Source organism: Neophocaena asiaeorientalis, unplaced genomic scaffold (assembly GCF_003031525.2).
Source record: "Neophocaena asiaeorientalis asiaeorientalis breed wild unplaced genomic scaffold, Neophocaena_asiaeorientalis_V1.1 scaffold134, whole genome shotgun sequence".
In the NCBI taxonomy this organism is placed as follows: domain Eukaryota; kingdom Metazoa; phylum Chordata; class Mammalia; order Artiodactyla; family Phocoenidae; genus Neophocaena; species Neophocaena asiaeorientalis.
Genome location: NW_020185339.1, coordinates 14,084,578 through 14,156,666, shown reverse-complemented (window position 1 = coordinate 14,156,666; position 72,089 = coordinate 14,084,578). Strand labels below are relative to the sequence as shown.

The 72,089-nt window shown below is 39.7% G+C and overlaps 1 protein-coding gene across 3 annotated transcripts; it reads right to left on the bottom strand.

The window, feature by feature from the left end:
• Positions 1 to 23,218: 23,218 nt before the first annotated feature.
• SAXO6 (stabilizer of axonemal microtubules 6) lies at positions 23,219 to 52,555 on the bottom strand. 3 transcript variants are annotated; one of them, XM_024736373.1, is made up of 15 exons: positions 52,427 to 52,555; positions 51,261 to 51,375; positions 47,314 to 47,678; positions 46,073 to 46,207; positions 42,135 to 42,302; positions 40,456 to 40,559; positions 40,275 to 40,374; positions 35,379 to 35,408; positions 34,878 to 35,053; positions 33,513 to 33,806; positions 32,372 to 32,484; positions 32,179 to 32,276; positions 26,949 to 27,201; positions 25,268 to 25,327; positions 23,219 to 24,025 (listed from the first exon to the last, which is right to left on the bottom strand). In XM_024736373.1, exons 1-15 carry the CDS (start codon positions 52,442 to 52,444, stop codon positions 23,913 to 23,915), a joined length of 2,142 nt encoding a protein of 713 aa, XP_024592141.1. In that variant the 5' UTR covers positions 52,445 to 52,555; the 3' UTR covers positions 23,219 to 23,912. The 3 variants fall into 3 exon arrangements, with proteins under 3 accessions (XP_024592141.1, XP_024592142.1, XP_024592143.1); XM_024736374.1 differs by lacking the exon at positions 35,379 to 35,408; XM_024736375.1 differs by lacking the exons at positions 23,219 to 24,025; positions 25,268 to 25,327; positions 26,949 to 27,201; ... (8 more) ...; positions 46,073 to 46,207; positions 47,314 to 47,678 and adding an exon at positions 48,066 to 48,142.
• Positions 52,556 to 72,089: the final 19,534 nt, after the last annotated feature.

Genomic DNA, 72,089 nt, shown 5'->3' with positions numbered 1-72,089 from the left:
TGATTTAAATGATAGAAGAAAGCAACGTTTATGCAGTTCCTCACTACTCTAGGACATAAACACAGAATTTGACTTTGGCTTCTTAATGTCCACCCTCTACTGTCAGATTTTTTTTAACCCATAGATCCATCCCAGTCTCTCTTTCCACTGATTATTTTGGCTAGTAAATAAGTCTTAAAAAATCATAATTCACCCTTGCTTATATCACCAGATATTCTAAATCATAGCTAATTGCCTATTATCAGTGAAACTTTTATCCCAACTCTCTAATCAGTTTTAGGATTATTAATGTTTCTCACAGTCATTCGCACAGGTTAAATAGTATTTTAAAACATGACTTTAAAAATTCATATTAAAAACTCTATGTATCTTAGTGCAGTTTAACCAGACCCTCTCAGTCTCTGATAAGAAAATTTGGGGCCATGTGAACTAGACATTTCCTATATTCTCATGACCCTGTTGAACTTGTTAAAATACAACTGATCAAACACAGTTCCAATTCCTAGGTGATTTGGTTTTAAGATATCACAAACATCAATCCTGAGAAAATGTCCCCTTTCCCTTTTCTTTGTCCTAATTCAAAAGCTGTGTGTGCTATAAACAGGACAGAGCATCACCAATGTAGGTCAGTTGGACAAGATGTCACTCTAAATCAGTGCAAGTCTGAAATGCAGTATGTTTTAAGAGAAGTACCATTTTGTGATTACCTCCAAATTCTTATAACCAGATAAACTAAGCTAATTAATTTCATTCTGTTTAACAAATATCTGTTTTGTTTCTATTGGAATATTTTACCGAGTAAGGGTTCTTGAACCCATGTTTAATACTTTTAAAAAATACAGTAACAGTTAACGAATTGTGTTGTAGTAGCCTTCGGATTAACCTGAAACGGGCTTACCTTTGAGAGGAAACACTGAAGTACCTAAACACTGATTAGAGAAGTGGAATTGAGATTGAACTCATATTAGTAAATTAACATACCTTTAGAGAAATTTGACCTACAGGCCTTTATATGAGTAGGGAGGGAATTAAATGTAAGAACCAGATGGAAATAGTATTGTAATACTTAAAAGCCTAGAAAAGGGAGGAGTTAACAATACATAATAAAGTCATAGACAGCAGGATCATCTATTAGAACATTTAGTTGAATGGGTCCAAGAGGAAATATCTAAGTAGGTTTACCAGGAAATGGAGCAGAGACAAAGAGCTATGCACAGGTTGCTGAATGAGAGAAAAAGGGTAATTTGCTTTATTTATTCATTTCCTCATGCATTTCTTCATTGCAACATCAGCTCCATAAGAGCTCAGACTCTTATCTGGCACAGTCCTTAGAACATCCTTTTCTATGTGTTTATCATGGTTTAATAAAAGTTTTCTTAACATTCTTCAGAATCAGTTACACCTTTTCAGCGGTGACCCTGTCCACATTTTTCTGTTACTTGGGCAATAATTTCCAGGGCAGCTTCTGCTCGGTTCTGTACTTCTCAAGAAGTGATCAGTGTCGACCTTCACTATCTGTTCAGGGTTCTCTTCTTAGGTCATGGACAAAACCAGGGCCACACCTTGATTTCTAGAGCTGATCCTACACATCCCAGATTTCGTCTCTTTTCAAGCCTACTCCCTTCCAAGCACGAGAATTCCTACTTCTTTATCTTGACAACTCAATGTATTAATGACTGCTGAATATCTGCCATGTGCCTAATACTGTCTTGGGCTCTCAGAGATGCAAAATGACTAAGACATGGCCCTGGCCTCAAGAAGCTTATTAATACAATTGATTCAATAACATTTTTAATTCAACTGCTATGTCCCAGGTACTGGGCTGGACACTAGGGAGGCACAGATGAATAAGGTGTATTTCTTTCCTTTGGAGCACTCAGAGTATAATGGAGACTGTGATCACTCAAAGAGAAAAGTAATGATTCTTGTAGTATTATCCTACAAGTACAAAATAACATTAAATGAATAAAACATGCTACAATGGAATTATAACCAAGATGTTGAATTTGAGTAAAATTGTTAATACTATCAGTATTTGGATCAGTTTAAAGCACGGAAGAAGGGTTTCCCAAGAAGAGGAAATGGCAGGGAAAAGAAACCTTGGAGATGGGGCTGGTGGAAGAGAAATGACTAGTTAGATTAGAATAGAATGATGTGGAGAAGTGATGGCAAAGAAGGGGTGGGGTAGATAGGGTAAGAGCAGCTTACGAGCAGCTTTGAATACCAGCCAGAACAGTCTACACTTGAGACAATGGGCAATAGAGAGCCATTATGGACAGTTGTGCATGCAAGGGACTTGTATAAAGCAATAACTTAAAAAGACAGCCTGAGAGTTACGGGAAACATGAATTGGAGAGGCAGAAACTGACATCAAGGAGATGAGCTAGGGGACTATGACAGCAGCAGCAGGGGAAATTTAGCACTACTGGTGCCGTAAGAAACAATGAAGACGAAGGCCAGAATCCAAATATACCGGCGCCACCAGAGGGTAAGATTTAGACTTAACACTAGTTTGAGTTTGTGACACAAAATATTTTTTGAACACTTTAATTGAGGCAATTCAGTAAAAAAAAAAAAAAAAAAGCTACTTAAGATGTTTTAGGAACTAGTGATCCTTGAAACATAGTCCCATACACTACTGGTGATCAGTTGAATGATCTGGTAAGCAACTGGCATACCCAGAGTGCAGAGATGCCATATGCGGGTCCCTGAGAAGGTGCAGCCACTTAGGAGAAAAAGATAAATGGAATAGGAACCGCTGACTTTGAGGGAAATTTAGGTCAAATTTGAAGGCTTCAGGCAGAATCACCAGACTGCTGCCACTGGTTATATCTGCAGCAGCCCAAAGGCTTCTAACCAACCTTCTCCTCATAATGGATTCATGAGCCCAAAGGGTCCCTTCCTGTCCTCAGGGATCACTCCTCCTCCCCAACTCTAGCTGAAATGACAGGTGGGGAACCAACTGAAGCCAAGATCAAATACGTTTCCCCCGTGGAATGGGGTGCAGTGGGGGGAAAGGATAAGAATGAGAAGGCTGGGGCCGGGGAGATCGTATGTTTGGAGAGAGGGGTAAAAGGGACTTGGTGGCTCCTGGATTTTGCCCTCATAGAGATGGCCTACGCACCCAAAGCAGAGAACTGCTAGTGAAAACAAAATTATCACTTGGTTGACAAAGATTCTAGTTGCTTTGACAGCTTCTCGACAGAGCCTGAGCAACAGCGTGCACTAAGACAAAACCCTTCTGCTCATCAGACACTCAGACAATCTGGAGGCAACTGAGTCATGAGAGCTGATTTCTTCAGCTTCAATGTCGACTGCCCTCATCTCCACACATTCCCAACAGAGAGAAGCACGTGGGAGAGTGGTTTCCGCTGACTTTGACCTAAAGGCAGAACTTTATCCAAAAACATCAAGGACGTGACTAGAGACGTTCCTGCTTGAGGAAGATCTTTGGTGTGACCTTTTTTACTCTCTTTCATACAGACACCCAATCACAGTTCACCATTGGTCTCTTCTTCCCATTCCCAATCCTCCAGCCCCACCCAGAATCTCTCTTTTCAGGTTCCATAAGAATTGAGTTAAAATTCTTCAACTTGGCATCATCTTGGTCTCTGAATCTGATTTGTTCTGATAACCATATTCTCAGGCTGTTCTCAGCCAGCCATGAAAATGTGCTCCTGTTGGGCTTTCAGGAGCTCCGCCAGATCCTTTGAGGAAAAAAAGGAAGTTTGATGATGTCGGTATAGTTTCTATTGGAAGGAAAAGCGGTGGTTTATATCTGTGGACAGCATAACACTGACTGAGTCACACACATTCTAGTCTTTCTTTCCTTTTCCTCGTTAACAATGGGGTCAATTATTCACATTTCTCAATAACTATTATCTTCAGTTAGAATGGATTTGAAGCAAAACTGTGGAATAAAAGAAGCGTGCTTTGGGACTGTCATCTCTTCCTTTCCACACCATTTCATTCACCATCGTCTCTCTCCTCTCCAGCTCCAACCTCTAGCCCAAACTGTTTTATATGCATACTAAGTGATAAATCATAAAACTAATATCATCCATAATTTTCATCTGTTCTCCCAGATTTTATCTCATTTGATCTTCATAATAACTTGTCAAATTATGTTATTCCAATTCTACAGATAAGAAATATGAAGCTCAGAAAGGACAAATAACTTTCTCCAAGTCAACTGTTACACAATGACAACTCCAGGGCTAATGAAGGGCTTTTTCCATCACCATGCTATCTCATAGTGAAGTGTCAAGCTAAACGCATCTCCAATTATAAGATTTCAAGTATTAGCAATCCAGGCAAAGGAAATACTTGGTCAGCAAAGAAAGTTTCCTGGAATCCATGAAACTATACCACTTCCTCTTCCACTAAGTCACATAGTACCTTGTGTGCACTCTTAACATGGCACATGTGAATCTGAATTAAAATACCCTGGTTATCTCTCTGTCTATCTCCCCAACTAGATGGCTGGCTCCATCACATCAGGGAGCATGGATAGGTCAGTTTTTATGTGCTTCTCCCTGTAATTCCATTAAATACCGTGGTCTGTCTGTCTCTCTCTCTTTCTCTCTCTCCCTCTCTCTCTCTCTCTCTCTCTCTCTCTCTCTCACACACACACACTACAACACTTTATGTTTTGCCTAGGGATGACCTGAAGTAAAGTGAAAAGGACAAGAAGTGAGGATATGGCTATTCTACATAACATTTAATATTGTTACATGATTACTCAAACTGAACATAGAGAGTTTTTTTATGGGAAATCTTCCTCTTACATTAGGAAGAGAGATTGAGAGAGAATGGCAAGGAAAAAGAAGGGGAGTGCCATGGGCACCAAAGGGAGAGGAGGAGCAAACTGCCCACTTCCTTATTTTGTGAAGGATAAAGCTTGCACTCACGTGAACCCGGCCTCTCTGTGGTTCATTCTTTGAGCTAAATCAGACCTGGAAGATTCACTGAGAGAAAGTCGGGTTGGGAAGGATGCCGTCTCTGTGTCTCATGAGAGTTATCCAGTTCTTCCTACCACAAGTAGACACACATGCCCCCAGAGTGACCCAACTTCAATGACCACCCAAGTTCACCGCTTTTCTGCTTTCTCCACAGTTGCAAGGCCATCCTCAGGGCACTCTAGATGAAAAACTGAAACTGTGGGTAATTATTAGTCAAATCCTTTTCACCTGCCTTCACTAATCAAGCTTGTTTTAAGACTTGCATGTCCTCCAAGCGGCTTGTGGCCTAAACAATGGGATGTTTGCCCAAGTGGTTTTCCAGGAACTTGGGGTCAACTGTGTCTAGTAGGAGCTGAGCTGGTTATGACTGGATAGGACCATGGACCCTCCCACTGGGCATGAGCAAGGTCCCCTTGTGACCTTTTGACCTCAGGGAGCCAAAAACTCTACCCTCAGATGTTGCTGAGTGCCTCCACATTTGAACGGGCAGAGGCCTGGAGCATAGTTACACCTGCCCAGAACCACAATCACTGCACCTTTTTTCAATCAGCTTTCCCCACGCTCCCCACACTCCCCATGCCTCAAACCACCCTGCAGCTTCATTCCTCATCCCATAAATACCCTGAGCCCCTCGCCTTTGGGGAGGTGAATCGGAGACTTGTTCTCCCATCTCCTCGCTTGGCTGCCTTGGGAATAAACCCTCTCTTTGCTGCAAACCTCCGCATCTCAGCATTTTGTCTTGCTGCACCCAAGCAAACAAACCTGGCTCGGTAACAAACCCACAGTGGCAGCCACGCTCACCTTCTTTACTAGACCTGTTCTCCTCCACTCTTCCGCCGTTATGTTGACCCCCAGACTGCTCGGGGTTTCCAACGTTTCCCCCATGGAGGCATAGCCTCAGCAGAAACACACCATGCCCTGGTCCTTACCTCCTGCCCCAAACCTCATCAAAAATTGTTCTGACCTGTATTGCTACTACCCACTGTGGCACCAGGTAACTGAGACAATAATGGCTAACTAATCCACACCTAGGCATTAATAGCTAAGAAATTCTACATGCAGATAGGCATTTTTGCAGGATTCTTTAACATCTTAGCTCAAAGGAGCAACTGGCGGGAAACTGGTACAAAATGACAGGCTTATAGAGGAAAGAGTTTGGATATGTGGCAACTTTCCGTGCCTCTTACGCATGTGTTGGGCTACGCCCTACCCTGACCCCCTGACTTTCTTATAACATTATCATTTCTGTGACCTCTTTGGAAATATTTGTGGTTGGCTGCATTCACTGTAATTGAGAAAGAGTACAGGGGTTTTTATATTTTCACATAAGATCCCAAAATGTATGATTGCATTATTGGCACCAGGTTGACTTGGGGGACTTAATAGCATGCTCACTACCAGATAGCCATGAATTAACTCCCCCAGGAGGTCCAGAAAACCTCTTCCAGGGACGCTTCTGAGAACATGTTCTAATACCATGTTTGCCTATGGGGTTCCCCTGAAGCACCCTGGTGGTTTAGTGTTCTCGACAATGACTTACACAATGAAGGGCATTGAGGGAAAGAACTGGAAGCCAGCATCACTTTACCTCAAGAGCCACAAATGCTTCCTTCTTTCATTTTTTCACACCCACAAAAAGAACCGAAACTCTACCTTGATCTTTTGAGATAATCCACTTTCCTAGATGTCTACATTTGTCACACGATGTTGCTAGGTGCTGGCAAAAGCATCATTCATCATCATGAATTAAATTAATTAAATTAATTTGAAATAAAATAAAAGTGCTGACACTCGGATAGAAGTTATGTCCTGAAATCCTGATCTATCCAGAAAGGACTTTTCCACGAGTTTATGAAAAGCCACTCCTCCCCATAAGTCAGTGTCTCACAAGAGCATTTATTGAGTGACTTCTGCATGCCTGACCCTGTGCTGGTCCTCATTATGTAGGAGGAAAGAAACGTAAGGAACACCTCCTTACCTTATATTTGAATCAGTGAGACAAACACAAAGAAGGAGCAATTAGGAAACATGAAAGTAATGGTCAGAACAGTCAGTGTTGACATTAAGTATGATAGAAATTCAGATCAGGGTGAGTGTTGGGCTGCACTCCAGAGGCCTGCAAGCCCTGTGCTTGCCCAGCCTCAAGACCAAAGAAAGAGCCCCCGGAGCCAGTGACAGAGACATCAGTGGTTGAATGGATGGGGGATCTTACTTGTCTGAAGCAAGGTCCTGGAGCGACACCCCACCGCGTGCTCAGCAGTCTTCGCTATGGGGAGAGGGAAGTTGCCAATTACAGGGGGAATTGACGTCAGGTTGATTTATCGGTTACCAGGGAAACCAGCAGAGGAGCAGACCCCTTACTGCCCTTTCGATAAGCTATCATAGTGGAGCCCTCCTGATCTAAAGTTTAGAACAATCACGAACTGGGGCTGGGGGCAAGTATGTAGGCATTTACTGGTTAGGCTGTATGATTAAGAGAGTTTAATCTTGTGAGTAGGGTGTAGGTGAAACAGGCACTGGTCGAGCAGGGCATGTACAGACAGCAAGAGAACAGCCATCTTAAATGACCTGACCATAGTGAGAAACATGTACATGTGCAAATTTCTTGTTAAAAATCCCTCTTTTTTAAGAAATTTTGCCATCTTCCTTTTTCTACCCCTATTAGAGAAGAGAAAGGAATTTGACCTTCAGGGTCCCAAGTGAAGCTAAAAAGTTATCCTTGCCTGTTCACAATTTCTGCTCTGAGCCACAGTCATAAAAGGAATCTGAATGTAGTATAACAACATGACTTTGGAATAATAGCCTTCTAGGCCAGCAGAGAATCAACCCAAAACACAGGTACCCCCTTGGATGTCCAGGCCCCAAACACTGAGCGAACAAGCCAGAATAATTTGAAATTAGAGAATTCCATTTTAGCAGAGAGTGGGAGTAGTGTAAGAACCGTACACTGCTTTGAGTTGTCATCAACAGAGAATTAATAGAAAGTTAAAATCTCTTGACTGGAGGTGGTAGTAAGACTGCATACATTTGTCACAATTCATAGAACTGCACTTCGAAAAAGGATGGATTTTACTATGCATACATTATATCTCAGTAAACCTGATGGAAGAAGAGAAAGAAGGAAGGAGGGAAAGAAAGAAGAAAGAAAAAGGATGGGAGGGATTGAGGGAGGAAGGGAGGAAGGAAAGAAGAATTTGGCTAATATTTGTCTCTCTATCCTAAAATCTAATTGTGTTTGAAAAAATAAAATGGGGCTTACCCAGAGAAGGTATTAATCCCCAATTTTGCCAGTTTCAAGGCAATTGTTTTCTCCTAAATAGACTGTTCAATAATAGAATGGAATGCACTGTCTTGTAAAGGAACAAATTCCTACCACTAGAATGTGGCCAATACTTATATAAAACTTACTCAGCTAGGTGATCTCCACAGCCCATTTATGATCTTTAGCATAATCTTCCAAGGGAGGTATTTTACAGATGAGGAAACAGAGACTCAGAGCATTTATGTGACTGCTATTTGGTGACGGAGGTTGGTCCAAGCAGGAGCAGAATATCTTCTTGCACTTGATACGTATGCGTTGAGTTCCTACCAAGTGTCCATTGCTCTGCTGGGTACGTGTTATCACTGTGATAGATCTGGCCCTATCTTCACAGAGAGTACCATCTACCTAATGAAAACCCCCCCAAAAAGGCCATCATCTTACAGTGTGTCAAGTGCTATGGGGGTGGGGTGGGGAGAGAGGGGACAAAAGGAAGCACGAGGAAGACGTACTTTCCCCAGACTAGACAGATATGAAGAAGTGGCATCTAAACTAAGACCTGATGGCTAAATGAGGAGTTAATGAGGAGGTTGGCAGTGGGAGTGGGATGGGGTGCAGTGGCAGGGAGGGGGCAAGGGGTGAGTTATGGGTGAAGGAAATAACATGTGGGAAGACCTGGAGTTAAGAAGGAAAATAGTGCATCCAAATAACTGAAGTAAGTTCCACATGACTTCAGCGCTATAGGAAGAGTAACAAGACATCTCCCCGAGATGTGCACATGAGTCACTCCTTCATCTCCTTCAGGGGTTCTTTCTCTCTCCCCATCTTTAGGAGCAGTTTTTAGTTCACAGAGATTTTCCATGTACCCTCTGACTCCATGCTTAGACTCCCCATTATCAACATCCCACACCAGAGTGGCACATTTGTTACAGCTGATGAACCCCCACTGACACACCGTTATCACCCCAAATTCCTCAGGTGTTTGTTACAAAACTCCTTCTCAGGGAAGCCTCCCCAACCACCCTGGCAACTGCCAACACCGCCCAACATATATATTCACTCTTTTCTTTTTTTATTAGTCAGCTACTGCTATGTAATAAATTGCCCCAAAACTTAGCACCTTAAAACAACAAACATTTGTTATCTCATATAATTTCCAAAAGTCTAGCTCAGGGTCACTCATGATTTGTAGTTAAGAGCTAGGCCTGCAGTCCTCTGAAGACTTGACTAGGGCTAGAGAATCCAGTCTCTCTCCCACGACTGCTGTTGAAGTCCTTGAGGTGAGGAATCTGGCACATCATGGATGTCACAGAGGGATTCTTCCATCGGTTGCTGCATTTGAACTCCAGTCGTCTAAGGGACTTTCTGACTCAGGGTGTGGTCCATACTGCCATGGCACAAGCCCTCATCAGCTTCACTGCTGGAGACACGCCCCAGGGTTCCACCTACTGTGGAACTAGTCTCATAATTTGGAAATTCTTTGCTGTAAGCAGTTGATAAATTTTAGCTGTGGGGGGAAATTATGATTCACTGAATTATAAAAGTCTCAGACTTTTACAATATAATCATATCATTAAAGAAAAACATGTCCCTAAATATGTAAACAAAAGATACATACTAGGCTGGGCTATGTTCTCAGGATGATACGCCATTCCTCTTTTAAAAATCAGGAACAATTGGATAGAGAAGACACTAAGCTAGAAAATATTTTCCCTAGTGTCATGAGAAAACAGAATAATGGCAGCAACAACAATGATTAGCCAAATTTGTAAATGATGTTTTAGATAGCACTGCCACGCTGAGGATGAAGAAAAGCAAAATAGCCCCCAGAATAAAGCTATAAATAAGAAAATTTCCTAGGATTTTCTGCACATTTTTGCATAGCAAAACCAGAAAACTGTAATGTGAAAAGTGAAGGTCTCCTGCAATCCTGCCCTCCAGAAAAATCCTCTTTAACAGCCTGATGCATAGTCCTCCACATTCTTTTCTATAAATATGCTAACTCGGTTATTCTAATTTTACAAAAATGAGGTCATGCTATACACAGTTTTATATTTTTCTCTTTGTGTTTTATTTTTTAAGGTTCTGCTTAAGTCAATATATACCTTTTCTTAAAAAAAAAAGAAGTCCTGCTTAAACCTGTTTATAACCATGTCTAAAAATTATACCACAGGGAAGAATATTTTCTTCCCTTGGTAGCTCCAGATTATCATCCAACGAATAGGGTATTCGAGTCCCTCAACTCTGTGGTTAGCTTCACCAGGAGAAAAGACAAATCAAAATTTAAATATACGCGAGTCAAAATGATATGGCAATCCCATCTGTAAGTCCATTATTTTTTCACGAAAAAAAATCAGTGGCATAGGAACATTTTGCACCATGCAAACATTATGCAAAAGGTAATGTGTTGCCTACTTTAAAGCTATTTGGCATTGTCTTCAATGCTGGAAATGGTTGTTGCTGCTGAAACTCAAGGAATGAGAGGAAGCGTAGCCAAGCTTAGATGTGTCTCTGAATGCGTAAGAAAGGGAAAGCATTATAAAGTTCCAGAAATGGGGGAGGTTGTTTTTGTTTTTTCAAAAAAAAAAAAAAAATGCAGCCCCTGATGTGGTCAGAGGAACTAAACAGTTCCTCACATGACTTGTGATTCTGTCCATTGGTCAATTAAATATACACCAACTCATCATGCCCTTCAAAATTGGAAGTTCATTTCTTTACTCAGCAAACAGCTGTACCTCACCTCCTCCATGCTGGCATCTGGGCTATGTTCTGAGGATGGTACACAGTTCTTGTCTTCAAGGGGTTTACCTGTGAGACCCGTTTCCCCCCCACCCCCCAATGCCGGGACTCAGGCCCCCAGGACCTTTTTTAGCTTGCAAGACCTGTTTTGCCCAAGGCTGTTCCCCAGTCCTTTACCCAGATGGCTGTACTCTTGTCTTCTTGTCTCAGTAGGGTTGCTGGATCATACAGTAATTCTATTTTTAATTTTTTGAGGAAACTCCATACTTTTCCGTAACACCTGCACCAATTTGCATTGCCACCAACAGTGCAGGAGGAGTCCCTTTCTCCAGAAGCTCGCCAACACTTGCAGTCTGTTGTCTTTGATAATTGCTATTCTGACAGGTGTAAGCAGTTTGACTCCCGCTGCTGTATAATCACCTTGGTTCTTCCATTCTCTCATTCCATTGCTCATGGTAGCAGTAATATCTATACCCTAGAGGAGACACCGTAAATACTATACGTGGTGACTAAGAACTGAGCCACTACCCAGAGAAATCACTGCACTGGCATCTCAATGCAGGGGCCTTTATCTGTTACCTTCTGAGACATCTCAAGTTCTAAGAGGCTGGTGCTTTTCTGGGAATCTCATTTAGGGAAATCCAGCCTACTTAATTCCAAGGGTGTTTTTATGACTATTTCGCAATTTTTCAAAGGGAAATCAAATTTAGTAAGACCTTTATTGGAATCAATGCCCTTGACTGGCCTACTTTTGCAAGCAGTTTGGCAATGGTGCATTTTCAGAGATCAGCGTTTGCAATCAACGTGCATGCAAGGATGTTTATCAAGTCCTTAGTGAGATTGATTGAAGTATCAGAAAATGGGGGGAGCCTCCTTTGATCTGGAGAGGCAGAATGGAAAAGGCAGTGGAATGGAAGAGAGTGGTTTCATTGGTTTTGTGCTGAGGCCCAGAACTGGATCAACCTCGCTTTAAACTCCTCCTCTGCCCCCTGCTAGTTGTGAGAGCCTCAGAAATCTGTTGCAGTCAGATTAACTCTGGCATTTAACTATCAGTTGAAATGCCACTGATTTAAGAGAAGGCTGTAGGTGCCCCTTGTCCATTTCTCCACGGCATGGAGAGGAACACACAGGCTTTAGAGTTAAAAGAGCTGGGTTTGGATTCCAACTTATCTCAGCCTCAATTTTCTTACTGGCAGATGGGAGATAAACTCATAAGATCATTCTGAACATTTAATTGAATAACATAAGCAAAGGACAAGTCACGTAAAACCCATTGATTACTGTCATTTCACTTCTAATAATGGCTAGCGTTTACTGCATGTTTGCTGTGTACAGGGCACTGTGTAGGAATCCTCTATGGACCTACTCAATTAATCCTTGAGGGAGGAACAAGGCTTAGAGAAATTCAGTGTCTTGCCTAAGAGATGACATCAATATGTCAACGCAGAAGATCTGAGCCCAGTCAGTCAAACTCCACAGCTCAGTTGCTTAACCACCGCACCACCCAAGCATTTTCAAAAAGAAATCACAAGTTAATTAATACTGTGTCGCTTTTACTTATCAAACGTTTAGAACTTTTACAAGGAGAAGACTTGGGGAAGTGATTCTCAACTAGTGTACGCAGAAACAACCCAGATAGTATTACGACTTTCTTAAGAGTTCAAGTGGTGCGTATAAAGCTCAAGCTAGACGTGCATGGTGCTTCGACGTGCAAAAAAGCCTAGAAGTGCAAAAAACACGGTTTTTCTCTGTAATGGAACTTCACTTTCAGGTGGGTGACAGAGTGGAGTCAACTCCAGGTGATCAGAATCAATTAATCCCTCCCACTTTTCTATTACATCTGGAGTTATCTCCATGTCCCTGCCCACCAGTGGGAGCAGGGAGGAACCTGGTCCTCTGTGGTCAGCTGTCCACTTTGTATCTACTGAGAGACAGATCTTCCTGACTGATCGTTGATCATCAAAGAGCACAGGCTCAGCTCCATTTCAATTGCTTGAGTCCCTCTTGAAACTACAGGACAAATTTGAGCATCTCCCCTGTCCCTCTGTGGCCATGGGAAATTCTGGGATGCTGTCTCATAACCTTTCTGCTAAGACAATACACAGGCCACAGAGTCATTTCTATTTTTTGCTAGACATGGGGTGGACATGAGACAGATTTCCAAAGGTTTCCACCTCTCTGGATACTACCCAGGAAGTGAAGCAGAAGTCCCCTTTCTTCTCAGTAGATTCCAAACTTAGTGGTGTGCTGGTAATTGTTTAACAATCGGTTCTCCATGGGGAAAATCTTGATTTGTCACAGTTGCCAATTCTGCAGTGTAAATACTCCTACTGTGGCCGATTCCAAGCTGTCAACGCAAGAGCACTGAACATGGAGTTGGGAAGAGATGCCACCATTGGCTCTCATGAGCAGGTACAGCGGCTCCAGCACACCATTGCCCCAAGCTAACAAATGTCCACAATCCTCACTCACTCACTCAACCCAGGGCTCCATCTAGGAGAGTCTCAAGGAGGGGCTCCTCCTCAGGAAACCCCCAACCTCCATCCCCTCTCCTTCCCTTTTCCATCCCCAGTTTGGCCACTTTGAGTCTCTCTCAGGGGCTAAAAACATTCAGTTTTATCTTTTGAAGAAATCCAAAATAAAATAACTCTACTACTCCCATGATTCAATGACAATCTTCATAGGTAATACTAGCTTATGGTCTAGTTAGTGCTGAATTGGGAGAAAAACAGTTTAACAGAAAATACCCGGTTGGGGCGGGGAAGTGGGAAGGATCTATATTTACTATATCAAAATAACAGCTCGCTACATTACAGAGAATTTCCTCACCTCCTACACTCCCACCAGCACTGCCTGCCAAGGATTATACCCCCTACCCATTCCCCAGGTGATGCAGGCATGATGTGGGTTTCAGTAGATGCTCAGGCTACAAGCTCAGGTGTGCAAGAAACACAATTTCATTGTTTTCTCGATTAACCTTTTTTTTTTCAGGATGGCAATACGACCAATCAATAAATATAAAATGTGTACATTCTTTGACCCCCAAACTTCATGTTTTTTTGATATATACCTGTTATGGGCTGAGCTGTGTTCCTCTCCCCCACCCACCAAAATTTTATATGTTGAAGTCCTAACCCCCAGTACCTGAGAATGTGACTGTATTTGGGAAGAGTGTTTTGAGAGGTAATCAAGTTAAAATGAGATAATCTGGGTGGGTCCTAATCCAACATGACTGGTGTCCTCATAAGAAGAGGAGATTGATACACAGGGAGATACCATGTGAAGACGTGGGAAGAAGGTGGCCATCTACAAGCCAAGGAGACACACCTCAGAAGAAACCAACGTTGCTGCCAACATGATGTCAGACCTCTGGCCTCCAGGAATGTGAGAAAATTAATTCCTGTTGTTTAAGCCCCCTAGTCTGGGGTAATTTGTTATGGCAGCCCAAGCCAACTGAAAAAGACTTGCACTTTTGACAAGGCAGGTATTTGTGGGACAGGACTCAGACTTGTAGAGCTTGACTTCAAGGAATCAGGACAGAGGACAGAAGAACACAGCACTGCAGCAGACACTAGGCGCTTCCCTCTACCTACCCCTCCACCTCTTAAGTGCACACCTTGGCCTGAGGGCTATCTCATCCTTTCCACACAAGAGTTGCCAGAGCATTGACGCTACTGATGCTTATTCACTTTCCTCTCCATCCTGCCTCCTTCAGTCAGTGACTCCTTGGGAACTCCTTCGACCCTCAGCGCTCAGATACGAGCTCCCAGAGTTTTCCCAGCTGTGCTGAGCTCCAGTCACCCAGCATGGTAGCTGGTTTAACAATATACCCCTTTACTGGATGTTTCTCTGAATCTCCAGGGTAGGTGCATTGCTGTAGTTGCAGGCTTCCATGTGAACTGCATCCTCTCTCTTCTCTTTTTATAGACTTCTCTTTCTAGTCCCATTTGGGTGGGTGGTAGAAAGGAGTCAGAGGAGACCATGTTCGAGGTCCAGACAAAGAGATGCCAATGAGCTGCTGGGCACCTCTTAAGGTTGACCCTCCTTGGCCCTTGGGCCACTGCCCTGACTTCCTGTCTCACTTGCTAATTAAAAATGTTTTAAATGCTAAGTGAGAATAACTTTCATTCCTCCCAGCCACCCTCATTTCCAATAAAACTGAACAATTTTAGGAAGTGAAGGAGAAAATAATCATTATAATTTTCAAGTTCTATGTGGCAGCATTAAGTGCTTCAGGTGCACAGAATTACTTAATTTTCACAATAACAATTTGAAATAACTTATGCTTATTACCCTATTTAACGTACTCATCCACTGGAGCTCAGAAATTAGGTAACTTGCCCAGGATCACACAGCTAACAAGTGGCAGAACCAAGATTCAAACATCCTCTCGCCTGACCCAAGAGCATAAGCTCTGTTTAAAACAAATATTTGGGAGTGTTTCTTTTTTCCAGCTTCATTGTAGTCTTGTTACAATTGTTAAAGAAAATCTACTGTAGGAAGACTCGTGGGGATTGCACCATTCACCCAGAGAAAAATATGGTAATATACTCCAACACATTTGACCTTGTGTCCTTGCTGCATCTGGATTTGAGATGGCCTGCAAAGGCCAAGGAAAAGGTGAGTTCTAGAGTAACCGGCACCTTGGAGCCCAGGAAAACCAGAAGGCAGAGACAGGGCAAATGTTCTTTAAAGCAGCTTGATTTGACAGAGGAAAAAAGATGCAAGACTTGTTATTTCTATCTTATTTAGTGTGCATAAAGTAACTGAGGTAGTGTGTTGGTATCATCAGTAACATACATGCAAACACATAGGTACACACACAAACCACTCATACCATATTTTACTGTAACTGATGAATTTGTTATTAGCAACTAGGAAAGAGTTTAACAAAGGGAACCTCACACAGGAAAAAGGAAGACTCGCTGGCTGGTTACGATGCCCTCCAGAGAAGGAAACGGAAATTAATTGTTACAGAAAATTTGAAATCCATGAATCATGAGTGGAAAATGATTTTTCTCCTTATACGGAATTAACAAAAAACCAATATCTAGATGTCTGGTAGATTATTTTGTAACTTGCAGCTGTGACTTGTGTTTAATCTTAAAGAGACACTAGGATTAACATTGTGCATAGCAGAAAATATCTGTGGAATTTTTGCATGCAGTTTTAATGAATGAATAAATGAATATAGTCGCTAAATTTATTAAATAAGGATTGCCAGATTTTTAGGAGCTTCTCTAATCAAAAGTGTTCTGCTTCTAAGGTTTTCTAATATATTATTTAAATAATTAAAGAACTGTATGTGTTGATATTAGTCTTTACTGTCTTTTTATATTCAAATTATAAACACAAACCTAAATTAAACCTAAATTAAAAAAAATTTTTCTTCTTGGTCCTCACATGTTGATTCTGAATGATGAAAAAAACTGATTATGTTCTTAGAGCCTTGACCTGTGATGTTTTTAAAGTCTTGGCAGCTACAATTCACAGTAATTAAAGTGATCAGGCCGGAGTGTTTGTTAATGCCAGGTTATACTCTCAAATTATTATAGTACTTTGGATGTTTCATCTTTGCAAAATTACAAGTTAAACCTTATTACTGGTTCTTTATGGAACAAAAGTGTGAGTATTGTCACACAAACCTATTTTCAATTTTCTTTGGTTTTTTTCCAGAACCTTAACTGTTTTGACCTGAATAATTTTTAACGGGAACATTAACTGCTAAGGTACTCATTGTGGGCAAAATTTTCCTGGGTGACATGTTCAAAGTCTGACTGTAATTGAATTTATGAGTGTAATGTTTCTACATTTTCCCATAGTGTGTGGCACTTAGGTTAGTTTATATTTCCTTCTTGAAGTTACAAAACTCTGAGTTTTTATTTAATTCATCTCCAAAAAAATAATAACTTGTAGCAAAAGAAGGAAATCTTTGATATTGACTGTGCATTCATTCAGAGACCAACCTTGCCTATCTTTCCTTTCATCAGTAATTATCGTGGGTCCTTTATCTCTGCATGTCTGGCTCATACCTGATAACATCTCCAATTCATGGTTCCTCTAATACACTTTGCATATACCGAGTAATTGATTCCACCTTCTAGAATCGCTGAGTCACAACACTGTAGTCACAGACTTCTTTGCTTTACCACATAACGGAAATAGACAAATCATGTCAGCACCCCTGCCCCAAACTGCCTCTGTGTGAGCTGAATGTAGGTCATCGCACACAGGGCTGTGATGCGAGATGCCACGATTTCAGGATACACTGCCTCTGGCTTTTTAATTTAAATTCAGCCTCTCTAAAACACACCTTTCCCCTACCATTGTTTTAATGAAAATTTGCCTTCAAAATAACAGAACTAACATTTCCAATTGAATTGTAACCGAATCCAGGTTTGGCTGTTCACAGCTCATATGCCAATAATTGAGAGGCAAATGTCAGTAGAAAGGAAAGATACTTTAATCAGAAAACCCAGCAATCTGGGGAGATGGTGGACTCATGTCCAGAGACAAATTCCAAAGATTCTGCTCAGCCATGACCGTTTTTAAAGGAAAAAATAGGGGGGCGGGGAAGAATCTCAGTGATTCATCGAGGCAGGAGGTTAGGTTCTATATCATTCTCCATTGAGTGTAGACTAGCTGACTCTCTCTTCAGAAGTTGTCTTACCTGTGTGATCTGCCTGCAGGATTGCTTAGGGGGCTGCTGGGGGTAGAGAGCTAATCATTTTTTAACTGCTTATTTCTTCATTCTTACTTCTTTTTATCTAGGAAAAGAATCAATAGTTTAGGCAAGGCATGGTGTACGTTCAGGAGAGCATAAGTCAGGAGTTAGTTTCAACTGCTTAGTGACCTCATTCCTATAATTAGGTTTTTTAAGGTTAGAGGGGAGCAGAAATGGGCAAACAGGAAAGGGGCAAAGAGCTGCTTTCAATTCCCCACTATCAAGCATCATTCCATTTCCAAGGGATTAAGGGGGAAGGTCTATCTTCTGTAACATCTTCATACTGACATAGGGCACCATATTCTCAAGAGTGGAAGATGTCAACCTGGGTCTGTAGCATCTCTTTGCTGACAATTTTAGTTGCCCGCTTACATATATGGGCAGAGCAAGCTACAATTATTTTGATGCCCACAAAGATATAGATTATTATGAGCAGTAATGTTAATCCCATTCTCTTGAGGCCAGTTTCTTGGAGCTGTGCTAGCCATAGATTCAGAACTACTCAAGATGAAGAAGCTTATATCATGACTACAGTCTGGTCATCAGGCAGGGTTTTTTTTGTTTGTTTTTCTTTCCCTTGGTGGCAGTTATAGTATCTGTAAAACAGCTCAGGAATGTGCATCAGACACTGAGTCTGTGACTCTATTGTCCTAATCATTAACTGCTCAGTTTTGTACTTGGGGGGGAGGGAGGTTCTGCTTGGTTCCAGAATGACATTTGGGTAACATACATGAAACGTCTTTACAGGCCTTAATCATAAGTTTTGTAGATGAGAAACAAACTCAAAGGGATTTAACCAGCTTACTACAGGTTGAGTTGGGATTCAACCATAGCTTATTATAACCCCAAAGCCAGTGGTTCCCAAACTACCTGAATATCAGAATCACCTGAGGATGACACATACAGATTCCCAGGCTCCATTTCTGGATAATTCTGTGGGTGGATCATGGGTAGTGTCCCTGTATAGTCTAGTATCTGCTATTTGTGGCTTATTTTTATTTTCTAGGTAGACTTCAGCCAAGAAAGGAAATTAAACCAAAGTACTTTATTTTTATAAGCCAAGGAAGATGTGAATGGTTTAATAAATCTCATAGCTTATCTTGAGCTGCTCTTTTCTTCTTCCTGAAATGGATCGTTTTCTCTATCAGGCAAATGATATGGAAAGAAAAGCAGAGACTGATGTAGTGGCTGCCATGGTGAGCTTGTATACTGCCTCTGGAGGTAATGGGGAGGAAACCCTAGTCTATAGCATTTGCCAATTTCTGTGGAGTAAATACTCCCACCATTTTCAAAATTGTCAATTTCAAACTACTGATGGTTTAACAACCTGCTCACAAAAGTTCTGAATATTTAACAATTGGCCCAAAAGCCAGCTTCAGGATAGGATACTACTGGGTATAAAATACATAGGGGGGAACTGAACAATTTCCCAACATTATCGATATTGTCCACTACATGGCTCGAATTAGTCGTGTGGTCCGAGTTGGTTGTGACCTACCCAAACATCAGTCTATCTGTTGCTCTCCTGCTCTGACTTCCAAAGGGACCTCGGTGGCCCCGCTCCTCATCTCTCACTCAGTTTCCAAGGACATGCTCTGATATGGGCCTGGGGAGTAATGAAGCCACGGAAGGGACTAGTGGGTAGGGAGCATTTAGTGGAAGAGAAGTGGATGCTGTCTTTAGGAAGACTACTCTTTCTTCTTACCTGCCTTATAGCAGGGGCAGTACAGCAGGCGAGCCGCCCTCTGCTTGAGAAAGGCTTCTATCCTTAGCAGGCCTTGCAGGACAAGGTGGGAATGACACATGAAACAGAGTTTAAGGGAGCTTGGCTCTGAATCTGAGAGGACCAAAAAGGGCTGGGTGTTTCTGTGCCTCCACAGGAGAAACATGCATAAGGCCAAGTCAGAGTACAGGATCAACATTAGCGAAGATACCATAGTGAAGATACCACTGGCTTGATTTTAATCCATGAGTTAGGCTAGAGGGGCAGGCTGGTTTCCCAGGCAGGGCACAACCCTAGCTCATCCAATGACAGAGACTGTTCTTTTGCCTGGAGTAGCCTTTGTGCCACTGACTCATCTTAGGAAACAGCGATGCTGGCAGTTTGACAAAGACTGGGTCCTGAGCACGCTATCGTGACTAATGCCACCACATGGAAAAGGACCAAAAACATATTCCCAAACCAAATGTAAATGATTCTAAGATCACTTACCGTTTTAGATTATTTGTTCCTTAGGTAAACTTCCAGAAGTTGTGATATTTTGGGGGTGTCTACAACTGCAACAAAGGTACATAATCCATCCTTGAGCTCCCTGAGTAGCCAACTGCAACACTACTTATATGAGAACAAACTGTTTTTGAACGTTAACTCACTTTTACTCTGGTTCAGTCCATTTGTACAATAACTCATTGCCCATATACTCTTTTTCCCGACTAGACATAAAGATGTTTAATTTATCTTCTAAGATGACAAAGTTAAATTAACTCCCAAATGAATCAACCAGAGAGAAATGAATTACAGTAGGACTCACAATTTTAGTATAAACACTCTAGAGCAGGCAGCGTGGGTAGATTTCAAGTAAAAAGACCTAGATTTACTCCACCAGCTGTCAAGTCTTGGTCCAGTCATTTAACCTAAGAGGGTTTTCCCATCGGTAAAACCAGGATATTTATACTTAAATCTCATGGTAACATTTCCTGCCATGTACTAAGCATGTTTATCATGTTCTTTGCCCTTAATCCTCAAAATCATCCTTTAAGAGTGCTTAACTTGGAGTTCAGACTCCCACACAGAGATCGAGATGAGATCCAACATGAACATGCCTTCCCATACACGTGTATGAAATTGAATTGAACAAAGTCTCCCATATATGTGTGTTTGTGCATTTTTATCTGGGTTCTCAGCCAGGGACACATGAGAATCTCAGGATCTGGGGTGAAGATGGGGGTAAGGAAGAACAGAGGCAGTAGGTGTGCTACTTCCATTGTGATCCTGACATTTGCTCCCCTGTCTAGTTTGTGAGATACCAATTTTGACAAAACGACCAAACCACCAGTTTATAACAGTGATTTGGGTGTGTACCATATACGTAAAGTAGAAGTTATATTAAAGATGAATAAAAATGGAATTACCTAGGATTTTCCAGAGAAATTAAAGCACATGCCTACAAAGATTTGCACATAGATATCAAATATTCATTATAATCTGAAACTGCAAATAACCCAAAAGTCCACTGTGAATGAGTGGATTAAAAGGAAACATATGTGCCCAACACATAGATGACTCTCAAAAACATTCTGAGTGAAAGCCATATATAAAAGATAGTTCCATTTATATAAAATTCTGTGGGACTTCCCTGGTGACACAGTGGTTAAGAATCCGCCTGCCAATGCAGGGGACATGGGTTCAATCCCTTGTCTGGTAAGATCCCACATGCCGCAGAGCAACTAAGCCCGTGCGCCACAACTACTGAGCCTGTGCTCTAGAGCCCGGGAGCCACAACTACTGAGCTCACATGCCACAACTACTGAAGCTCACGAGCCTAGAGCCCGTGCTCCACAAGAGAAGCCACCGCGGTGAGAAGCCCGCACACCGCAATGAAGCGTAGCCCCTGCTCTCCGCAACTAGAGAAAGCCCACGCAGCAACAAAGAGTCAACACAGTCAAAAATAAATAAATAATAAAATTCTTGTAAACTAATTTATACTGACAGAAAACAGATTAGTGATTGCCTTGGGGACCAGGGGTGGATGGATGGACTGAACTGCAAAGGGAAATGAGGAGACTTTTTCCATGATGGAAATACAATGTATCTTGGTTGTGGTGTTGGTTTCACGATGTACACATTTTTTCCAAACTCATTGAGCTGCAAAATCTTTAATAACTGCAGATTATACATAAGTATGCCTTAATAAAATTGATAAAAAATTGAATTAACAACTCCAACTCCTAGATGCCAGCAAATCTCATGGAGCATTTCTTGTGTAATTAAAACCACTCACCAACTCAAATGCATGTCCTTTGAGTTGCTCTTTTAGGGAGAATGATGAAATAGTACTGATCCCTCAACACTATTCTCTCCCTTGGGCCTCTGAATAGGGCTTTTAAGAGGCAGTTAGAAGTATACTGCAAAGCTAAAGTGTCATGCGGAGGCTGGGGTAATGACCTCAGCCTCATGATAACCATACCCTAATCCATCTTAACACCTGATAGACCAAGTTCATGTGGTCTGACTTATCCAAAGGGTATATCCAGATTCTACACTCTGTGGCTTACATAAAACAGACTGTGTGTTATGCACAATTCCCCGCAAGCAAGCTATAATTCCTCTCTTTACTGTAGATCACTGGCCAGCCATTGAAAACTCTATGCTAACCAACTAAACTAACAAGCTTTTTAGAAAGAAGACAATGATACATCTAAGCTTCCAGAGAAATAATGTTTCAAATTTATTTTACAACTGATATGCCTCAGTACACATGTGTATAGAAGCCAAGATGATCTGTGTTCTGTGTTCTAAAATCCAATTATACACTAATTTCTAGTTTTTATTTCCATCTTTAGTGCCTTAGTTTTTAAATCAACAAACGTTTTTAAAAGGTCTGTGAAATGTAAGCAAATACTTTGCATGACCACAGTTCTTTATAACCTCATGGTAACATAAGATCTTTAAGACTTATTGTGAATCAGTGATTTGCAAAAGCACTCGACCACATTAAGCACTTTAGAACAGACCGTTCACTTGCTTTCTAACGAACAGGCATGAATATTCTGTGTCTCATCTTCAGTACCTTCTATCTATTGTAAATATTTTATGAAATCCATACTTTTTAGAAAATTAAGTTTATCATGACCTGCGAGATAAAGAGTAAGACCACAGAACATGTCCTAAGAGTAAAGAAGTATAGTCAAAAAGTTTGTGTTAGGGACTTCCCTGGTGGCACAGTGGTTAAGAATCTGCCTGCCAATGCAGGGGACATGGGTTCCAGCCCTGGTCTGGGAAGATGCCACATGCCACGGAGCAACTAAGCCCGTGTGCCACAACTACTGAGCCTGCACTCTAGAGCCCACGAGCCACAACTACTGAAGCCTGCACGCCTAGAGCCCGTGCCCTGCAACAAGAGAAGTCACCGCAATGAGAAGCCCGTGCACCGCATCGAAGAGTAGCCCCTGCTCACTGCAACTAGAGAAAGCCCATGTGCAGCAATGACCCAGTGCAGCCAAAAATAAATATATTAAAAACAAAATTCTTAAAAAAAAAAAGTTTGTGTTAAATTTTTTAAAAATGAGTTTGCCTTGGAAATTCTACATTTTTCCTACATTTGTGCAAAAACATTGTGGACTCAGTTTTGCTACATTTGGACCAAGCTGCAAAAGAAGTATGATGTGTTTAAGTTGTTGTGAGTAGAATGTTTTTAAAAAATAATTATTTGTTCCAGATAATAACTTTCTAGAGAAGCCAAACCCTTGAAACCCTTGAAACAAACAGAACTGAAACACTTGATCAATTTTTATTTCAAAATGTCTACAAAGTTATAATTCTCCATTTTACAAATAATTTTTCAAAATTCAGACATTATTCAAATGTAAGCCAAAGTCCTTATACAAACAGAATACACACAAAGATCAAAAATATACATATTCTCTCAGCAAACTTTGTTACATAAATAAGAAAAGTATATACAAAAGCTGGTATTTTCAATCTAAAGAACAATTATTTTAACACTGTAACCATATACAGAAGGTACTAAAATAAAAATAAACAACACAGCAAAAGTTAAAGGAATAACAAATTCATTTTATGACATCTACAACTGTAAACATACATAAAGCCAATCTTGGGGGGAATGTATACTTCACACTTATATCTTAATTTTTACTTCACTTTATTCATTTTTAAGAATATTCTCTGGATAGGTGAAATTCACAATTCTACCAGCTACCCCTGACACCTAATACAAGTTAGAACACGTGAAGAACTATATACTCTATGTCTTTGTACTTTGGGACAGATGCAAAACGAATTCTTCAAAAGTTAAATTTTTATGAACCTATGTTAAAAATTTTCCAAGTAAATTGAATTGGCTATTGAAAAATCAAACAATTCTTTTTAGGTAGGAAATGTTAGAAAAAAATCCAAACACTTGTAGTCTTAACATAGTAAAGCAATAAAGAAGATTATGCCAGTGGTTCCCCTAGATAAAAGCAACTTAACTAGGTGTATGTCTAATTATGTTTTGCCCCAGAAATTCTCCTTCCTTCTCTGAGCTCGTGCCAGAGTTTGAAAAGCCCGGAGACTAGAAGCTGCGGAGCGAGCAGAAATCTCAGATAATCTGTCCTCATCTGCAACGAAAGAATTATATTCAGTGCAAAAAATATGTCTTATAAAAATACTATGTTTCAAAACATTAACAGCAAATTAAAAGCATCAAGCTTTGTAATGTCAATATTGACTCTGTCAGAAACCAGTAATCTATTAAAATATAAGATATCAACATTTTTAGGATAGTTCATAGTAATTTTCCAAGTTTATCATATTTAGAAATCAAACATTTTAATGTTAAATGAGCATTCTGTTTCCTTCCTGAAATCCCACTATGTCATTACCTAAACACTTGGCCTGTGATTTCAGTATTACTCGGAAACAGTTCATCATCATATTGCCTTGTCCTACTTTAAAAAGCACAGCTGTTCGAGCAGAAGAACTTTAATGTTTTAAAAATGAAATGCCATACCTTAACATGGTACTCACATCACATTTCTAAAATAATTTCACTTAATGTAGAAATAATGTCTGACTTTAATACACTACCCTTCATTATTAGTGAAATTCCACAACTGGAGCAAGTAAATCTCTTATCAAGTTATTTGTAAACACTGTTCTTCCATTAAAAAGAAAACAGAACTGGATTCAAAGTGTCCAGATATTGGCATTTCAAAACATAGCAACTTGATTTTCAGCTCACTGAATTCTGAAAAAAGTCTCAAACTTGCTAAGAGAAAACCTTTAATGTGTGTGAAGCTATAATACATAAAGTATTAATTCAAATTTAATTTCAAATTCAAAATTTATAAATTTAGTAATTTCCTACTTCTTAGGGTACATTTAAAATAGTAATTTCTATTGTTCAACATTGAGAATTCAAAATTCCTCCTGCCACTATTAGAAGCAAATGAATTTGTCAAAATGAAAGAAAAAAAATTCATTTTCCCTAATTATATATATTTTAAGAATATACAGACATATGAAAAAAATGATGGATATAATGCTAGGCTGAATTCCTGAGCCACCAGCTACCCAGGCTGTAAAACAGAGTACTGACCTTAGGTGTGATGCTAGGCACAATCTCTTGCCAACTGTTTGTTTTAAAAAAGATTCTTCAAGGCTTATTTTCCAGTTTACTCATTTATAAAATGGGGATAATTTCACCCTCTTCACAGGGTTTCAAGGTTCTAATGAAATGACATCTGTGGAAGTACTTTGTAAACTATAAAGTGCTAACCAAATGTAAGATCATACTATTATGAACTACTATATAATAAAACATTATACTTTTATCTTGTGTTCTTTGACTATTAAAATACCTTCATCATTAAAGGCTTCTTGCTGGGGTAACTGGAAATTGTTCATCCTTGATTTTCCCACTTAAAAAAAAAAAAAAGCCAGAAGAAATTATCCTTCAAAGCCACCCAACAGTGTATCTTATTTATAGTCAACTCTAAGTGAAGGCAGGCTGTCAGAAAATTTATTAATTTTATAACTTTAATAGAAATTACTGCCAAAGGGCCATTCATTAATTCATAATGTACTTAGCAAATATGTAAACAAACAATGGATAATCTCCTGGGATTCTTTTCAGTGAAAATACTGATCTATTCTAACTTTAAAGAAATACAGTAAGCTTCTCTTTAAAGATGGCAGCTGGACTACACACATCTACAAAAGTGATATAAACCCACAGGACAGCGAAAATGGGAAGCAAGAAAACAGCAACAAAATTTTGGAAAGTGGGAAGCAAATGGAAGGGCAGTGAGTATGTGGTCATCATAGCCAAGTGAGCCGAATCCTTGGCAGCAGAGGAGGGATACCAAGAAGCAACCAATTTGCTCCCCTGATGGCTGGGGTTTTGGGAGTTCTGAGTACCACTGAGAGTTGGAGTGAAGGTAAAACTGAGTCAGGAATCTAGTTGAAAGTCTTTCTACAAAAGTCTGCCAGATCCTTCTTCAAATTTGTACAGCAGGGTAACTCTCCCAAAAGAGGAATGGAGGTCTCATTGCTAGAGAAGGTTTATCAGAGCTACTTTGACTGAAGGACACTGGATTCAACTGGGGGTACATATTCAAAATAGGGGTATTTTATATATCATTTATCTCCTCAAACAGATAAAACATGCCATCCATGCAATAAGAACTGGATGCTGTATAAAAGGAGTATGTAGTGTTTAAAAAATCTTAGAAATTAAAAATATAGCAAAATATCATTTAAAAACTCAAGTAGAAGATAAAAATTAGTGACCCTTTCAAATTAAAACAAAAAGACAGAGATGGAAAATAGGAGAGGTAAGATAAGAAAATATCATGTTCAACACGTCCAATATCTGAAAAATAGTAGTGCTGGAAGGAAGAAATAGAAAGTGGAGGGGAAGAAATCACTGACTAAATAACTTAAGAAAATTTCCCAGAACTGAGGAACATGACTTTTCAGATTGAAAAGGTCTAGTGAGTACTAGCAAAATGAATGAAAAGGGACCCACTATAAAATTTTAGAGCACTGGGTATAAAGAGAAGATGCCAAGAGCTGCCAGGAAAAAAAAGAAAGCCACATACAAAAGATCAAAAATAAAAAGAGCTTCAGACTTCTCAGTCATAATAGTGGACGTTAGAAAACAGCAGAGCAACACCTAATAAAACCAAAGGAAAATATTTTATGACTCTGAATTCTACAACCAGGCAACATTTGGTAATGTCTGAAGACATCTTTGGTTGTCACGCCTGGGGAAGAGGTGCTATGGCACTTAGTGGGTTGCCTGTATGTTTATGGGAAAGAACATGAGAGACACCTCACACTTAGACCAAAGTGAACTTGGGTACAGCACAACTGAGTGTTCCAGAGATGAGATTTTTTTCTATTTAAAGAAATCTATTACATTAACTAAAAAACTAAATAACACAACTTATTAATATATAGTATATACTCAGAGCCTTTGTATCTATCAGTATAACACTTTCATTTTAATAGACATAAAACTAAAATCCAAGTAATTACCATTATGCTGAAATTCTGGATCTCTCAGGGAGCCCTGAATTCGACGAGAAGGATGCCAGTAGGATGGGGCACAGGGTGGAGATGGAGACTGCCCAGGTGTGTTAGTTGGATTTTCTGGAATTTTTGAAACTGGAAGAGTTGTCTCAGCAAATTTGGGGATATTGGGTTCAGAATCTTCCCTCAAAGGCAAGGGATCAATTGTTTTTAGACCAGCAGCTGGAGAAGTCAGGAGGGGTATAGCACGACTTTCTTTCTAAATGACAAAAACAAAACAAAATACATATATGCGTGTGTACATATATAAACAAAACAAACATTTAAACACACAAAAGTATATAACCATAAAAGCAGTAGGAAAAAATATGGGGAAAATTTATGTAACCTCCATGTGGGGGAGGTTTTATAAGCCTAACAACAGATATAGATAAAGATATTTAGCTAAGTAAAAACAAAAGATATGTAAATATTTAAAAAATGAAAGAAAAATGACAAACTTGGGGAAAATATACAACTTACTGGACGGACAATGAATTATTATCACTGTTACATAAATATTTCTTTAAAAGTAGTAAGATAAACCTAATTTAAAGGTAGAAAAAGGATACATATCAGCAATTCATATACATACAAATTACAAATAGCAAACATTCCACACCTCACTGATAATCAAATAATTTCAAAATAAAAGCAATGACGTAGTAATTTTTCACTTACCAAATTACAAAGATAAATTAAAACAAACAAACAAACTATAATACCCTGAGCTGACAAGGATGCAGAAAACTGGCACTCTTATCCAGTGTTACTGGTAGGACAACCTTCCAGGGGAGCTGGCAAAATATAGCAAAAACCTTAATACTGTGGCTCTTTGACCACACAATTAATACTTAGGGAGTATTTACATAAAAATAGGTAACAACAATATGAACAAAAATGCAGGTAAAGAATGGATTTCTTTAGAGCATTTTTTCAAAATAAAGTAAAACTAAGAAATAACAACAATAGGCACCTAGTTTTAAAAAATACATTTCAACAATGAGCATCTAGTTAAAAAAAAAACTATAGTATAACTACAGATCGTACATCATATCACAATTAAAAATCAGATTATAAATTAATCGTATGGAAGTATGTTCACAATACATTGCTAGGTGAGAAAAATGAAAACTTATCTACAGTATAATAAACAAATACACTATATATCTAAACCCAAATTCAACAACGGATGTTTCTGAACAGTAGGTATGAATTACCTTCTTTTTTGGTTTGCTCAGTATTTTCTATTTTTCCACAATGATAATATATCAAGAATAGAAAAGTCCCTGTATAATTTTACTTTTTAGGAGAATGTAAACAAGTAAAATCAAATATAGCCCCAAACTTTCCTGATCATTCCTTGTAATTGTTGCCTTTAGTTATTAACTTTGAGTTTATCAATGTGATGTTCAAAACATTGCTTTCTGACCTTAGGCATCATTTTCTGCAATTAGAGGGCTTATTGCTTCAAAGGGGAGATAGCCTGGGGTCTCATCCAAAAAACAAATATTTTTAAATCAAGATCTAAGATAAAACCACAAATTTTCCACTTGCTTCCCTTTTTTTTTTTTTTTTCTTTTTTGCGGTACACGGGCCTCTCACTGTTGTGGCCTCTCCCTGTTGTGGCCTCTCCTGTTGCGGCCTCTCCTGTTGCGGAGCACAGGCTCCGGACGCGCAGGCTCAGCAGCCAAGGCTCACAGGCCCAGCCGCTCCACGGCATGTGGGATCTTCCCAGACCGGGGCATGAACCCGTGTCCCCTGCACTGGCAGGCGGACTCTCAACCACTGCACCACCAGGGAAGCCCCTGCTTCCCTTTTTAATTACAAAGATCTCTTATGAAAATCGTTCTTTTGGTTTTTTCTTTTTGTATACATATATGTAGAATTTGGAACTTCTGTCAAATTGGTTTCATTACTGTTAAAACCTGAATTAAATCTATAGAATATTTGTAATACATGGGGTTCCCAGGTCTAATTTGACTTTATGATCTGTTCTTGAACCTAAAAGCCTCCTTATTGGCCTCACTGCTTCTACTCTCCCCCAGTATAGCCCATTCTCCACTGAGTAGCCAGAGTGATTTTAGTTATCAAGTGTATCAGAGATCTATATTTGCTTTACTGCTTAAAATCCTCCAAGAGCTTCCCAGTGCCATTAGAAGAACACCCCACTCCTTACCCAGCTCCCTTGCCCACTCCCTTTCCACCCTCATTCCCCACCCTCTCCCCTGCTTTCTCCAGGCTCCAGTCACACAGACCTTTTCACTCTCAATGAAACGCTCACTGTTATTCACCTGGAAAAACAGTGTTTTCCTTCTACCTGGAAAACAATCTCCAGCCCAGATCTCTGCATGGGCACCTCCCTCATCAGCCAGGTCTTGCTAAAATGTCACTTCCTCAGAGGTTCCTGTCCTGATGACCCAAACTAAAGCAGTCTCACCCACCCCTTGGAGGTCATTTTCAGTTTTATTTAATTGATAGCACTTACTACTATCTGAAATTCTTTTTTAAAAAATCATTTGTCTACTTCTCCCAATGAAAATGTAAGTTCCACGATCGCAGGAATTTTATCTTGATTACCAATGAATCCCCAGATCCCAGAACAGTGTTTGATACAAAGTAAGAGCACAGTAAATTCTGAACTGAGTGAATGAAAATGAAACTCCTGATATTCCCCTCCAAAGGTGGCTTTCGCGCAGAGTTCTCTTACTCAGTGTGTGGCACTCTCCATCAATCCTGCTGGGCAAGTCAGAAACCTAGAAGTCATTATCCAACCCAGCTCCAGGACTTGACATTGTTCCCCTTACACAATTCTTCAGTTTCACTCACGTCTATGCCCACCCTCTTTAGTCCAAGCTATCACAGCTCCTATGTGGACTACTGCAATGGGCTCTCAAAGGTATCCACAGTCCACTCTTGCCTTCCACGGCAGCCAGAGAGATCTTGCAAATCATAAATCAATCACAACACTCTCATATTTAAAACATTTCAGTCATTTTCCATTTTACTTGAGATGAAAGAAATTCTCAATATTGCTGTCTCTTCCAGCCTCATCTTGCTCCTGCTCCCTGCCACACACTGTACTGGTCTTTGTTTCCTAAAACTCTATGTCCATGGGACTTCCCTGGCGGTCCAGTGGTTAAGACTTCACCTTCCAATGCAGGGGGTGTGGGTTCGATCCCTGGTCAGGGAGCTAAGATCCCACATGCCTCGTGGCCAAAAAACCAAAATATAAAACAGAAGCAATATTGTAACAAATTCAATAAAGACTTTAAAAAAAATGGTCCACATCAAAACTAAAATTAAAAACAAAAAAACTCTATGCCGTTTCTCTCCGCGGGACTGTGGCATATGCTATGCTTCTTCTCCCCTCCCTTTTTACCTGGTTAACTCTTCTTCTTCCTCTATATCTCAACTCAATTATAACTTCTTCAAAGAAGCATCCTTGACTTTCAAGAAGCTTCCTGATCTCCATGACTAGGTCAATTCCTTCCAGGACAGCACTATATACTTCTTTGAAACTATTATTAGTTTTAATTTTACTTTTTTGGGGATGTGATTCTCACAAGACTGTAGGTTCAACAAAATCATGTACCATGTCTATTTTTGCTCATTATCACAACCACAGCATCTAGCATGTAAGTAAATGGATAAGAAACATCTGCTGAATGAATGAAGTGAGCTAACATACACTTGGGTTTTTAATATCATTTTTAAAATGTACAGATGGTACTTGACTATCAAACCAATATCATGAGAATTCTACTCTCAAGTCTTGTGAGACAGTGTTGTTTAGGGGTTAAAAATGTGGGCTCTGAGAACAGACTGCCTGGACACAAATCCTACTCCACCATTATGAAGACTGAACAAATTAACACATGTAAAGTACTTAGCACAGAGCCTAGAACATAGTAAGTGCTCAGTAAATGCTAGCTATTATGATCATCCCCACAGAAGTTCCCCAAATTGCTGCTGCCCCACAACACTCCCACAATTCAAGGTGAAAATATTTCTGGATAATATAATATAGTCTTCCTAATTCCTATGGTAAAAAAAAGAGATACAGGATGATATTAACCAAGGGCAACTGAATGACAGGGATAATTCACTGCAAACTGAATGACTTACAGATTTAATGTTATTATAATAGTAGCTTCTGTAAGAAAACAAAGGAAAAAAATGACTGTGTTCAGTGAGTTTAATGACTCCTCTGCCTACCAGCAACCAAGGGGTAGACAATGGAAAATAACCAAATCTAGCTCCTGGTACAACTACTGCTATGATCCAAATAACCATCACCTCTTGCCTGGATATTGTAACTGACTAACCAGTTTCAAGCCCTTGCTCTTGCACCCCTACTGTCTATTCCCAATACAGTTGCCAGAGTGACCTTGGAAAAACCCAAGTCAAATCATATCACTCCTCTGCCCCTCTAAAGGCTTTCCATTTCATTCAGAATAAAATTCAAAGTCTTTGCTATGACCTATAAGGCCCTACACAATTTAGCTCTTCATTATGCCTCTGACCTCATTGCCCATCCTGTTCTCCCTTTCTTGCTCTCAGCTCCACTCCTGCCTGTTCCTCAAAGAATCAGGTACCTTCTCACCTGGAGGACTTTGCACTTGCTATTCTTTTTGCCTGGAATGCCTTCCTAGATATGCATATGGGTCAGTCCTTCACCTGCTTCAGATTCTGCTCAAATGTTACCCTCTCAGTCAGAACTTCCCTCGCCACTTCCTACTCACTTCCCCTGCTTTATTTTTCTCCTTAGTTCTTATCACTATCTAAAATACTATGCATTTTACCTAGTTATCCTGTTTATTGTCTCTCTCCTCCACTAGAATGTAAGTTCAGTGAGGGCCAGGATTTTTACCTGCTCCTTTCACTGCTACATCTCTAGTGTTAAATCAGCATCTGGAACAAAACTGCCACAGAAGATGCTCAATCAATAGTATTGTTTTTCTTCTCTCTCTTCCTGTTGTCACTACTGACAAAAATTGAAAGTATAGCAGAAATACAGTGCCACTACCCAAAAAAACAATTCAATGCCTTTGCCTTCTGAAAGTAAGTTAAGAGCATCGTCTCCATATATGATAGGCAGAATTTTCTAAAATCTGAACCTCTCATTCACTTATTGCATGTGACTAAAATAATCACTTCCTGAAGAGACGTTTTTCTCCAAAATATAAATATTTACCTTCCTAAAAGTTTCTAAGCCATCCTGAGAGGACATTCTTTTTCTCTGTTCTGCAACTGAAGGCTTCATTTTAGATGGAGACACTAAAACAGCACCACCTGGAAAAATGCAAAAGATGTTATATTTTGATTAAACTAAATTATCGTGTAGAGAAAGCAGGTGAAATAAGAACTGCACAGTGTTTGCCTGTTACCAACAGCTGGAGTGGTAAGATCGTGATGAGTCCTCTGGATTCCACCAAGTTCTCTTAGCTTCGGAGTAGGAAGCCTGCCTCCTTTTCCTGAGGACACAGAAGACGACTCCGACCTACAAATTAAAACAATTATGAAGCATGTCCTCCAGAAAATATAATAAAAAAATACTTTGCCATCATTATGCAATTAAACTATAAACCTATAAGAGAAGGCCATTTTGTTTCTGAAAAAAATAAACAAATCTACACACAGTTAAGAGTAACTGAATATTGGAAAAGAGGTGAGATCACTGCAAGTCAGCAACACACCAGAGAATTCTTCCATTATATCAGAACCTAACTTCCATATTAGCTGCAAAACTCACAAATGAATGATAAGGGCGTTGGACTATGGACAAAAAAATACCATAACCAATGGCAGAGAACCACTCCCCAAAGCATTCTGCATATAAATCAATGGAAATTAGCTATTTGCAGAAATCACTTATTTTATTAAAAAAATTTTTTTAACATCTTTATTGGAGTATAATTGCTTTACAGTGGTGTGTTAGTTTCTGCTTTATAACAAAGTGAATCAGCTATACATATACATATGTTCCCATATCTCTTCCCTCCTGCATCTCCCTCCCACCCTCCCTATCCCACCCCTCTAGGTGGAAACAAAGCACCAAGCTGATCTCCCTGTGCTATGCAGCTGCTTCCCACTAGCTATCTATTTTACATTTGGTAGGAAATCACTTATTTTAATATTACAAAACATCTTTTCTTTCTTTTTGGTAGTATAACCATCTGATAGTAAAGAATATCAGTTATTTTCTTCAAGTCACAAAGTCATACTTCCAGAGATATCTAGCAAATCATAATTAGGAGGATATAAATGAAAATAACCCTAACTACTTCCTCCCCAAGTAGCTCAATGTTCGAGTGTTCAATTACCAAGTAGTGGTGACTCAAATACCTGAGTGAATCAAATTATATAAACCATAAAGAAATGCCTATTTCGTGACATTAAAATAAAATCTGCTCTTTATTAGTCATAAAACCAAAGTGTAAACCACTATAATTAATTAGTGACAAAACGAAATACATATTAACTGTGAACAATAATGCGTCTATATACTGATTAATTTAAAACGCTCACCCTTCTTTTATCTTGTCTGCTTTAGATTTTTCCTGTACTTCCAACTTCTCTAGCTCTCCCACATTAACCTGCTTGTCCCTTTCCTCCTCTTCCTCCTCCTCTCTTGGCTGTTTCTGTGTGTCTTCAGTGGTGTTCTCTGCATCCCAAGCCAGACGCCTTCTAACAGGTATGGGAGCATCTGACACACCCAATTTCTCTGTGGTAGTTTTCTGGGGCTGTTCTTCCAAGATAGGTCTTTTTTCTTCTAGTTTTGTAGAAGGACATTTCTGCAAAGTCTTATGGCTTGTAGGATCTCTGCATAACAAAAATAAGTTTTATTTTAAATTGAGTAGTTTGAGGTTTCTAATTGATACTTATTTTAATAAGTCCGTCATTGCCTTCCATGGTTCACAACTCTGTTTCCCACTGATATTGCCTTGCCCAGATACTGAAGAAAAATATCGAATTAAGAGTTCATTTTACAATAGAAGTTAAAGTTACAATCTATTAAAATATTCCAAAATAAATTATATTTATCTCCTTCTACTCCTCCCATCACACATACATGCCTGCACCACTGCTGATAAAACTCACATGCATCTCTCGAGTGGCCTCTGCATACATAAACTAGGACCCCCTCACATGGTCTAACTTGTTCAGTTACTCAATCAGGGTTTGTGCACAAACTCATGTGTACTTATGGATCAAATAAGCTGCTTCCAATTTTATATTTTAGATATATTAATCTTTTCAAGTCACTGTTAAAGAACAGATTTTGTGATGAACTTTTAAAATCAGATGTCACATAATTAGAATTTATAGTTAATTTGGTATGTATGGCTACACTAATACACTATAAAAACCAAAAACTATTTTATTTGCTACAAATCAATGTGCTATTCCTCTTAGAAACAGTTTGTGTTCACTTTAAAACCCAAAATAGCAGAGAATTCTTCCATAGAATCAGGGTGGAAGTTCCATATTAACCACAAAAATCCATTAATGAATGATAATGGAAATGTACTAATAGATAATATTCTCTAAGTTTTTATTACTGTTACCTTTTTCTTTTTGTTTTACTTTTTAAAGTTTTTTACGTCTACTGTATAGTCATCCCTAGTCTACTCTTAATTGCTAAGAAGGAATTTTATAAAATCCAATCTTCCAGATTTAAATTATGTATTATTTCTACCCAAGCGTGTAAAGCAAGTATGTATAGCTTTACTTTTCACAGAGAATAAACTAAAAATAATGAAACGTAATAAGTGGCTGGTATATTTCCATTAGACTAGACGACTTTTGAGTCTTCATATCATTTTTCTATGTAATTCCATGATCTACATAATCTATAACATACTTTTCCACCATCCACAAATAACATCTCACCCAGCAAGATCTAGTGCTCTAATGTTGCTACTAATGGTTCCTTCTGAGCTCGTGGTCGAGGAGACATCCCAACAGCGGTTGTTTTCAGACAGAATCTGATTCAGATGGTCCCGAGAAAAATGAGTTCCCTGAACTCGTTTCCTATAAAACTCAGCCTTCTCTCGGAGTTCTTTAACCTATGCAGGAGAGTTGAGATATCATGTATCATTGTAAATGCTCCTTTGCAAATATCACCAAGTAGCATATCCAAGACATTGTACAAATACAGCCAGAGACCAAGGAGAAAGAAAGGCAAAAGTAGCCACATACACTATGTGCATTTTTAAGCAGAAATTAAAACAGTCAAGCTGATGCACAGTGCAGTTATTTTACTTCAGGCCAGCAGGCAGGGAGAAATTTGCAGCAGCTAAGAAAAATATCGACACCTACTTCTTACTTCAACTGAAATTACACAAGTACTCTATGCATTATTACAGATTTAAAAACTCAAAAGCAACCAACCTCCGCATACCACATGGCATTTAGAGAACCCTAGGGGAGGAATACAGAAACATACTTAATGACAGGTTAATGCCATAATTGAATATTAATGGGAATCACTGAAATACCTTATTATTTTTCCTTCTAAATATATACCAAACTTGTCGATCAATTTTTTTTTAGTATTTTCAGTAGCATTTAATTCAGTAACCAAGATACTTTAACATTGCCTTGAAAATCAACCACGTTCTTGCATGGGTGGAATGCTGTCCGCAACAAGGTAACCTAATTACTATTTCCCCACCTCTGGAAGAGTACTGACATGCCAGAAACCCCTAGCCCCAGTCTTTACTTCTAGGCTTATATACACCTGCTGCTACTACTACAGAAGCTCCACTGAGAGAGTCATGAGGCTTTCCTCTCCACATTCCTCAACATTCCCTTGTAATCCGCAAAACCAGTATTAAATACATAATTTAAAAGAATATCCCACAAAATAATAACTGTAATATATTCGACAAAGCAACAGGATACCAAAAAAAAGTTCTGATGAACTACTGATATAAGGTGACTTGAATTCCCTAATATGCAAATAACATATTTTCACGTGAAAAGGAGTCATTTATACTCATTGAAACCCTTTCATTTTATACATCATACTGCCACCTTCTGGCTTCCCTGAATACAATTCCGCAATGTAAAAAAATTAAGTTGCAGCTTAAAAGTTTTGAATAATCTGATTAAAATAATTTATTCTCAAAAAACTGTATAATTTTTTCCTATCATAAATACAAATATTAGCCTTAAAAGGATACCTGGATACTGTCTGCTAAAATCGCTTTTCTCATATTATGTAACAACCTAAATGGGAAAAGAATAGATACATGTGTATGTATAACTGAATCACTTTGCTGTACAACTGAAATTATCACAAAATTATTAATCAACTATACTCTAATATAAAATAAAAAGTTAAAAAAATAAAAGCAAAGAAAAAACTGCTTTTCTCTCACTTAAAGGCAAAAAAGCAAATAATGAAAATTGGCATTGCAAAAGCAACTGGAGAAACATATCCTCAGCTCCTTAAGGAAGTACTACTGATGCAGAGAGATGCAAGTGCTACATCTCTAGGGAATCAGACAAAGCAAAGGACAGCGCCTGCCAGGGCAAAAGAAAACACATAATCCCAAACAGAGTCCTACTGCTCTAATGAACCAAACCTGAAACATTCCTAAAAGATAATTCAAAATATTGTTTTCTTCACTGTTAAAAAAATTAAGCCATGTTCATTTATCATTTTTTCAACTCTTATACTTTAAAGAAAATTACTAATAATGGTTTTTGCATTTAATAGGTATTGAGTCTGCTGAACTCTTAACCAGTGTGTTCAGAATGCATGGGAAGCTTGTGATAAAGTGCCTTGATATAATCCGGATTTTATTTCTAATAAGTACCCCCATGCTTCAAATGTGTAATGGTCACTCCATCACCTCCATGATAAAATCTTCATGCCTTAGGATCACTTCCTCCCCCCTGGGTTCTCAAAGCCCTTGGTGCATATCCCCACTAGTACTTATTTCATTGTTCTGGAATTATTGCTTGTGTCATTCTTCCCCATTAACCTATGAACTCCTTGAGGTGAGGGAGAATGTAGCCTTTCAACATTGATTCCACAACCTGTCCTGAGTATGGACTAAGTGCTAGGCCTGAGCTAGACGGCTGGTAGCAAAGATAAGCAAGAAAGTTCCTGCACTCAATGTGCTCCCAATCTGGTAGAGCAGGCCGACCTCCTCGTATATGATAAATCATTATCATAATATTGGTACGATCTATGCCATAATAAACAAATGAGATATAAACTGAAGGAGTGGTTTCAAAAGGGGGTCCTACCAGTCCTACTGTGTGTAAGGTGGAGCAGGAAGGAGCTGCAGAGAAGGCTGCATTCTATCCATACGGGAGGACCTCACTGATTGATGAATGAGAGGATGGACGAACATCCCCTCCATGTACACAGTGACCTAGTTTTATCTGACATCAACTTTTTTTAAAGAAGGGAGGGGAGATACAGAAATTCTGTAAAACTTTATTCAGTTCTATTTGTTACTGACATTCAAAACTCAATGTTTTAAATTGACTTTATCAGCAATCTTTGTTAATAATCTTAGTACTGTTATATTTTACAAATACATGATTTTAAACTTCTGTAGTCCTAAACTCAGATGAAAAAATAGGATGCTGATATTTCCAAAGTAAGGTGTTCTACTAGAAAGAGAAAAAAAAATCAATGGTGTGAACTCAGTATTAAAAACAATCCCTACAGCCAAAAAAAGGAGCCACTAAAAATGATATGAATAAACCATGCCTAACTCAGTTAAAGCCACACACACACCCCTTTTCAGGTCAAGTAACACCATCAGGTTACATAATATTAAATGCTATAAGTAGAACGTTTTCCTTTCTGGATTTCTTTTCCCAAATTAAGAATTCAACTAAGTTGTTTAAAATTTATATGTGAAAAATTCAAACTCAGAAAACTGGGGAATAAAATACTCCTTTTCCCAAAATCATCCCCTGAAAATAAAGAGTCATCTTATACCTAAAAGTCCTTACAATGTCTGTCAAATTACAGAATGTCTCAATGTGGCACTTCATCTTGAAACAAAGTCCTATTTCTGGAAGACACATTAGAAAAAAATTATCTCAACCAATGCAGTTGGGAGTATTAGAAGACTACCTAACAATCAGGAAAAAAAGACATTTAACACAGATCCAGTAGTTATTCTGAGGATTGGACTTAACAGTTGCAGTTGCTGATTATTATTAAAAAACAGCCTTCAAGCGAGCATTTTAAAGAGGAATAGAGCCACTGGTTATAGTATAGAGATAACAAATATACAACCACTGGACAAATAACATCAACTACCCTAATGTTATGTGAATAGGAACTTGGGACACAGGATAAAATATCTAGTGACTAGACTATAAATAGATTAAAAAAGTACAATATCTCAAAGAAGAAAGAGGGAAATGAAGATGATACATGGACTAGAAAACTGTAACATGATTCAAAGTGCGTTAATATTCTAATGATAAAAAAGTCGCTGATGTCCAAATGCATTTGACGAGTGTGAATAATATTCCATGAAATGTTAGGAGTAGGAAAATGAGGGAGTACCTTATACGTAGGTACCTCAAAATCAGCCACATACAGTAAGTATCTTCCAGGGAAAAAAATGTAAGATATAAGAAAATATGGCCCATATTAAATGTCTATGACCTGATCGACTAAAACTATTATCACTATCAGTGATCGCTAACCTCATAACTAAAAATTCTTATTCTTTTCTAACTCCAATTTGTTTTTTTGAATGATTTTGACCATGAAGTTAAGGTAAACTATTCTACTAATTTAAACATTTTCAACCACCTATAGCAATTAATAAAACAAACCTTCAGAAAAGTCACATTACCAAGATATTATAATAGGAAATCTTAAAGACCGATCTTAAATTAACAACAAAAACAAAAATGTTCTCTTCCACAAGGGCAGGATAATGACTGTCACATTATCACGACTCCAGACATAACAGTCCTCTGAGTCCATTAAATGTTTACATCTGAGGCCTAAATGCCAACTTATCTTAGTTCAAAGAAGTCTCAGACTAAGGGATAATCTTTCCAAAACAAGGAGCTTCTCATGAACCCAACCTAGCGAAGTACCGGAACACGACAGGGCAGTGGCTGACACCTATCAACTGGCCACACACGCCCTCTATGGCCACACTCTGTTCCGGCCTTTGCCTGGGGTTTTCCCCCATTCCCCATCAGACTCCTCAGGCACAGAGATCCTCACGGAGGTCTGGCATGGTCAGAAACTGCTCAAGAATTCAAAACTGACTCAATTCCTTTCTTCTGTCATGGCTGCTTTCAATGTTCTCATTTTTAACTTGATTTCACCAAGGTGAGTATAGGAATTTTGCCCCCAGTAATATTCGGTTGGCCGAAAACTTTGTTCGGGTTTTCTGTAACGTCGTATGGAAAGACCTGAACGAACTTTTTGGCCAACCCAATATCATCACCAGGACATAGGTCTGGGAGCTGCCAGAGCCAAGAGCCAGAAGCTCAAAGTGTCAGAGGCTGATTACACATAATTGTTAGCCATGGTTTGAAGTATGGAGCTAAATAAGATTCATTCCCCATCCAAATTATCCCTCTCTTTATAATGTCTAATCCAAAATGTTCTCATTTAGCTTATTCACACAGAAAGGGGAGCAAACCATCAAGATGTAGCTTAAAAGATGCTAACTACACAATAACCAAAAAGGCTCCACCGTTTATCCTTTGGCTATAAGAAGCTAGTACTAAACTAGCACTCACCAATTCTAGAATTACCCTTTTCTTCCAACCTTTCTTTAGGATCCTCAGAATTTCTCCCATATGTCAGGGTATCCCAACACTAGAACTCAAACCTCTATCAACAGAGGCCACTCCTTCCTTGTGCTTGCAGACTGCACTATCAGTACATGCTAACAGGGCACGTCAGTCAGATAAACTAATCTTGAAAAATTAATCAATCTTGAATTGAGAGAGTAGAGGTCTAAAGGTTATAAAATAATCAAATCTATAATGCTACAATTCTATAAACTGACTTCATTAACATAAATATTTGATTTTAAAAACATTTTTAACTTTAAAGACCTTATAATAATACTAATCTCTAAGCTAGTATTTTAAAAAAAAGTAAACACACTGATAAACTATATCCTCATACATACAATTTAAGTTCCTGATACTTTTAGTGCTATTACCGCATCATACATTTTCATACTGTCATCTCTATTACTAGGTGAAGCTATTGTGAAATCAAACTGATATAGTGCCAAAGAACATGTGGGCTTCCTGAGCTTATATACTCACCTGATTTGGTATGTTTTCCTTCACACGTGTCCAAGTCCCAGCTTTATATAAATATTGGGCTGGGCTCAGAAATTTTGCTCTATATTCAGAATTCACCTTCCTAACAGAAATGAAATGAGAGTAAATATTTCACCATGTTGATCATTTAAATACCATGATATTTTTCTTACAAAATACATACCCAAGCCTTTGATGTCTCCAAGGAGTAAGTTTCTTTTTAGGCTGGTTTAAGTCTTTTGATTCCATCTCTGCTTCTAATTTTAAAGGATCATCTGTTTTATTATACTAAAATGAAAATAATTTAAACTTTTTATGCTCAATTTATGTTATATATTAAAGTGAAAACACAGATGTTATAAAGTATAGCTGGATACTGAATTACAATTCTGTTTCTAAAAGTAAGCTTTAACTACTAAAGATAACATAGAAATCATAAAAAATCAACAAGCAAGTTTTGAAACTAGTATATCTGGTTAGTTTCTTGAAGTATATAGCTCAGGATATGGCTTCATTTTCTAACAATAAAAATTTTAGATACTTGGCTAGGAAAAAGTTTTAATTAACAAACATCTAAATAAATAAACTTTATGTTAACGACCTATTGAACACTGGTCTTACATTTTCCCTTGATATTCTAAGTTTACATTTAATTGTTACTCATTGGGACCTTCCACTTAATTATTGTAAGTTAGCACACAGCTTTACTGAATAATTCTTTTTTTTTCAAGAACATCATAGGTCCAACAAGTATATATATATTATTAAACATATACATCGGGCTTCCCTGGTGGCGCTCGTGGTTGAGAACCTGCCTGCCAATGCAGGGAACACGGGTTCGAGCCCTGGTCTGGGAAGATCCCACATGCCGCGGAGCGGCTGGGCCCGTGAGCCACAACTACTGAGCCTGCGCGTCTGGAGCCTGTGCTCCGCAACAAGAGAGGCCGAGACAGTGAAAGGCCCGCGCACCGTGCACCGCGCAGAAGAGTGGACCCCGCTCGCCGCAACTAGAGAAAGCCCTCGCACAGAAACGACGACCCAACACTGCCAAAAATAAATAAATAAATTTTAAAAAAAACATATACATCATATATAATATGTATGTATGACTTATATATATGCATATATAATTTTTATATATGTATATTTATATATATATAAATTATTTTACTTTTAGTCATCTAATTTTTATTCTTAGAACCCATAACATTTCAGGTATGACATTCCAGGAGATCAAAAGATAGGACTTACCCCTGATTTACCTATAATTTACAATAATTTTAACCTGATGCTGTAACTGAAACAGCTGTAATTTCACACAGAGAAGTACACGTTTGTATATACCAAGGTAAATCGTGTGAATTATACTGGCTATAATTTGGCATACTAAAGCTATGGTTTAAAATACATGTGGGTATGTGTGTTTCGATCTGATTTCCACTATTTAATTTAAAGTATGTGTTTCCATCACCACTGTGACCCCTGGAGCTCACATTACTATAAGGACAATCATTTGATATTAGACATAGCCGACTTACCTGCTGTATTGCTAAGCATTTGCCGCACTGTATTACACTTAATTACTTAGATCTGTCTCCCCACTGACCCAAGAACTGCTTAGGGCTTAGTGTAGTTATCATTGTATTCTCAGTACCTACCTGGTGCCTGGTTTCTACCAGGTGCTAGATGAACATTTGACATTTAGTGAATAAATAAACAAATTAGTGAAGTAGCGAAAAACAAAATCTCAAATGGTGATAAGTAAAAGGAAATTTGTAAAGTTCCAAATGGTGGTGAGTAAAAGAAAACGTGGAGAGTTTCAAATCATGAGGATTTTATTTTGTTTAAAGAACTGACAAATACCTTCTTTTCAGGAGATATTGTTTCAAAATTTCCGTTCTCCTTCAAATGATTTCTTTGTTTTGGTTCTTTCACTGGAGATAAACCCTTAAAATTTCTTTTGTATTCAGTTTCATGGATGAATGAGTTACCTTTGAATTGTGGAACAAATTTGCTTTTATTGTGGAAAACCTTAAAAAAAAATTACTTTAGTTTAGTTTTTTGTTAAATATACAGAACTACTTCAATTGCTTAAAAAATTTCACATACGAAGTTGAATCATAGGATACAAAAAAGGGAAAATTATATACGACTGTAATTTCATTTCACATGTCTAATTAACATCCATTGTAACAAAAGCAAAAACAAATGGGATTGCATCAAACTAAAAAACTTCTGTACAGAAAACAATCAACAGAGTGAAGAGACAACATATTGAGTGGGAGAAAATATCTGCATCCATCTCATAAGGGGTCAATATTTAAAATATTTAAGGAACTCAACAGCAAGAAAACAACCCAATTAAAAAATGGGCAAAGAGGCCTAAAAACAGACATATAGATCAATGGAACAGAATAAGGAGTCCAGAAATAAGCTCACGTGTATATGGTCAATTAACTTATGACAAAGGAGCCAAGAACATACAATGGCGAAAGGGTCTCTTCAATAAATGGTGTTGAGAAAATTGGACAGCTACACACAAAAGAATGAAAATGGACCAGTCTTGTGCCATACATAAAAATTAACTCAAAATGGATTAAAGACTTGAACGTAAGCCCTGAAGCCATAAAACTTCTGGAAGAAGTCATAGGCTAAGCTCTTTGACATGGGTCTTGATGATGGTTTTTTGGATTTGATACCAAAAACAAAGGCAACCAAAGCAAAAATAAACAAGTGGGACTACATCAAACAAAGACACAATATTTTCAAATCATATATCTGATAAAGAGTTAATATTCAAAATAATAAAGAACTCATAAAACTCAATAGAAAAAAAAGCAATCTGATTAAAAATGGGCAAAGGAACTTTTTTCCAAAGAAGACATACAAATGGCCAACGGGTACACGGACAGGTGCTCAACATCACTAATCATCAAGGAATAAACCAACATCAGTGAGATTTCACCTCACATGTTAGAATGGCTATTATCAAAAATACAAATGGTAACAAGTGTTGGCAAGGATGCAGAGAAAAGGGAACCCCGGTCCACTGTTGGCGGGAATGTAAATTGATATGGCCATTATGGAAAGCAGTATAGAGGGTCCTCAAAAAATTTTAAATAGAGCCAGCAACCCCACTTCTAGGTATACATCCAAGGGAAATGAAATCAGTATCTCAAAAGATATCTACACTCCCGTGTTCATTATAGCATTATTCACAGTAGCCAAGATATGGAATCAGTCTAAGTGTCCATGGACAGATGAATGGATAAAGAAAATGTATTATTATTCAGCCTTAAAAAAAAAAATCTTCTCACCTGCAACAACATGGATGAACCTGGAGAACATATGCTAAGTGAAATGAGCCAGGCACAGAAAGACAAATACTGCATTATATGATCCCACTTATATGTGGAATCTAAAGGAACTCATAGAAGCAGCAAACAGAATGGTGGTTGCCAGGGACCAGGGGGTGGGAGAAATGGGGAGATGTTGGTCAAAGGGTACAAAGTTTCAATTATGCAGGATAAATAAGTTATGGAGATCTGAAGTACAGCATGAATATAGTTAACAATACTGTATTATGTACTTAAAATTTGCTAAAAGGATAGATCTTAAGTGTTCTCACCACACAAACAAAAAATGGTAACTATGTGAGGTGATGTGTTAATTAGCTTGATTGTGGTAATCATTTCAGAATGAATACATACGTCAAAACTTCACATCGTACATCATAAATGTATAATTTTTGTCAATTAGACCTCAGTAAAGCTGGAGAGAAAATCCAAAGGTCAACTTTCTCTACTCATTACTATGTTTTGAATAATAGTTATTGTAATCAAATAATGCTTAAGCCAAAAGAAATAATGAACCATATCTTTTCTCCCCCAAGTTCCCTACCCCCCTATTAGTTTGGTAATGAGAGCAGTAAAATAGGCAGATTTTAATAATATGAAAATACACATTAGCTTTACAAAGCAACTCTGTTGTCAGCTCTGCAGGGTTTTTTTCCTCCTTGACATGAATTGACAATAAAAAAGTCTTAACGTTTTGAATATCTGACATATGCATTTGCTCAGGTTTTTTCCTTTGCTTATTTTTAGCTTAAAGCAAGGAAAAAAACAGATAATTATCATGTTTCTATTTTTAAATGTTTTCTTTTATCCTTAATATTTCATAATATGGTTTCCATTTCATGGTCTATTACCACTGATTACAGAGAAAGCAAATAGAAAGGATATGGAGTTCAAATAAGGTATATTATTGCTTCACAACGCTGAATAATACACCTTCATACAGATCACAACCAAACAGTATATCTTTTTAAGTACAGTATAACCTCAAGGACTCTTCTGCCAAAAATTGTTCTCTTTTACATATTAATATAAGACATCCTTTCAGAAAACAGGTGTCTGATAAAACAGAACGGAATAGCTCCTTTAGGGGTTCCCTATCAACAAGCTTTGAAAGTTTCTGTCACAGAGCTCTTCAATCCACAGACCCAAAACTGATATGCTTTCAACTAACAAAGAGCATTTGCTTCCAAAAGAAATTCTCTGAAACCCTCACTAATGAAAGCAATAAAGCTAGTAGTGAAGGTATTGCTAGTGGTTTATGTTATACTTCTGATACTATCAAAAGAACATTTCTACATAATGCTTTCACTGAAGTATGCAGAAGTTGTCAATTGGGCTTTGATTTGAATCACCTCTACCTTAAAGGTAAGATATTCTACAAAAATTGAACAGTCATGATTTTTAGGCTGTAAGTAATTTTGTAGGTACACTTTCTATCCAACAACACTTGTGAGCCAGCAAAAGAAGTACTGATTCTATTCACTAGGTTTATAAAGGGTATGTATTGATTTATGTTATTTTATGTGTCCCTAAAATGTTATATAAATTTGTTTTTTAAAAACTGAATAACAAGCAAGCCTAAAGCTGCTACAATTTGTAGGATAACACTGGTACTATCTTAGTGTAAGAAGACATGTTATTGTCTTGCTGAATATAATTATCCTCTTGGTTCTTATGGGTGTATAAAGTATATAGGTGAGTGAGAAAGAAAAGACTAAGCTGTCATGAGCCTTTGGGGATATTCTAAATGGAAGTATTTCCTACCTAAGCCTAGGAGTATGGTTAAGAACATAAATGAGCTAAGAACTGTCTGGAGAATTATAGTAGTAAAACAACAGAGTATATATTAGTAATGGTAGTCTAATACTAAAATTGTGTGAGGATACAATGAAACCTAATATCACATTTAGTTACCATTATAGCTTTTGAATTTATAAATATAGTTAAACTGATAATTCCTATCACTGCTCATTTGATATAAGGACAAAATTATATATCTTGCATCACTTTCAACCTATTTTGTACTTATTAAAATAAATATCCAACGCAGTTACACCTTTCTTAGAAGACAGAAAACATGCAATATATTAGTCAACAAAATTCAACATTTCAGAATACAATCAATTTAACAATTTTTTAATAAATAAAAAAAATTCACAGCATGCAAAAACTTACCAGTCCTCAAGTTTTCATTACCCTGTCTCATATTTAGTATATGTGATGGATCTGGCAACAATGATCATCAGTAGCCTAGGACAGTATAATATTACTACTATAAATCAGAAGTAATAGGATGATTTTAGCAAAACTCTCATTTTCACGTTTCTAGAACCCACCTTCAGGCCTTCTTAAGTATCTAATTTCTTTCAGTTCTTAGTTCTATGTAAATCTGCAACACTAGATTAGAAGATATTCCTCAAAAATGTATTGCATCCATTAAACTACCTGATTGGCTGCAAAAGCTGAAGTAGTTTCTTTAGGGGTCTTCCAAACAAACTGCCTTTGATATTCAGAATTTCTCAAGACATTATGTGAAGGAACAACAGTCAGTCCAGCTTTTTTCTGTAGAAGTCTATCCAACTGTTAGGGGAAAAAAAAATCCCACTCAAAGTTATTAAAAATTTCTATTCAAACTTTTTTTTTTAACTGTGGTAAAAAACGTAGAACATAAAACTCTACCCTCTTAACAAATTTTTAAGTGTACAGTAAGGTATCATTAACTATATGCACATCGTCATACAGAAACCTTTCTTTAATTGTTAATCTTCCTTTAAATTGTGAAACTCTTTAAAATTCCCTTAATACCGTCAAGGAATTATTGTGCATCCCAGCAAAAGATAACATTTCTCTCATTGCTTCTCGGCCTTTTGGTTAAGATCAAGTGTAGATAACATTTCTCAGTCCCTTCCTACCAATTATGCATAATTGAATATATTACTAAGAAACAACAGCACATTACCTCGTCCACAGTTTGCTTTGGGGACACCCCTTCCCCTACCCACCAGACTTACATGTCACCTTCCTTGATTCCCATGCCCCCTGGTCTTCCAACACTTCTAAATGCCTCTCCGTGGTTCCAGTCAGCGGTGGACATGAGATGGGGAGGAAGCAGTAGAGTGGATAAAAATGGGGAAGCAGTGAGGCGTCTGCACGGGTCCCTGCAGCCTCTGCTTATGTGCTCGCAGGGACCTGCCGCAGGCCAGCTGGGACATAAGAGAGCAGAACTGCAAGATCTTTTGAGATCTAGCCAGACCTCTCCTTTCTTTTGCATTTTGTCAATTGAGACTCTGTTTTTTCTGCTAGTACACAATAAGAAATTGAAAAGGGCCTAGGTATAAGTCAGCTCACCATCCCTGCCAGAGGTAATGGCCTACTCCCTTTCTCTGTCCCAACTTGATCTGTCCCTTAGGACTCAGGTGCTGATATATGATAAATAAAATCCAGAGGCAGGCTGTGCACCCAACGAAGGGATATCTTAGTGAAACCAGTACAAAATGGCAACTATTAAGAAGAGAACTAAGTCATAATAACTAAAGTCAACAGCCTCTTATCAACTCTTCTACAGACACTGGACAAGAAAACAAATAATGGAAAAATTTAAGCACAAAATGTAATATTACTGAAATGATGATGAAATTTACAAAGAATTCTATGCTTCTGAAAGGAAATACAGTGAATATACCTACCCCGCCATCTATGTTTTCTGAAAGAAGCTTGGTAGAATGTTCCAGCTCCACATTTTCATTAACTGGTACATGATTTGCTACTATATCCTCCTTATTTTCCACAATTTCTGAAGCCCCTTCAGCTCTGGAGTCTGCAGAGTGAGATCTGGTTCTCTTGGGAACCCTGGAGGCGTCTAGTGCAAGAACCCTTTCTTGGTTAACATCTTCTTTTCGTTCTGGTTCTGGTGTTCTGGGGGCTTCGGGTTCTGGTGATACAACCACAGCGCTCTCTGAGGTAGCTCCATTCCACTCAAGAGATTTTGAAATCTGTGGGTCATGGTGAGGGACTCTTCTTTTGGAAATAAAACTTGGCTCTTTTGTGATTCCTACAAAATATAATATACAAAAATAGCAGATACCAAAGCATCAAGCTACAAAGAGAACTTTTAATCACATGTATGAGAGGAGAAATGGAATTTAAAATTCAGTTGAGATACACAATATCCTTTCAGTTACAGGATTAAAAAAAGTACAGTTTTCAACATAATATCTTTAATTTTGTTTTAAAGAAATATTAAACGTTTGACCATAATTTTTAAATTGAGGTCACAATGTTCGAGTTATCCTAACACAAGTTGCTAGAATCACAACGTGATGGACCTGGCAAGCCAGGTGGAATGTGTTGCCTCCGTTTCTAATTACTTTCCTGTGCTACTTTACAGAACAAAGGGCCCTGGTGCTGTCAAAATTTGGAACTTTTCACAAAGCTTCTCTTATGTACAGCAGACCAAGATGAGAAGGGGTGAGATGTCATTATGCTGGATCTTAGTTCTACATTTGCCTTGAGTTCCTGAGAAGTAAAGAGAATGAACCCTTTTGACAAGACCTAAGATACTATTTCTCTATATTTCTGTCTGGCAAGCAAATGTCCAAAAACTTAACCTTCTACCCAGGTAAGAGGAGCTCTGTGGAATGACAGTCACTGAGATACTGCCCTAGTTTGGAGCCATTCTTTAAAAAGAAAGAAGACAGTGCAGGGTGGGGTAGAGAAGAAAGATTAAGAATGGAAGAGAAGGGAAGGTAGACAGACAACCTGGCATTAGGTAAAACCAGAGCCCTTTAGCCTCTATCATGGATGTTCTGGCCATCAAACCCAGGGTCCCCACCCTTACAAGTCTCCCCTAGACCACGGTCTTCAAACTGGGTGCATATATATCTGGAGGCACAGAAAGACATTCTGTGGGGGGGCAGGAGCAGAAATGGGCAGCTTAAGGGAATCACTTTCCAGATCCTAACTTCCATGTGTGCTACTTCCTGACAGCCTAAGGGCTGCATCTGCCATCTGTAGTTTCCTTTCTCACCACTCCCTTCATAATCACCCTCTTCCCACTTCATACAAGAAAGACACGCCTCTCAACCACCCTATGGAATAAAAAAATTGTCATAGGTGGGGAGGACAAACAAAGGAACAATTCAAGAAAGCACAACTCCTGAGGAAGAGTATTTGACAGCAAAGCAACAAAGGCAGAGATTAGAAATAACAAAAGAACAGTGCCTTATTTTATCCAGCACAACACCTTTTCCATCTACCTATCTTAGAATTAAAATTCAGGTGTAAGACAGTCATTATGTGAAATGCATATATGCATATTAATGCATTTATGTGGACCAAAAAATAAAGTCAGACTTTTTTCTCACAGAAAATAATTCTAATTTACATGATTAGTTTTCTAGTGAGGACTGACTTTACCAATTAAATGATGAACATTTACCATAAACTGAGCTCAATCGCTAGCTCCAAAATTTTAACAAAAGACATGTAAAACATATACACAATATTCAATATGCTAGAAATCATATCCTTTGAAACTATTCATTACACTTTTGATAAAAAAGAACTTAAATATCAACTTTAAAATGTGAAGAGAGATAAGACTTTCTAAATTCTTTTAGCGGGTATGAAAGCACAAAAGCTTGAAGACCACTGCCCCAGACTTCTCTCTTTAACACAGAGCAGGGCTGGTGGAAGAAGAGCAAAATGAAAAGGGAAGATTCTCAAGTGGTCCACCCTTGTCTCCTAGCACCGTGGAAAATACACTATGAGGAAAAATAAGCACAGAACGCCCAGCCAGCCTTCGGTAACACCGCTGCTGTTCTTTCCTGGCCTCCACCTCCCTTTCTGAGCAACCTGGAGTTCTCACTCTGCCCCTCCCCCTTACCTCCCTGTTAACAGGCCTCCCCCTAGACCATTCCTTCCTCACAAGGTACCATACTCCAAAGTGGCTCTGCTCCCGCAGTCTCATTTCATCACCCCTACCCTCACATGTAGCTGATCTAAGCTAAAATGTTACATGGGGGCAACTATGTGGTTAACCAATGCCCCGTGTCATAACATCCCTCAAGGCCCTCAGTGGGCTAGCTACATTTTGAGAGATTTATGTTGGGATTCTTAATCTAATGGAGCCTCGAATCTGTGGAGTTTCTGGTCATTCGGAGAGGATTATGAGCACCACCCTGCCCAAGATGCAGTGACACCCAGTCTTTGAAGCCAGGCTCTGGGCAAAGGATCCTGACAATTCAGAGGAATCCTAAAAGAACCACCCACCCTCATCCACTTTTCCCTTTGTTCTCCAAACCTAATCCTGGAAACACTCTCATCTTACTAATTTCCCAGGCTTGCCACCCCACATGTAAGTCTTTCTTCTCCTGGCTTCAAACATCTAAGTTGGAGGAACTTATATACTACACATCTGGCACTCTCACACATGTCACAGGTTGGGCACCAAGCACTCATCTGTTTATATGCACCTAGCCCTTAAGAGGAACATCTCATTTCATCCCTCCTAGGAATCCTGTGCAATGGGCTTCCCAACTCCCACTTGGTGAAACAGGCCCAATTTGCCCGAAGTCACACAGCAAATGTGGATTCAAACCCAGGTTTATTCATTCATTCAAAAATGAAGTTTAATAAACTCCAGAGTATGCCAAGGCCCTGTGTCATGTACTAAGCAGGAACAAGGTGGTGAAGACAGACAGACAGAGCCCTGCTCTCAGAGATCTTATGTTCCAGTGAGGGAGAATTAAGCAAGCAGGTTGAATGGAATCAGTCTGTCTCTTTCCCGCTCTACCACACTCTGGGAAACCTTGGCCGAGGGTTCTAACTTCCCTGAGATACAGGGAGGAAGCATGTGTGATGACAAGAACATGGCCTCTGAACTCACAGGCTTTGAACAACACAGACTCGATTTCAAATCATGGTTCTGTCACTTATGAGTGTGAACCTTGGGCAAACTGCTTTATCTATCTAAGCTTCCATTCCTCAAGACCTTGGGAGTACCCCTCCGCACGCTTGTCCACTCTCAGCTTTCATGTCTCAGCTCCAATACCACTTCAAATAAGCCTTTCCTGACCACTGATTCTAAAGTGTATTCCCTCCAACCCACCCCTCCTTCCAGTTATCTATCACACCAGCCTACAATTTTATATAACAACCTGAAATCCCCTGGTTTATTTATTGAGTTACTTGTTTACTGTTTTCCCCACAGTTAAGGGTCTTTGTCTGGTTCAAAGTTATATCCCTAGAAGAGGGGAACAGTCATGGCCTACAGTAAACCCTCAATAAATATTTGTTAAACAAACGAGTAAATCAACCAGGCCAACTGAACAATGCTTCACAATTTTTTTTGTGTGTGTGGTACGCGGGCCTCTCACTGTTGAGGGCTCTCCCATTGCGGAGCACAGGCTCCGGACGCGCAGGCTCAGCGGCCATGGCCCACGGGCCCAGCCGCTCCGCAGCATGTGGGATCCTCCTGGACCGGGGCACGAACCCGTGTCCCCTGCATCGGCAGGCGGACTCCCAACCACTGCACCACCAGGGAATCCCACTTCACAAATATTTAATAAATCATTTTGCAAACTTAACCCCGAGGTTTATTCAACTTATAATGACTACTAGCTGTTCAACTTACCTAATTGATCTGATCTAAGTCCAGCCCATGGGTACCTTCTCCCCAATGAGGAATTACAGGACTCTGACAAATATGACTTTTTCCACAGAAAGTTTCTCTGGTATTCACTCAACCCCTGTAATGCAAAGTACAATTTGAGTAAAACGTAATTAATGGAAGTTGTTTTAAGGTAGACATCAGTAAAAATCATTTCTGAACCTCTAAAAAGAGTTGAAAGACTTAATACTGATAATTAAACATAGAAGAGGTCCTTAAAAATAGCTCCCAACATTGACCCAGCCCTGTGCTACCAGTTCATAGTGTTATATCCTTTAATCCTCACAACCACTTGAGACAGATGTTACAAGGATTCTGAGGCTCAGAGTGGCTACCCTTTTGCTGGTTGTCTGATTCCAAAGCCTGAGGTCTTGTCTGATAATGGGTGGCAATCTAAATCCTCATCACTATAATTATCCTAACTAACGAAGTTCTCACCGAGTACACAATATAATATAGTATGCCTAATCCCTTTTGAAGTTTTGTAAAGTCAACCAAGAAAAGCCAAATTCCCTCCCATTCTGGATGCAAACCCTCAAGATAAAAGAAGACAGTCAGGGCTTGTGGAACACTGTGCTCAACTGTTATGTTGAAGGGTGCTTGACCATGACAGCTACCAGCTACCTGGAACTATTAACAAACCTTAAACAAAGGCACAATTGTGAAGAATGTGTATTTCTTATACCCTGTCTTTATCTTGTCAGGGTACCATTTCTCAAGCCTTTAAAAGACATAACACACTTTAAAGTTTTAAAGGGAAGGGGTCTTAAAAGCTAAGCTGTGATGTGGTCCATAGGTGTCCCAATCTGAAGCCACCGTAGTTCCCATTATAAAGTGCCCTCCATCTACACGCCTCTGAGCTCTCCCCGCCCCCACCCACCCAAATAAATCCACCTCAAACCATCTAACTATTCCACTCGGCAACTCGGAAGTGAGTGTGAGCGGAGAGGGGGCTAGGTAAGAGGACAAGAGCAGCATCCTCTAGGATGGTTACAGGCAGGATCGGGAGCTGACAGGCTCAGCAGGGCCAAGGGGCGCGGCCCAGAAAGCCAGTGAGGCTCCGGCGCCCTGCACCCGCCCTGTCCCAGCTCCCCCCATCAGGCTTCGGCCCCCGGGGACCCCGGCCTCACCTTGAAGCGCACCGGCATGTCGCCCGGCGCTGGAGCCCCAGCCACTCCGACAGTTAATGGGACAAAAAGCCCGGAGGGGGCGGGGCGACAACAGGAGGTTCCCTAGCAAAAGCCTCGGCCCAGCGTCCCCGACTACGCGCCGGCGCACTCCGCGCTTGTCTCCTTGAGCCGTGTCGTTCTGCCTTTCCCCGCCCATTCTGAAGACTGAAAACCAGTAGAGACTCCGAGAGCCCCGCACCATCATTAAGATTCGACCAATCAGTGCTGGAAAGGAGAACGCCCGCCTCCCCAGCCAAATCCCGGGGATTGATAGAGATGGCGGGCGGAAGGCCGGCCAATGAGGCTCCCAGGCCCGGAGTGGGCGGGGCCCCGCGGGAGCTTCGTCCTGAGGAGAGCTCGACGGCGTCTGCTTTGTCGCGTCCTGGGCACCAATGGGTCTGCGTACCGCTGGGATTCGTGAGTCGCCGGCCTCGCTGGACCCAGGTTCTTCACGTCATAAAACAGGAAGGTGTGTTTTTAGTTCCAACATGTATGACAGAACGGAATGTTTCTTTGTATGAAATGAAAATATTCAGGTCTGTTCTTTAGAATATCAATTCCTGCCAGCGACAACCGTGCTACACTATTTACTGTCACGTCAAAAGGAAGAGGCCAGAAAATGAATATGGCTTACAGGCCAAAAAACTTTTTTACTGAATCGATAGACAAACTGCTGACTTCCCAGTGATGTTCTTGCCTCCCACAACCCCCACCCCACCCCGCCTCCGCCCAAAAAGATGTACATGTAGCTCCTAGATTAGGAAACGTTCGTTAATGATGCTTGTGAGTCTCAGCTTCCAAAGCTTCAGCCTTGTCTCTCCTCTCACCCTTTTTAAAAATAAAATTCCACTTGAATTTTACAGATTTTTGCCATCATCAGTATATCTTGAGATTCTACCATTGACAGAACACTGTGCTGACCCTGGCGATGGAAAAGTCATAAATTGTCCAGATAGTTCTCTAATATGCTTGGGGAGAATGAACGTATATTTTTTCAGTACTATTGTACAATGTATCATGTGCTAAATTTCCAAATGAGAGGTATGAATGATAAACGAATTGGAGGAAGGAGTCATCCCCAAGGTCAGAGATGGTTAGAAAAAGCCTCAGGAAGAAATATTCAGACTTAGCCTTGAAGTTTAGAAGAACTGAAATAAGTAAAGAGGAAAATGGGACAATCAAAGGGCAGATGTCTGAATGGAATGCTGCCAGGCTTTTTCCAGAACAATGAATGCAGTTTCATTTTACTTTTGTCATTTGTTGACTGAAGAAAAGGATACCCTCTTTTAAACTTTCAAATATTATTAATCCTTTCTGCAGCAGCTTGTCTTCTGAATCCTACTTGATGTCTCTGTTCTTCTTCATCATCACTGAGATACTTAAAATTTCATTTGAAGGAGCCATCTGATATATGAAACAAAGATAATATTAAATTAGTCCCTATGCAGCCATGCATCCAGAGGGCCCTTGATAAATGTTAATTGGTGATGACAGCATCTCTGTCGTGTAAATTAAGAATGGCACAAACACACAGTGGAACATAGAACAAAAGTCCTCTGCAGGAAAGCAGCCCAGACCTTACAGGATAGGAAAGACACAGATCTGGTTGTACACAAAGCTTTGTTACCACATAATGCTAAGGTGAAATCAGTAAAAGTAAGTATACAGAATGTAGCCTGTCTGCCAAACAAGGGCAATGATAACTATAGTCGAACTCTGGGGAGCAGGGAACAAATGTCAAGAAAACCAAACAGCAGAATGTAAAAAATGACTTAGTCACAACCTGAGTTTGCTGAGATGTGTTATAAGGACTCAAGGAAGACGAATAGTTTACTTTGTTATTTTTAAGAAAAGCCTATTTCAGTTTATGAGCCAAAGATGTAGAAATGAAAAAAGCGACAGTGTTGCTAAAGGAGAGTTTTGTGGCCTGTGTTTTACCAGCTCCTAACACTCTCCACTACTGTAGGCAGCAGACCCGGTACCCCACAAAGTTCCACCCAAATGTTCTGGAGAGTGCCTAGGAAGTGTCTCACATGTGCTTACAGCTACCACATATAGTTTGCCCAGCAGCACTGCCACTTCTTCCAATAGCCACACATCTCTAGGTGTCACTCTTCTTGCTGGCCACCAACATTTCCTGTGGCCTGAGTTACCACAGGCGCAGCATGGAACCTCCTTGGGCTATTCAACCCTGGCGGGAATCTGTGGCAAATCACCTCCATACATTTTTTGTGTTACCCTCTATCGAATGAGTACCAAAGTGTCTTACAGAGCTTTTCCACTTGTATTTTAGCCTTCCTTCTCTCCAAAGGACTCAAGGTGAAGTCCATTGGGTCTAGGCCAGAAAGTAATTCCTCAAATGATAGATCAAATTCCGTGAGATGAGGGTGTCACAACTGGCTCCCTCTTCCCTTTCTTGATTTCTCTGTTTCTCATGCAAATAGATTTCTGTTTATTGCCTGTGAGAGACAAACTGATACAACCTCTATAAAAGGCAATTTGGCAGTGCTTTTCACCCAGCAATTCCACTTTTGTAAGTTATCTTACAGATATACGTGCCCAAATGTGAAAAACCAATTCATTTAATGTTGTTGACTGCATTGTTTATAGTAACAGAAGTTGGAAGCAACTTAAATGTCCATCTGCAGGGTACTAGTTAAATACATGATGGTTCCTCCAGGGACCAGAGCAGGAACAGGCGGTGCAGCAGGTCCAGATGGCAGTGCAGGCTGCTCTGTTCCTTCGGGCTTTCTGACCCAGCAGATGTCAAGTACACACTATATCCTTCAGGGTGCGGTAGGGAAAACAGAAACTACCAGAAGCATTTCAACAGAGAAAACTTAATATGAGCGATTGGTTAGCTGTTGGAGAACTTTAAAAAGCTAAATGGAGAAAGAGAGCATAGTAATTCCAAGAAGCGGCTCATACCCTGGGTCTGGAAGAACAGAGGGAAAATGTTGAGGTTACTCGAGCACAGCTCCAGGCTGGCTGGAGACACCTCATGGGAGTTGGTCAGACCTCTGAGAAGGAATCACTGCCTAGTGGTGCTGGTGCCTCTGAGGGGACAAAATGAGGCTGCCCCCCAAAAAAGAAAAGGGAGGCAGAAGGGAAGGGAATGAGGAGACTGCAACCAACTGGCACCATGTAGGTAAAGGTCATCGCTAAGGGGCTGCAGAGAGGAAAAGCTAGTAAAAGAGAGCATTCCTGTCTCTAGAGTCTGTCTTAGCACACCTAACAGGGAGCTAGCAGGATCCAAGGGGTCTGCAGATTCCAAAGGGTGAGACTAGAATTGAGACAATAGCTTATTAACTTGAACGCCCCCATGCAACCCTTAAAAAGAAAGAAGCATTTCCTTGAGTTAACATGGAATGATTCCCCCCTCTCCCCCTGCCAAAAAAAAAGGCAAGTTGTAGAAGAGCTTGTGTAGTATACCGTCAGCTGGGATAAAAGACAGACAAAAAAAATAAAAATGATGTTATGATGGCATCATTCACAGACATTTTTACCCTCATGAGTCTAACTACATTAGCAGCAGCTATGAAGATGAGCATTTTACTCATAGTTTCTAATACATGGAAATTTTGTGGTATTGATAGTTATTAAGGCTGTCCTCCTATTTAAAATGATGCTTTCCATTGACCCGTTCTAGAGTCACTTTGATTTATATATATCCCAATAGGGCTGTTGCTTCTTTTAGAGACAAAAGCATATCAAAATCGTTTAAAGCAACTTTTATTTGTACTTGAAGTGTAAATATACTACTCACTCTATTAAAAACAGAAAGTCGATCACTTCACAAATCTAACAATCTCCCATCATTTTCTCGGTAAGAATTGAAAGATTGGAGAATTTGTATTTGCCTCTAACTATATTTTCATTTAACAAACAAAAATATGTTATCTATAAGCAAAACACTTATACAGATAACAAAGTTGAAGAAAGAAGATACAGTGAGTAACACACAGCCTCTGCCTTCAAATGTGATTGCAATCAGATGAGGGAACAGATGCGTACACAAAGAACACAGGAAATGATAGAGAGAAGGAAGCAAAGAAGGGGCTAAATGTGAGCACCCTGGTATTCTGAAGATGCTTTTAAATCTAGAGCCAGCAAGTTTGATCTAAGCCTGGGGACTAAAGAGCAGACAGGATAAGGCAGCTGCTTTTAAATTCCATCCTGGGAAACACCTGACCTAGGTGACCTTTCACTTTCTCTTTTGTTATGCCCCCAGGTAGCTGAATCCAGGCCAGAGATCAGGAAGATTTTAAAGAACACTTGCTCAAGATTCTTTCCCCAAAAGGTAAATTACTTGCTGTTTGTTGTCTCTCTTTTTTTCCCTTACTGCTTCAGAAATAAGAGTAAAGCTGGTTTAGAAATCACCGTTTTAGCAACATGGTGATACGTCATCCTTGCGTTTGCATGTGTATAATTTACTCTGAAATACTTTACAAGGTAACTGAAATTCCAGTTTCCAGGCTCAGCAATGCTCTGGCACTTGTAACTTCCCCTCAGGTCACACTTATATGGTCTTCCCTTGGTAAATCTTGAGTTCAGCCTTTGCCAAAAAGCAATCAGTCTGACCACTGCTTTCTTTGGCGTTTTTCCATAGGTAATAACTGCCTTTTCCTCATATGAATGAATTTCTGATTGCACAACTGAAAAAAAAAAGTGAGAAAATTAAGTCAATGGATTCTGTCTTGGAAGCAAAATTTCTGGCATTTCACATTAATGTCAGTAAGAAACAAATAAACAGGGTCTGTGATTAAGACTTGCCAATGAGCCAAGTGCAGTTTGCCCTCCAGACTTTTAGCCCCCATGCCTTTGTTGACAAAGAAGTGTCTGGCTTTTGAATCAGTGGGGCACCTTTTGGAGGGACTCCAGCTTCTCCTGACAGCACAGACTTTGTGTGTGTGTGAGGCTGTGGGACTCCTTGCCATACAAGGCTATAGTGAGTAAAGTAATTCTCAGTAAGGCATAAACCACTGCAAGCCTTACATGCCATAATAATGTTGTGTCTCCATGCAACAAGACACAGAACAATATTGGGGGCACAAAATTCCTTTCATTTTAAGGCCTTCACTGTTGAAGATTCTGTTATCTAAGAATTACCTTCCCTTTTCTTCACTGAATATTCATTGTCTTAAATCACCACCCCTACAGATTTTTCTAGAGTTGCTAACTCGGCAGATTTGGAAGCTTTAATTCTCTCACCACTTAAAACCAGATGTCATGTCTTAAGGTCAGATCAGAGGACACTACCCACCTGCCTTCCTAAGAACCTTGTAAATATCTACTCTATGCCAAAATAAATTTTGAAATGTTCTTTTATCACATAGTTGTGTATATACACCTTAATAACTGCAGATCAAGACCAAATAGCTCTTATTATTCCTTCTGAAATCACTGTTTTTTCCATTAGCATTGCTATATCAAATATCATAAGGGACCAAGAATTTTTCAGAACATAAATCAGTTTTCCTCTCCTTAGTTGACTTATAATTGTTGGTTCTCTTAAGAAATTTTTATTTGAATTTTGCTGAAGCCATGAGTTCATAAAATCTTAGTACTACATTGTTAATCCTTTACTCTCAACTTCTGTTAATTGAATTAATGATGTTTGACAGTGTAGAGAGTGATATGCCCAATTGTGAAATACACTGAATGTATGAATTTAAAGAAGTTGTTTTCAGTATCATTGAGCATATGCCTATGAAATAAGTTTTAGGACTAATGCTTGTTTTAGTTAATCATAGCTGTGGTAGATACTGAGGCTGACTCATTCCAAATCCATTCCAACTTCCTTCTCATGTCCTGCAGAAGCTAGAAAGCTAAAAATCCCTTTGACCCTAGATGCCTTTGCAGCTGAAGTTCAGGTGTAACCTACATTCTGATGACAAGAAGCACTTACATAAAATGAATTAGATGGAAGAAAATGAATTGGAAGAAAGGCAAAGCACAGGCGTCTACCATGATGGTGTAAATCATGGCAATAACAGCAGCAGCCTGGTTCTGAGTTAGCAGCTTCCTAATTACAGGAGAAGTGACAGGGTTCTGGAACCAGAGCTTGTAACAGTGGCTTGTCAACTTAGCAGGGAGTTTCCTGGTTCGACAACTTCATGACTTTAGTGACTCTGTCATGTAACATGGCCCCAGAGTCTACTTCTTCAGACTTCCCAGTGATTCTGTAAGCTACTCATATCAATCATCTATTGCCACAATAATGCTCTATAACAAACATTCCTAAATGCAGCAGCTTAAAACAGTAACCATTATTATTGCATGAATCTCTTGGTTAGCTGGCCAGTTCTACTGGTCCAGGTTGAGTTTGGCTGATCTTACTGAGCTTGCTCATGTGTTTGTGGTGTGAGAGCTGATGGGCTAACTAGAGGCTGACTGGTCTCAGATGGCCTCAGCTAGGACAACTCATCAGTGTTCCATGTGGGCCCTCATCTTCCAGCAAGCTAGCCTAGATAGAGATCCAAGAGGAAGAGCAAGGTGTGCAAGGCCTCTTGAGGATTAGGTTTACAAACAGCACACCATTTCTACCACATTCCATAGGCCAAAGCAAGAGTCAAGGGGTAAGGAAATAGACTCAATCCCTTGATGTGAGGAGTTACAAACTCACATGGTAAAGGAGGAATGAAATTTGGGGCCATTATTGCAATAAATCTGTGTCAACACTGAATACTCTGAAAATACCCTTTCTGTTTTGAATTGCTAGAGTAAATTATGTTCTCTGCAGTTTAACTCTGACTTGCACAGTGGTGGGTTAGACGCTCTCATTTACCTCCAGTCCCTCTTAAAACTTTAAAAACTGACAATAAATGAGGAAAACAGGTACAAACTGGTAAGGTCAAAGAGAAAGGCAGAGGCAACAATGGCAAAATAGAGATAGCAACACATACTGGCCATATAGAGAGCAGTCTGTGGCCGACTGGGTTCTCTGGGAAGCAGACCCCGGGATGTAGTTGCATGTGCTGAATGTTTGTTAGTGAGGGCCCTGGGGGTCCATAGCTGTGGAGGGAGAGCAAGGGAGCAGGAGTGAGCAGAAGTCAAGATGCAAGGCAGGCCTGACCACAGCCTCAGGCAACCCCCTGGGGAGTCCAGAACTAACATGGCCTGTCAGAGTTGTTCTGCGTTGGGCCATAATAGGCTTCCCTAGGAAGGGCATGGCCTTGGGCAAGGTGGCTGTCTGCAGTGAAGGTGATCCCTAAGGGGGATGATAGCAGAGAGCACAGCCAGTAGCAGCAGGATTTGGACAGCGCATCATTGTAAGCATCTTCCTACTACGCAGTCAGTGTTCCCAGCTAGTAGCATATATTTGAAGCCATAGACCAAAAAACCTCTGTTCCCATTGGGAGCTAGTCTCAGTGCAACCATTAGAGTCTTAGGCCCCAAACCTTCAGGAGTGAAGATGGGTACCTGTCAGCACTAGTGCCCTTCATTTCAGGCACTAGGCCTGAATTTCGCTGTGCCCTTTCATTCCCTCTGCTGGTCTCCTCAATGTTACCGTGTGGCATGGTGTTATAATGGGCCTCTGCAGAAGACCATCCGTAGCCTTGTATTTCCAGAGATTCTGGTAGAGTTGTTGCCAAGCAAACAATTAGGAGAGCTGGATCCAAGGGCCAGCAGGACATCCTGCTGATGGGAATTGGACAAAAGGCAAAAGAAGGATGGGAATCAGAGCTGAGACGAGCACAGGAACCCCTACTCTAGAAGGGAGCAAGGAAAACAGAAACTGGACCTGAGCATCTGGGCCCAGAACTTGTCTTTCTACCTATAGGTGTCTAAAACACAGTATTAAGGAAAATTATCAATATTGGTGAGCCAAAAAGAGAAAAAATACTGGCTCCCTAAAATTAATTCTAATTAAAGTCATTTATAAATTGGCTACTACCATACATGTCATCAAATGTGTGCTCAGTAAATTAATTGGAAAGCTAAACTCTGCAATTATTGAAATATGGATGGTCATTAGGGTTTTTTACTACTTCCTTGTGATCCAAGGCTCACACCATAGCACGAGAGAACACATGAGCCAGAGGGCAGCTTCATTCTCTTCTGATGAGAGAAAACTCTGTGGAACAAATCCATGTTTCAAACAAATGTTCTTTTTACAATATAAGCCACTTTGTTATTATAGTTGTGCTGTTCTCTTGATCGTGGGCTTTTATTGTTAAGAAAGTAAGTGTCTGTTTCCAAAATGTGTTTCATCTTAGCCAAATGCAGTAAGGTATGTGCAAACACTTTGTGAATTGAAAAGTGTTATAGAAGCGTGAGCAGTTCTTGTTATTAGGTATTAAGAATGGTCTCCTTTTATACGACTCCTCGTATTTGCTGTTCCTAAACAGTGGAACTCACATGGTTTAACAGTCTTTCTTTTTTCTTTTCTTATTGAGGTATAATTGACATGTAACATTACATTAGCTTCAAGTGCACAACATAATGATTTGATATTTGTATATACTGCAAGACGATCACCACAATAAGTTAACATCTATTCTCATACATACTTACAAAAATTTTCTTTTGATGAGGACTTTTAAGATCTACTCTTATCAGCTTTCAAATTGCAATATAGTATTATCAATTATAGTTGCCATACTGTACATTACATCCCCATGACTTACTTATTTTATAACTGGAAGTTTGTACCTTTGCCCCCCTTCACCCATTTCTTTCTTTTTCTTTTAATTAATTAATTAATTTATTTATTATTTTGGCTGTGTTGGGTCTTTGTTGCTGCACGCGGGCTTCTCTAGTTGCAGCAAGCGGGGGCTACTCTTTATTGTGGTGCATGGGCTTCTCATTGCAGTGGCTTCTCTTGTTGCGGAGCACAGGCTCTAGGTGCGCGGGCTTCAGTAGTTGTGGCACATAGGCTCAGTAGTTGTGGCTCGCAGGCTCTAGAGTGCAGGCTCAGTATTCGTGGCACACAGGCTTAGTTGTTCTGCGGCATGTGGAATCTTCCTGGACCAGGGCTCAAACCTGTGTCCCCTGCATTGGCAGGTGGATTCTTAACCACTGCGCCACCAGGGAAGTCCCACCCATTTCTAACATCATTAATCTGTTAGTCTCAAGTTTATTATGAACATACGTTTTCTGATTAGTGTTATTATTGTCTAATATTTATTGAGTGCTTGCTACATCTCTTAGGACTGTATATACTATATCAGAATGGTTCTGTCAGGAAAACAGAGCCACTGTAAGTGGTATAGGAAGTGTAAGTGGTATATGCAATGTGGCAAAGGAAGAGAATACATATGGGGAAGAAAAGATCCTGTAGGAATTTTAAAAGGAGAGAATCAATAGCTTTTACTTTAGTTGTGAAGAGAGGGCTATTGGATTGTCAAGTCTCAGGGTTGGAAATGGTCCTTAAAATCTGGTCACTAGTCTGGCCCTTGAGACAGATGCATTGTATTGATGAGAATGAACTTGAACTTGCAATTTCGCCCCCCTAAATTTATTTAGCAAAGAAATACATGTGATATCTCCAATTGTATGTCTTTAAGGCATCTTAATATTAGTCAATCCAAATGACCCCTAATTTCTCACCCTTGCATCTAAGAGTTTCCCCCTCCATCCTTTTAGTTGTTTAGGCTGAAAACCTTGGCTTCATCCTTAACTTTTCTGTTTCTCTTACATTTGGCATCCAATTCATCCACAAGTCTTGTCTGATATGTATTCAAGGTTTATCAATAATTGGATCATTTTGCACTATCTCCACTGATACTATACTAACTGTAAGCCACCGATAATGTTCACCTGAACTGGTATGGTCTCCTGGCTCCCACCCTTGGCCCCCGTACAGTCTGTTTGCCCTCACTGGGGCTCTGCACATTCCCCGTGCTCGACTTCTCAGGGTGGGCCTCCCCCAGGATGCATTCTTGGCCATCTGCTCTCCTAACTGCCTGCCTTCTTCAGAAAGCTAATCCATTTCCATAACTGCAATTAACACCTCTGTGCTGATGACTCCCAACTGTTGTTTTCAGTCTTCACTTCCTGTCAGAGTTTGGACTTCCTGAGAGTACTAAGCACAGTGGTGGTCTAGCACAAGCACTGGAATCAGACAGCTTGGGTTTAAATCCCAGTCAACTCCATAAACTGCATTAACTGCTTAACCTCTTGTCCTTCATAAAATGGGAATAATAATAGTACCTATCTCAAACAGTTTCCATGAGGATTAAATGAGTTTACATGTGTAAAACACATAGTGCCTGGCACATAGTAAATAATAAGCATCAGCTATCATTATTGGAGGTCATACTGTCACTGCCAGCTATATTTATACAACACCAGACTCCTCATTTGCTTCTCTCCCCCTTTAATCAGTTCTCCTCCAGTTTTCTATGGGGTCTCTAATTCTCAGACCCACCGATTTGAACATTGGAAATAATTTTTGACTTACCTGCTACTTAATTTCCTTTATCCAGTCAGTGACAGACAGGCCTTGCTAACTTGCCTGACTTTTCCTCGAAATGCCACTTACTCTTTTTCTTTCCTCTCCCTCCCTCTGCTGTGCCCTGGACTGGCCCCCATTGGCCCCCGTGTCCTCGCACTGCCACAGCCAGAGCAGCCACCTCCTCAGTAGTCTCCACGGGCTCAGCCTCCAACCCCCGAGCCCTGGAAATCTTCTAAGAGTCTCTGTCTGTTGCTCTGTCCTTCACTCAGAAGCTTGCTGTTCTCCTCTCTTTCCACTTCCATAAGGTGGAGAGTCCTCTAAGTAGAGAGAATTGTCTAGAACTTCCATAATGAAGCTCCATTCTGTGCAATCTTATTTCCTTCCACTCTTCTGCTTTGCCAGCTCTTTCGCCCACTGCCCCAAGACCATCTCACACTCTTTCTGGCCTCTGCTTTCTTGCATGTTGTCCTCATCTGGAATGCCCTCCTCACTTTTCTTCATCCAACTCAGTTCTACCTGTTCTTCAGCCCAGCTCAAACTCAACCCTCTCCCTGAAGAGCATAAACCCACTTAATCTCATTCTTTGTGTTACTGCAGCACCTAAAACCAGCATTTGATTCAGATTACATATTGTAGCATATTACTCCATGTAGTTTTAAATATGTCATATTTTATGTGTATTAGATAAGATCCTGGAAGGTTGTAATGTTTCCTAAACTTCAGCGTTCCTGCTCCACCTCTTCCCTACTATACACATAGGGAAGACATAAGTAAATGGTAAAGATTCAGAAAGCCTTGATGAGAATATAAAATAATAGTAATAATAATAATACACATTATATACCAAGTACTCATCTAAGGAGTTTTACATTTATTAATTTGTTTAATCCTCACAATAATCTTATAAAGTAGAAATATTATTAACCCCATTTTACAACCAAGTTAACTGAGGCACAGAGAGATTAAGTAACTCGCCCATGATTAATTGCTGACCCAGAGAATCTTTACATATGGAGATATATGAAGGAATGCAAAATATAATCTACGAAGACTGTATTGTAGAAAATACATTGAATACCCAAGGAAAAGAAATCCTAGGATTCATCCTCACTTGTTATACAAAATATAATAACTGCATTTCTGGGTTGTGAAGGGAAAGTAATAAATAGGGATCACTTAAAAAACAATGATGCAATTTGTCTTCTCTTTATTTTTCTGATTCTAAATGAATCACAGAGATGACCTGAAAAAGCATCTCATCCCACCTTCCACCTCCCCACTCCCATTTTATAAGTGAAGTCACTAGGATTGCTTTGAGAGCTCACCCAACCAAAACCATCAGTTGTTATGAAATAACAACTGTGTAAATTGGCAATTGCCCTGCCCTAGGAGGCTCATGTTCCATGGCATGCTCTGAAAGTCACGTACTCTTTTCTTTATCTTGCCATAAGGAACAGTTTGTATATATACAAATGATGAAGGGCTGTATTAACTTGTGTCTGAAAATCAGTTAAGTATTCCCCGCAAATAACAACTCGCCCACACCTACCTGAACTCTAGGTCTTCACTCTTCAGAAGAGAGTGCAATAGGGCCAAGTGGTCCCTCCATGGCTGGCTGAAGAGCCTGCCCTCTTTTTTTTTTTTTTTTTTTTTAAGCATCTTTATTGGGGTATAATTGCTTTACAATGGTGTGTTAGTTTCTGCTTTATAACAAAGTGAATCAGTTATACATATACATATGTTCCCATATGTCTTCCCTCTTGCGTCTCCCTCCTGCCCTCTTAACACTGAAAGCACCATCCCCAAAAGCTGGGATTTCCCCTCCCCGCAACACTCATCACCTCCTGTGTATGAAGGAAAGACTGTAGCTTGTCTCCAGCACACAACTAAGGTGGTGAGTTGAAGAGTTGAACAAATCAGTCATTTTCTGTGGCCTGAATAGGAATCTGTACCTCTTGGCTTTTTGTTAGAGGAGGGAAAAACAGTGGCCTGTTACCTCAGAAAACTCTGCCCAGTAAGAGGCTGGCCCTTCAGAGGATCTGCCCTGGTTGCCACACAGGTTTTGCAGACCTGGTTAAAAAGTTCTTGAAATGGTTATCTTTGCTTACAGTAGTAAGTTAAAAAATGAAATGAGAATTAAGAAGCCTTGTAATATAATTAATATTTCATACCACCTCATTAGTATTTGAATATGTTTTTGCTAAGCTCAGATGATTTCCATACAGGTGGGAAACTTCACATTTCATTTTATTACAAACAATTAACAGCACTTTGAAACAGTAGTTAGTTATATGTCATCCTACCTCCAGAAAAATATTTGCGTGTGAGGAGGTTTGAGCTGCTACAGGCATTCCTGACTGGCGTTCACGTGGATTATTCGCTATCTTGCCTCTAGCATCTATTCTGCCTTAATGGCTTCTATCCTCCAACACTGCTGAAAGTGACTTGAGGCATTACAGATTCCAAAGGCAACCTGCCAGATGAAGCAGAGAAGCTGCAGGAAGCATACATTGTGACAGAAAAGTGAATACAGTTCCCCTGAGACAGGCGTGCATTAATATAACCATGGTTTTTAATCTCCTCAGATACTCTCTCTGTAACTATACATGCCTTGTATAGTATGTTCAAAGGAAACATGAATGATATCTAACAGCTGGACTCTTTCTAGTACTTTCTTATCAAGTCCTTCTAGTTTGCAGCTTTTCGGAACAAAGAGTGTCCCTAATGCTTAAGCCCAAACGCTTGACTTATAAACTTAGTGTAATGAACCCTGTCAAAATTTTATTACCAATTGGTTTGTACCATAATATATGTATGGAGCAGCTATTGTACACAAGGATGAGTTATTGTAATGAACTTTCCATTTGTTAGCTTTCTCTTAACCCCGGAAATTGTAATGTCTCCTTTGTTTTTATTTTAGCCAGCTGCCATTTAGCCAGCTGCCATAAAGATAGCCATCTCCATCTGATTTCTTTTGCAGCTACAATTCACATATTAAAGTGGAATCCATATCTTTCATCCTTCTTGGGTGATGTACAGAAAAGATCCTGTCCACAACTGGTCTGACACCTGTGTGTTCTCTCTCATAAAAGCCAATGCCAAGCTAAATCTTGGACTAGGTTTAATCATTACAGTCCTTCTGGACCCCACAAACGCCAAGGCATTTGCTCCACAAGACAGCCTGGAACCAAGGTGTAATCAAGCCTTCCACTGGTCCCACTGGACTGGGCTATGAATCATCTTCCTTTCTTACCCAACTGGCACAGATAAAGAGCAATTGGACAGCATTTTGTCTCCTGAAGAGTATAATTTCATTAAATTACCATAGGTACTAGTTGTTGTATTCACTTGCAGCTTTTATAAGGCCAGACAGATCTCAGGAAGGCCAAGCTAATCTCAGGAAGCAACCCACATGTGGAGAAAGCCCATTGCAGAGTTCAAAACCTCTTAGGGAGATGGAATATGCAGAATCGTCCTCACAGTCACCTGCCTGGGAAACTTGAGCTGATGGGGCCTGAAGAGCATTGCTCCTCCAAGCAATGACACCACCTTTTGTTCTCAGTTTCATTTCACTGCCAAAATCATTCTGTCACCTGCCTCTTCCCTAGGGGCTGAGCTAATAGGAGATTGTTACACCTATCAGTAAGTCCATCTGGTTCACTGAAATTTATCTCACAAATAGTAGCTAGTCAAAAGAGATGGGAAGAGTGGCACAAAGTGGTCTTATTTCTGTAAATCACCACCACCACCCCCCACCCCATGAAGAAAAGCACTAGCTTACCCTTCACTAGAGCAGCAAACCTGTAAGGTAATGGACCCTTTCAGAGCATTCAGGTATGACCTGAATTGGGGCTGATATTTATTTGGTTTGTTCCTGGCATTTTATTCAGATTACATTTGTAGTGCTTCAGTCTTCCACTGAAAGTGACTTTCTTCTTAATCTTCATAACCTGGAGGGAATGCAGATTGTCTAGCTATATACAAAAGGAAATAATGTATTCACAGTATCAGCAAAGAGCAGGAAAAATTTTTTTTTTCCCCTTGTAGGTTCCTGCTGAATATTTTAAGAGTCAGTGGGAGTTGTGGTACTTACTCATTTTTTAACCATGGGTCAGATTGGCTGCACTCTCCTCCTCCAGTCTGTGGCTAGAACAGAGTTTCCCCAACTACGTTGCTGTGGTGGTAAAGTACGCACACTTTGCGGCCACCTGCCTGCGTTTGAATCCTGGCTCTACTACACCAGCTGTGTGATTTTAGGCAAGTTTGTCAATGTCCACATGCCCTGGTTTCCTCATTTGCAGTGTGGAGATAATCATAGTGCCTACTTCATGAGATGGTAGTGAGGATTCATTTCAGTAATATAGGTGAAGTATTTAAAGTGACTGGGCGATCATAAGTGGTAGGTATCATCATAATTATATTCCACAGAACACTAGTTCCAAGAGATGTTCCTGAGGAAACAAGAGTCTGTGGTCAAATAAGATTGGAAATGCTTTACACTAACATATTTCATCAAACCTATAAACTATCGATTACATACCACTAAGAAAGAAAAAGCAATGCCAATTAAACAAGGACACGATGCTCTTCTAGGGATTTGGCAGTTCTCCTGAGTTTTGTTGCATTGCTCTCTGGCCTGTGGTGGGCAATCGTTTTGCACCTACCTCAATAACACAATATAGCCTCAACCACTGGGTATTGTCCTTTCTTAAGTTCTATCAAGCACTTGGTTATTGTTTTGCAAGAAAATATGGCATGGCTGTTAACCCGGCATGATGAATTTTGGCTGCTATAACATCATACATACACGCCCACTGCTCTGTTTCCATACCTCTTGGCATATACAGTAACTTTTCATTCCAGCGCCAAATCATGGTGTCATCTTTATAAAGACATTTTAAAGAGCAATTAAACATCACATATGTTGTTCTAAGAATGTTCCTAACTCAACTGACGTATGACGACAACAGCTCTGACCAAGTTCACATGTGCCCACGCAGTGTCTACCATTGCACAACTGCTGCTTGATCAACAGCCACTGGAAGATGCCTCTGTACATAAGAAGCATCCTAGCTTCAGAGATGATAAAATGTGGGAGGAAAGTGCTGCTTAGAATTGATGAAACATTTGTCCCCCTTTAGGAGATACTCAATGCATGTTAGCATATTAAAGGTTGGAGGATGCCCTGCAGTGAAGAAACCATCTTCCCTGATTGAAGCCAGTATATTGGGCCACACAGATGTCTTTACAAGCTGCACCTGTCAACACATTGTGGCATGCTGAAATAGAACCTAACAAATCTGAGCATTACAAAGTAATTGGAAGGGATTTTTCTAGCCACTCTGTAATCAAGTAGCAGCAAAGAGAAGGCTGACTGACCCTGATGGGGTTCGGAACTTGCTACCCCAAAATATGGCATCTTGGCATATTGAATATTTTCAGCTGAAGGAGTTTGAGAAAACAGCAGAAACAGGAAGGTCACCCTCACCTTCTCCCTCCACAGCCTTCTCCCCAGAAAAGTCATAAAACCCTCATGTGAGAGGTACATTCCCTATACCCCAGGGGAAAGGAATACCATTACCTCCGAAGACAAATGGACCCTTAAAGAATCCTAACAAACAGACCTTGTTAAGTTTGCCCCAGTTTACTATACATGCTTCATACTCCCTAACGTATCATATTTCGACATTGACCACTCTTCATCAAACCTAGCATAAAATTACATAGGTCTAACTGTTTCTTCAGATCTTCATTTCCTTATGAAGTTTCCCATATCACATAAAACATATTCAATAAATTTGTATGCTTTTTTTGGTATGTTAATCTGTCTTTTTCAGTTTAATTTTCAGACCCAGCCAAGGACTATAAGAGGGTCAAGGGAAAGTAGCCCTCAGAAAACTCCTGGAGACTAGTGTTGAGTCAATATCTCCATACTCTTAAGGAAAACACTTGCCTTCATCCCAGTCCAGGGTTTCCACCGTGATGGGACTAACTCCCTAGAACTGGTCAAATTTTCAGTTAAATAACAAACATTCTTGAGCCCTCAATATGTATCAAGCCCTGAGTTACAAAATGGTTAGGGAACCTGTTTCATCATCTATAAAAATGAAATAATAACACATAATAATAGTGTTTATTAAAATAATAATAGTAATTATTGTAGGTATACAGTTAAGAGATGTATGTAAAGCACTTAATACAGTGCCTGGCATGGCGTGTTACAGGGTTCATTGCAATGAGGGAGATGGGAGGGAAATGCAGGAAATGCTGAAGGTCCTGGGGCCCGCTGTGAGCCAGGAGGGCCACTGCCACCCACTTGTCTCTTATTCTAAAAGGGCAGATTACCATAGAGGACACCAAGCGAATGGCTTTCTGTCCTCTGGTTTAGTTTAACTTTAGATTCAACTCATTCTAGTTCCTTTGTGCCTGCAAAACCAGAGGAACTAAATGAGGCTTCAGCCAGCCTTGCCTCTGGTCACCTGCCCCCTGCAAATGCTGGGGTGTGGGAGAGTAATGCAATGACTTATTCTACCTTCAGCTTGGCATTTGGGATGAGAACCAGCATTGAGAAGATCATCTGGCAGGCAGAGGGAGAAGGTGCATGTGGGCACCGGGAGTTAAGCCAGACATAGACGTCAACTCAAGGCTTTCACTTCCAGCCCCAGATTGGCAAGCTAAGGGAAGGATGGCACCTGAAGTCCTGCCCGACAACCCCCACTGGCCCCCCGCACTGGGCGCTGCCCAGAACTTCAGGAGATACACAGGCCTGCTTTTACTCGGGCCTGAACTTGAGTTAGAACCAGGCCAGGTACAGAGATTTTAAAGACAGGAAAACTTGTCCTCAGAGCACCCACTTTACAGCCAAGCTCCCTGTTCTTCCTCCCTGTCAGAGGCTTAGCCAGCCGCTCCTGCAGTTTTGTAGTGCTTTTCACATACTCGCAGCCACTCTGCAGCAAGATGTCAGCCGCTTAGATGCTAGCCTCCTGCTGGGAATGAGAAACCAAAGTGAGAGAAGCAAAACACCACACAGGCATTGAAATCGCAGTAATTGGCTGCAATAACAAAGTTCATAACATTAAGCTTGGCTTCTCCATGCAAACATTAAGAGGGATAAGGAACAACTTGGTGAATCAACAAAGATTGCTCCCACCTAGAAGGAGGAAAAGAAGAACAACGTAGAAGTGAACAAAGAAATAGAAAAAAAAATGCTGCCCAGAATCATGCCTATGGAAATGAGTAGGGGATAATCAAGAGAAGAAAGATGGTGGTGGAGGTATAGGAATGCATTCAAGGAAAAGTTTAGTAGAGAAGGCATTTGTAAACCAGTGAAAGAACTTAAAAATGGTAAGAAGAGGGAGTTAATCTTATTTTTGCGGCAGTCTCTGCAACTGCCTGGAGGATGGAGAGAGGCCCCAGAGCAAAAGATAGCATATATCATTGGTTTCCATGGTGATGACTAACCGTGTCACCATCAGAGCATTATGACTTCAGAATAGGAATGAGAATATAATGATAGCATATGCTAACATACCCCTTTAATCCCTCCCCAAGCTCTTAGTATTTATTCTTTAATTTTCACAATGCCTGTGAAGTAGAGAATATTATCCATTTTATTTCAGAGATTAAAAAACCAAGACAGGAGCAGTCCAAATGGGCACAATGCCTGAAAAGTAGTATTTCTGCTCATCTTTCATTCTACAGTATAAATTTGTGAAATAATCAGTATGAAAGACTATTTCATTGGTTTCATGATAAGTAATATGACTATTTTGAGCTAATCATTTTTGAAAAATGTACTAGCATTGTATGGAGGAAAAACCATTGCTAACTACTATTCACATGTTTCGCCTTTGCTTACAAAACAAGAAAAGCCAAAATTTTAGCATTTTCAACGGGTCAGCATTGCCTTCCAAACTTTGTGTCGAAGATTACCAGTCCATCTTACCCATAGGTTACTTTCATTGCAACTGGCATTTTTTCAGGCTTTTTATATTTTTTCTGGGCTTTGTTTCACTTTAGTCTTCTGTCTCACTCTCTTCCTCTTCATTCATCTGTCCCATAGCTCCCTTCAAACACACCTTCAAAACCAGGGGTAATAAGACCTGTGACCATATCACTATAAAATTCTTAGAACTAGTTGACATGGAGAGGAAGTTTGTATAGCAGTTGAGAAGGCTTTGGAGTCAGACAAACTGGGTTCTAATTCTGCCTCTGCCACCTACCAGCAGGGTGACCTTGGACCAACTACTGCTCTAACCTTAAAATAAGATTCTATTAGTATGTTTTGTGAGAATAAAACTGGAGAATGTATACAGAGCACATAGCAATTATTATTCTTGGGGCTGTGAAAACCCAGGAGTCCTTTCCTAGGTGGCTCTCCTTCCACTTTCTCATACCCTATTTCACATTCCCCGTCTTGGCTCTAAGGTCTTTTGACGCTAGCCTCCTTGTAGGGGGTTCTCTCTAGTCATATCAAGAGAAAAAAGAGAGAATCTCAGAGAAGCTATGTTCATGCTTAGGATCTACTAAGACCTCAGGAAGTGGCTGAGGGGCTGTAGATCCAAGGACCAAAGTTTTCTTTCTCTGTGTCTCCCCCTTACAGATTGTGTGATCTAGGTCGAGCTACTTAACTTCTCAGACCTTCACTTTCCTCTTCTACAAAATGTCATCGCAGTGCTTCGTAGGTGGTCATAGGGACCCTGTGAAGGTTAAACGTGGTTATGAATATGAAAATTGCCTTGTGCGGGAGCATAGCACACAACAGATGTGCAATAAAGCATGAACTGAATGTGACTATGAATTTAAAATATTCCCCACCATTCTCACTTTCCTGGAATTTAACAGTAATTAAGTACCTTCTGGTGTATCCTATGATGCAGTTACTAAAATCGTGTAATAGAAGAACATTTTTTGACATGAGAAAATGCTCATGATCTATCACTAAGTGAGAAGTATTTTATATCATTTTTGTTCTTTGTTTCTTAAAAACTACAGGCACACACAAATAAGGAAAAAGGGGCAGTAAGGATTTTTGCCAAAATGTTAACAGTGATTATCTCTAGATGATGGTGGTGTGGTGTCTGTGTGTGATTTTCTCCATTTTCTAAGTGTTCCACATTAAGAATAAATCCTTTTCCTTTTCGGGTGAAAAAGTAAAAATGAAATTTAAAAAGGAAATTGTGGCAAGTTTTTAGAAGAATTATATGGTGATTCTTAGGGACATAA

Bases quoted from the DNA above. Each gene is read 5' to 3' on its own strand.
- SAXO6 (XM_024736373.1), bottom strand. The intron at 33,807-34,877 runs GTGAGATGTTAT...TTTGTTATGCAG, and splicing joins AGAGCACTAGATCTTGCTGG to AGATCCTACAAGCCATAAGA. The intron at 32,277-32,371 runs GTAACAGGCAAA...GCATTTTTCCAG, and splicing joins TCTTACCACTCCAGCTGTTG to GTGGTGCTGTTTTAGTGTCT.